Source organism: Hibiscus syriacus, unplaced genomic scaffold, assembly GCF_006381635.1.
Source record: "Hibiscus syriacus cultivar Baekdansim isolate YM2019G1 unplaced genomic scaffold, ASM638163v2 tig00004040_pilon, whole genome shotgun sequence".
NCBI classification, from domain to species: Eukaryota; Viridiplantae; Streptophyta; class Magnoliopsida; order Malvales; family Malvaceae; genus Hibiscus; species Hibiscus syriacus.
In genome coordinates this window covers 11,247-83,335 of record NW_024061994.1, presented here as the reverse complement: position 1 = coordinate 83,335, position 72,089 = coordinate 11,247, and the positions used below count along the sequence as shown (strand labels likewise).

At 35.7% G+C, this 72,089-nt stretch overlaps 4 protein-coding genes, 1 non-coding gene and 1 pseudogene across 5 annotated transcripts; 4 read left to right on the top strand and 2 right to left on the bottom strand.

Moving 5' to 3' along the window:
* Nucleotides 1-8,930: 8,930 nt before the first annotated feature.
* Nucleotides 8,931-9,342, bottom strand: LOC120187278 (auxin-induced protein 15A-like). Its single transcript, XM_039191034.1, has one exon. It carries the CDS (start codon nt 9,303-9,305, stop codon nt 9,003-9,005), a length of 303 nt encoding a protein of 100 aa, XP_039046965.1. The 5' UTR covers nt 9,306-9,342; the 3' UTR covers nt 8,931-9,002.
* A 21,265-nt stretch (nt 9,343-30,607) lies between these two features.
* LOC120187300 (cyclin-U1-1-like) lies at nt 30,608-38,672 on the top strand. The gene is made up of 3 exons (XM_039191044.1): nt 30,608-30,809; nt 38,138-38,432; nt 38,510-38,672. The coding sequence occupies exons 1-3, from the start codon at nt 30,608-30,610 to the stop codon at nt 38,670-38,672; spliced, it is 660 nt and encodes a 219-aa protein (XP_039046975.1).
* TRNAI-AAU lies at nt 32,164-32,237 on the top strand. Its single transcript has one exon. It is a non-coding gene; the product is annotated as a tRNA-Ile (tRNA).
* Nucleotides 38,673-40,122: 1,450 nt separating the features above from the next.
* LOC120187337 (peroxisome biogenesis protein 22-like) lies at nt 40,123-43,698 on the top strand. The gene is made up of 8 exons (XM_039191080.1): nt 40,123-40,444; nt 41,090-41,326; nt 41,411-41,458; nt 42,387-42,443; nt 42,522-42,623; nt 42,948-43,013; nt 43,268-43,369; nt 43,547-43,698. The coding sequence occupies exons 1-8, from the start codon at nt 40,322-40,324 to the stop codon at nt 43,658-43,660; spliced, it is 849 nt and encodes a 282-aa protein (XP_039047011.1). The 5' UTR covers nt 40,123-40,321; the 3' UTR covers nt 43,661-43,698.
* A 3,118-nt stretch (nt 43,699-46,816) lies between these two features.
* LOC120187328 lies at nt 46,817-67,667 on the top strand (annotated as a pseudogene).
* Nucleotides 67,668-70,960: 3,293 nt separating this feature from the next.
* Nucleotides 70,961-71,812, bottom strand: LOC120187268 (glucan endo-1,3-beta-glucosidase 13). The gene is made up of 4 exons (XM_039191023.1): nt 71,686-71,812; nt 71,262-71,600; nt 71,141-71,171; nt 70,961-71,066 (listed from the first exon to the last, which is right to left on the bottom strand). The coding sequence occupies exons 1-4, from the start codon at nt 71,756-71,758 to the stop codon at nt 70,961-70,963; spliced, it is 549 nt and encodes a 182-aa protein (XP_039046954.1). The 5' UTR covers nt 71,759-71,812.
* Nucleotides 71,813-72,089: the final 277 nt, after the last annotated feature.

Sequence of the window (72,089 nt, the reverse complement as noted above, 5' to 3'; positions counted from 1 at the left end):
AACTTCGGACAATCTTTCTTCCAATGGCCTTTCTCATGACAAAAGGCACATTCATCTTTTCCCAGTCTGGACTTCGACTTTGATCTCCCTCTCTACTTTGGCTTTTAACTTTTCGAGCGACCTCTTGCCACCATGGCCTCTGCTGCTTCGTACTTGCTCTCCTTCTTGGTTTTCTTCCTGAGTTCATAACTATACAAAGCAGCAGTTACATCTTTAAGGGTAACATTATCCTTACCATGAAGTAACGTTGTCTCAAGGTGCTCAAATTCATCTGGAAGAGATGACAACAACATCAAAGCCAAATCTTCATCTTTGAAGGTTTCATCCATGCCCAATAAGTCTTCCACTAGCTTATTGAACGCAGTGATGTGTTCATTCATACTGGTGCCTGGTTGATAATCAAATCTGAACAATCTTTTCTTCATGTGGAGACGATTCTGAGAGCTTTTCTTCAGGAATTTTTCCTCCAAAGCTTTCCACATCTTACTTGCAGAAGTCTCGTTCTTGTAGCCATACTTCTGCTCTCTGGAAAGACAAGATCGAATCGTGCTGCACGCCAAACGATTGATTGTTCCCCATTCTTTCTCCTCCATATATTCGGGCTTTTCTTCCTCAATGGCGATGTCTAGACCTTGTTGGAATAAAGCGTCTAACACCTCGCCTTGCCACATGCCAAAATGATCGGATCCATCGAACAACTCCACCGAGAAATTTGCATTTGACATCACCCTCCTCACCTATCCAGATGAAGAGCTTGATGTCTCAACTGATCCGTATTTTGGCATTTTAATTCTAACGAACAATATTCAATATCACGAACTGTATCTTTTCAGCAACGGACACACCAGGATAACCTCAACCGAAGCTCTGATGCCAATTGTTGGGGAAAACGGGTTATTTCCCACACGAACGTAGTTTTAAAATTGACCTAAAATGTCAAGATTAAAACCACCAAAGGTTGCACAACGGATAAACCTGTTAAACTATTGAATATTGAAACACAATGGAAAAGAATCGAATAAAAAACAATAAAGGAGAGAACACACCAAATTTACGAGGTTCGATAAGAATATCGTCTACTCCTCGGGCACCACACCGGATGATAACTTCACTATATCGCCAATATTACAACAAATGGAATTCTTTAGAATTCCCAAAATAGGAGAATGAAGAATACAAGAGGAAGAGAGAACTTGTTTTTGGGATTATTTCTAATGGAAATACTTAGGCCTATTTATAGTTTTGTTTCAAGAACAATATGTTCAAAGTTTGGCCACCTACCAAAGAATTTTCCAATGTGTACAAGTTAGCCACCAAATATGAAATTCACATATTCAAAGTTTGGCCACCAACCAAGATGAAATTTCCAATAAGTTGGCCACCAACCAAGATGAAATTTCCAACTTGTCAACTTAATTTCTAGACAAATCTAACAAATCTCCACCTTGGCTTGAAATTACCAAGCCTACTCAACTTCTTCAACTCCCCAAATTTGTAGTGCCTCTAATTGCGCTCACAAGCTCCACACACCCGAAGGTGTTCATGCTTTCAGGATTATGCATGTACCTGCTCACAACTCCAACTGCTTGTGAAATGTCAGGACGCATACACACCATTGCATACATCAAGCTCCCAACTGCATTAGCATATGAAACTTTTGCCATATACACTCGTTCTTCGTTAGTTTTAGGAGATAATTGAGAACTAAGTTTCAAATGAGAAGCCAATGAGATACTTACATGTTTGGTATTTTCATTCATGCCAAAACATTGTAATACCTTTCTCAGATACTGCTTCTGTGTTAAATAAAGCTTCCCTCTCTGTCTATCTCTGCTTATCTCCATACCAAGAATCTTCTTGGCCTCACCTAGATCTTTCATCTCAAACTCTTGATTCAACTGAGCCTTTAATTTGTCTATCTCCTTTTGACTCTTCGAAGCAATCAACATATCGTCAACGTACAAGAGAAGATAAATTAAAGATCCATCTTTGAGCTTTTGCAAATACACACAATGATCATATTTGCTTCTAGTATACTTTTGCCTCCTCATAAAGTTATCAAATCGCTTGTACCACTGCCTCGGAGATTGCTTCAATCCATATAGCGATTTGTTCAGCTTACAAACCCATTTCTCACAACCACCATCTTTGTATCCTTCTGGCTGTGTCATATAGATCTCCTCTTCTAAATCACCGTGCAAGAAAGCCGTCTTTACATCAAGTTGAGCTAGCTCCAAATTCAACTGTGCTACCAAGGCCAACAATATTCTAATGGAGGAATGCTTCACAACAGGGGAAAATACTTCATTGTAGTCGATTCTCTCCTTTTGAGCGTAGCCTTTAGCTACCAACCGTGCCTTGTAGCGAACATATTTCTTGTTATGAGATCCATCTTTCTTTACAAATACCCACTTGCATCCAATGGCTCTTTTACCTTTCGATAATTGTGCCAGTTTCCAAGTGTCGTTCTTTTGGAGAGATTGCATTTTTTCATCCATGGCACTTTTCCACTTATCACTTTCCAAGCTTTGTATTGCTTCTTGGTAAGTGATAGGGATATCATCATCAACAACTGGAAGAGCATAGGCCACCATATCAACAAATCGAGCAGGTCTACGAATTTCTCTCCTTGGCCTTGTAACTGCAAGTGTTTCTGGTGTCTCCAATGGTTCTTGGGTTTGAACCTCTTCATCTTCTGATTCTTCTATTAGAGTTGAAGAATCAGTTGTATCAACTTATGGAATCATCATCTATTGAAACTCCACCTGTTTTGGAGTATGCTCCACCTACTGTGGAGTACTACTTGTTTGGACAGCTTCACTTGTTACTTTCTTTACTAGGGTAGATTCATCAAAGGTAACATCTCTGCTACAAATTATCTTCTTGGTGTCTAAACACCAAAGGCGGAATCCCTTCACTCCATGGGTGATTCCCATAAAGAGAGACTTCTTTGCTCTCGGATCAAGCTTGGATTCCTCCAATGGTGTTTTTCCTCCTATCGCTGATGAAGGCAGACGATTAATGAGATGGCCAGCATATGTCACAGCCTCAGCCCAAAATGCCTTGCCTAACCCAGCATTAGACAACATACATCGAACTTTCTCCAATAGTGTTCAATTCATACGCTCTGCCACCCCATTCTGTTGTGGTGTATGTCTAACAGTGAAGTGTCGAACAATACCATACTCATGGCAAACGTCAAAGAATGGGCCACTTTTATATTCCCCTCCATTGTCCGTCCTAAGACGTTTGATCTTTCTACCAGTCTGGTTCTCGATCATATTTTTCCATTTCAGGAAAATTTGAAGCACTTCATCTTTAGACTTCATCGGATACACCCAAACTCTTCTGGAAAAGTCATCTACAAAAGTTACAAAATAATGGTTTCCTCCCAAATACGATGTCTTTGAAGGACCCCATACATCTGAGTGAATATAATCTACAATACCTTTTGTATTATGTATAGTGGTGCCAAACTTCACTCTCTTCTGCTTTCCCAGAACACAATGCACGCAAAAGTTCAATTTGCAAGCCTTTACACCTTTCAACAATCCTTTCTTTGCCAGAATTTGCAAGGATTTCTCTCCAGCATGTCCCAACTGCATATGCCACAACTGGGTTGCGTTCAAATCATCACCTCCGGAAGCTGCTACAACTGCTTCAATAATTGTACTACCTTGGTAGTAATACAAATTATTTTTCCTGATGCCCTTCATCATCACAAGTGCGCCATATGTGACTTTTAAAACTCCATCTCTCATAGTGACTACTGAGCCTTTGGATTCTAAGGCTCCCAACGAGATGAGATTTTTCTTCAAACTAGGCACGTATCGGACATCTGTCAGAACTCTGGTTGATCCATCTTGATTCTTCAATCGAATTGAACCTATCCCAACAGTTTTACAGGCATTGTCATTGCCCATATAAACAACTCCTGCATTTAGTTCCACTAAATCGGAGAACCACTCCCGATTAGGGGACATATGATAGGTGCAACCCAAATCTAATATCCACTCATCGAAATGGAATGTTGTTGAAGAAGCAACCAATGATATGTCAGAGTCATGTGCATCATGCTCTGCAACACATGCATCTGGAGCAGCTTTTCCTTTCTTCTTCAACTTCGGACAATCTTTCTTCCAATGGCATTTCTCATGACAAAAGGCACATTCATCTTTTCCCAGTCTGGACTTTGACTTTGATCTCTCTCTCCACTTTGGCTTTTAACTTTTCGAGCGACCTCTTGCCACCATGGCCTCTGCTGCTTCGTACTTGCTCTCCTTCTTGGTTTTCTTCCTGAGTTCATAACTATACAAAGAAGCAGTTACATCTTTAAGGGTAACATTATCCTTACCATGAAGTAACGTTGTCTCAAGGTGCTTAAATTCATCTGGAAGAGATGACAACAACATCAAAGCCAAATCTTCATCTTTGAAGGTTTCATCCATACCCAATAAGTCTTCCACTAGCTTATTGAACGCAGTGATGTGTTCATTCATACTGGTGCCTGGTTGATAATCAAATCTGAACAATCTTTTCTTCATGTGGAGACGATTCTGAGAGCTTTTCTTCAGGAATTTTTCCTCCAAAGCTTTCCACATCTTACTTGCAGACGTCTCGTTCTTGTAGCCATACTTCTGCTCCCTGGAAAGACAAGATCGAATCGTGCTGCACGCCAAACGATTGATTATTCCCCATTCTTTCTCCTCCATATATTCGGGCTTTTCTTCCTCAATGGCGATGTCTAGACCTTGTTGGAATAAAGCGTCTAACACCTCGCCTTGCCACATGCCAAAATGATCGGATCCATCGAACAACTCACCGAGAAATTTGCATTTGACATCACCCTCCTCACCGATCCAGATGAAGAGCTTGATGTCTCAACTGATCCGTATTTTGGCATTTTAATTCTAACGAACAATATTCAATATCACGAACTGTATCTTTTCAGCAACGGACCCACCAGGATAACCTCAACCGAAGCTCTGATGCCAATTGTTGGGGAAAACGGGTTATTTCCCACACGAACGTAGTTTTAAAATTGACCTAAAATGTCAAGATTAAAACCACCAAAGGTTGCACAACGGATAAACCTGTTAAACTATTGAATATTGAAACACAATGGAAAAGAACCGAACAAAAAACAATAAAGGAGAGAACACACCAAATTTACGAGGTTCGACAAGAATATCGTCTACTCCTCGGGCACCACACCGGATGATAACTTCACTATATCGCCAATATTACAACAAATGGAATTCTTTAGAATTCCCAAAGTGGGAGAATGAAGAATACAAGAGGAAGAGAGAACTTGTTTTTGGGATTATTTCTAATGGAAATACTTAGGCCTATTTATAGTTGAGTTTCAAGAACAATATGTTCAAAGTTTGACCACATACCAAAGAATTTTCCAATGTGTACAAGTTAGCCACCAAATATTAAATTCACATATTCAAAGTTTGGCCACCAACCAAGATGAAATTTCCAATAAGTTGGCCACCAACCAATATGAAATTTCCAACTTGTCAACTTAATTTCTAGACAAATCTAACAATGATGAATGATTTTGTGTTGCTGCGATTGAAGAATCCATGCCAATTTGAATTGCTTATATAACATGCATCAGGTTTTCCCATGATTTTCCAGTTTAATTGTGCGTGATTTCAAGCGCAAACAAGTGTTTTTGTTTCGAACGTAAACCATATATGCATAGCCGATTATTGTTGCAGACAACTTCGTCGAAGCTTTTGGTTGCCCTATTAGTAAATCTATTCAACAATAACTGGTAATGTGAAGGCCGGTAGTTATTAACTAAAACAAAGTAAACCTAACACTAATATATACAACTTTTTTTTTTATAATTTTTAATAACAATAACACATTACTATTATATTATTAGATTATTTCGGTAAAATGATAAGAGTCGTCCCATATATTTTCGAGGTCTCGAGTGAAAACTAAAAAATATGCATTTATAAAATGAAAGTATATTTCATTACTTTGAACAATTATTCAATATTACATACATAAATCATAGAAAAATTACTAAATTTTATGAAAAATATATTATTTTTTTATTTTATTAAGAAAACATCTTAAATACAACTAAAAGAGAATAAATATAAAAAAAATTAAATGATGTATGATACATAGCTTGATTTTGAATAATAAATAAATAAAAAGAATATATTATTTTATTGTTAGATAGAGAATAAAGACGACTAAAAATTAAATAATATTTAATAAATTGAAGAGTAAGATCTTAAAAAGAGAAAAATATGATTAAATTTAATTCAAAATTGAATGAATAAATAAGAAAAATGGAAAAAGGGGTAAAAAAACTAAACATTTTATGAACTTATAAAAATTAGGGGCCACAATTATAAATATAAAAAATTGATTAAATTTAATTCAAAATTAGATGAATTAACAAGATAAATGAAAAAAGATGGTCAAAAGCTAAATTTTTTTAAAATTATAAAACAATTGGGTGCCCTGAGCGATTGCTCGTGGTGCTCCCCCTTAGAGCCAACCCTGATAATGATCGATAGTATAGATCCATTAATTAAGATTTGGTATTGCATAGGTTGATTATAAAGATGAACCTCTCAACTCTTAATCTTACTTAAAGATCCAGAATCTCATTAAATGGTGAAGGTTGATTCTTATTGTACTACATAATATATCTCATAAGTTAAAAAATATGCATAATATCAAAAAAATGTCCCTAAAGTTTGATTAAATAATTACATTGACTCATAATTTTTTTAGCATTTTAGCTTCTAAAATTTTATTGTGGGATAAAAATACTTGTCCGTTAATAGAAATCGCTAATCAAATTCGAGCTATGTTTTCTGGTCTTGTGTCATCAATGAGGTCGAATTTTATGGAGGTAATGGCTAATTAGGGATTGTTCTATTTTATAATCAATTAGGGTTTAATAGAATATATTTCAAGTATTGCATGTTGGATTAGTTATAGGAATGGACCGAGGGGGGCGGGTGAGGCACTCGCCCCTTGAAAATTTAAAATCGTTACCTTTTCGTCTTTTTAGAATTTTAGTTCGTCCCTTAAGTTTAAATTCATCTCTCCTAATATAAAATAATGTGTTCATCCATGATTATCTATATGTTCCCTTCAACATATCATACATTCAAAGTTTACATATAGTGTTCTTTAACCCCCAAGAAGGCAAAGTTAAATAATGTTCGTCACCGAGCTTGTTAAAATTGTTGGAGCCAAGAATTATATCATCATCACATCCACATGGGGTGACATACATTTGATCCATACATGCCTTCATCAATGACCAGTCATAGTCAAGGCATTCGGTAAAGTTTAAGATATTTAAGATTTTGGGTAAAGTATATGAGAGGTCGTTGAACTATATTCAAATCATTATTTTAGTCATTGGATTTTCAAAAGTTATAAAATAATCATTAAATTTTATCAAATAGTTACAAAATAATCACTACGACGCTATAATAAGTGTAAAAGTTATATAATTTAATGATCATCTTGAAGCAGTTAGATAAAGTTTATTAACCATTTTGTAACGATTCCATAAAATTTAATGATTGTTTTATAACTTTTGAAAAAGTTTGATAATCAAAACGATCATTTGAACATAATTTAACAACCTATAGTGTACTTCACCCTAATAATTTTTGATAAAATTTTCATATAATTAGGTACTAAACTAGTTTCAAATATTAGGAGGGAACTGACTCGAAAAAAAGATAAATAATTTTAAATTTAAAGAGAACATATACTTAATTTTGCAAAAATAAAGTAGGTCGTTTTTGGTTTTAATACACAAAATTAAGTCTCGTTCCCATAAATTTTAAATTTAAATACTCATTAGGTCCCTCATACGATAAAAGTTAAAAATTTTGATTCTTCTTTATATTAAATCTTAATTCTGTTCTTTGTAAAAACTAAATTTTATATTTTAAAATAATGTACAAAACCACTCCCATATTTAAACCTCTTGTTATTAAATTATTCATTTTTTTATATAGTAGTATATGTTCTAGATATTTTCAACCAATAAACAATAAATGTTCAATCATTTTACTGCAATTAGGAATGGACATGAGATATGAACCTGATGGATTCCGACCCGACCCGACTCGAATGGTGAGATTTTTTAAAAAAATTTGGGTTCTAGTTGGGTTGGACTTTTTTAGAAGTTATGTTTCGGTCGGGTCGGTTTTAGGTTTAGGGTGAAAAAAATACTCGACCTAATCTGACCCAAAAAAAATTGTAATTTTAGTTTGTTTATTTATGGATAATTGCAATAATGTCCTTCTATATATTACCTTCTTTCAATTAAATCCATATTTTTATTTAGTAAAAGTAATATATTTTAATGAATATATTATTTTAAGTCGGGTTCGAATTTTATCTTTAAAAAGTGGGTCGGGTTCGAGTGGAATATATATATTTTTTGGGTTAGGTCAGATGGACCGAAAATCCGACCCGATCCAACCCAACTCATCTCCATCTCTAACTGCAATCATTGGCATTTTAACCCGTAATTTTTGGAAATAACAATGATTTCTTTATAGGCTAAGGTAAGTATCTTCGTGCCAATGATTTTGGTGTTAAAACAAAGAGAAATGCAAAGGACAAAAGTGCTGCAACCACTCGTGATAATATAAGGTATGTAATATTTGAATGCTTTATCTGATTTTTGTTCTAAATGTTACTTTTTCTGATGTTCAAAGCTCTCTACTTTAGGCATATTTTGTGAATCTTCTATGAAAATATAAGAAAAATGATTCACCATTAACCAAACTTTCTCTTTGAAGAACATGTTTTGTTGTCAGCAAACAATAACAATAATTCTTGACCTTTACGGAACAGTGTTTACGGAACAGTGTTTACGGAGGATTGAATTAGCCAGACCTACTAAAAAAAATTGAAAAAGACTGCTCTTTTCTTGGCTTTTACTGCAACAACTTTATGTTTTCTGCAGCCATTTTTAGTGCAGGAAGCTTCTATGAACAGTTCAATGATGTTGTTAAACTGATGAAGTACTCTTCACTACATGGGATTGTAATACCACCCATTGGATGGTTAAATCCAAATTCCTCCTCGGCTCTATTCAAAAGGTCTTGAAACAATGGATGGTTCAAGTAAGATATAGGAATCACAAATCTTTTCCTATTGCCTTCCCCAACATAAACTGCAACATGGCCTTTCGGAACATTCGATGTTACCATCGCGTTCCCGATTCGTCCCAAGAGCGTTCGCTGCAGCTTTTGTTTCGCTTGAGCTAGACCGGTTAGTTGAATACCCATCTTAGAGAAGAAGAAGAAGAAGAAGATCAAAGGTTTGGTTTTTAAGTGATGGGCTGTTTTTTTGGAGAGTGAAAAGACTTGGTTTGAAATTTCCATCTTTACTGGCTAAATATATCTATAGTGAGAGGGGGTGATTGTTTATTGGAGAATGTTTCGGAAAACATATCAGGTGAAGCAATTGGTTATGCTTCACATGGTTCGGCATTGTCTGTTGCTATGCATTGCTGGCCTACGACCTTGAGAAACCAATAAAAAAGGAGACTACAACTTCGGATATATATATACATATGTTTTCCCTGTGTTTTGAATATATTCAAACGCTCTTGTTGATCTTAGTGCATGCTTAATTCTCTGAAGCATTGAACTTAGACTTTTGTTCCACAAGTTGCTTTTCTTGTACCTACTGCCCAACATACTTTTGAGGGTCATTTCTGTGCATTTATACCCCCACCACATGTTTGAAACAATATCTAAAGACTGAAGATACTAATTTTTTACCCATATTATAATAATAATAATTATTATTATTATTATTATCATTATTATTATTATTATTATTATCATTATTATTATTATTATTAAATATATATTAAATACATATATAAATAATATTAAATTACAAAGCCCAATCAACCGGCCCAAAACCCAAACCAAACTGAAACCCAAAACATTTAGGGTTTCAGTTAGGGTTTCCTAACCCTCATCCCATGCTCAGCCGCCTCTAGCCAGCCGCCTCAGACTGACCGTTGGATCTGGTATGATCCAACGGTCCAAGAGCCTCCAGATGGAAACCCTAGGGTATGATACCCTAGGGCCACACGGCCGCCGCTGCTGCTCCAGCCGCCACTGCCACGTCCCAAACGAAGGCTCCAGAAGCTCCAACGCCAGCCGTCCACGCCATGGCTAAGGGGTGAGTCACCACTGGTAGTCCGGTGACTCACCGAAACCCCCTCTTCGGACCGGTCCGAGGATCACACCGGTGGTGGCTATAAAAGCCACCACCCGAACCTGAAAAAAGAGAAAAAAGAAGACAGAAAAAAAGAAGAACAGAGAGACAGAGAACAGATCCTAGGGAGACAAAACCGAAAAAAAAAATACAAAATACTACCAACGATCTCAGTCAACATCTCACAACCAGAACCAGAAAAGAAAGAAAAAGGAAGAAGAGAAACTTACTGAGGAAGCCCCGACCACCGGATCTCACCAAAACCTTCGAACAACCGAAGGTACTTTTGTAGATTTGCTCCGATTAGGAGCCATTTAGAAGAAAAGAACACCGGGACCGTCCTTAGGACGGTCCGATCTATTTAATGGTTGAAAAATAAAATTTTCCGGCCACCAGATACGGTGGCCGGCGGTGACGGTCACGGCGGCAGACGGTTGCCGTCCGGTGACCGGCTTCCCTCCGATGAGGGAAGCTAGAGAGAAGCCAGAGCTCTCTCTCTGCTTGAGAGAGAAAGAAAAATTTGAAATGAAGGCTGGCCCTTCGGGCCAGCCAGTTTTGGACCTTTTATAGTCCTTCCCGAACGACGTCGTTTCGGGAAGGACTATGCGCGTAATTAGATGATAGTTAAACTCCATCCGTAGTCCTCCGAACTTGTAAACTTTACATTTTAGTCACTGAATTAAATTTATAATACTTTTAATTTGATCTCAAAATTTTAATTTTATTTATTTTAGTCCTTTTTATTAAAATAATATATTTAGGATAAATAACAGAATTAATCCCTTAATTTTAATAAATATTATTTTAATCCATAGTTTATATTTTTAATTTATTTTATTATAATATCCAAATTTTAGATAATTTTATTTTAGTCACTAAATAAATAAAATAAATAAATAGCATGTTTAATCCCTAATATTTTGATTAATTATGAATTAGGTTTTTAATTTTATTTTTACTATAATTTAGTCATTTATTTTAAAATATATCGTTCTAGTTGTATTTTTATTGTTTTAATTTTACTTGTTTATTTATTTAAATATTTTTATAGTCATAAATATATATATATAATAAATAAATATTTATTTCAAATAAATTATTTTAATATTTATTTTTCAATATCGAAGAAAAGGACAGTCTTAATACAACTGGATGTCCTATTCTGGTATTTTAAAATTAAATATTATAAAAAAAATTATTATTTAATTTTATGTAAATTAATCAATATCAAAGAAAAGAGCTGTCTTAAGGCACCTAGAAGTTCTTTTCTGATATTTTTAAATAAATAAATATTTTTTTATATAATTTTGAAATAATAGGATTATAAATTAAATATATTTTTAAATTTTTAAATTTTAATAATAGAGACAATTTATAATTAAAAAGTACCAATTTTGGACGTTGTAGGGGTGCTAATCCTTCCCTAAACGTAATCGCCCACGAATCCCTTTTTATTATTAAAAAGAACGAATTTTTGGTTATAAACGCAGATCAGTTCATTTTTTATTAGTGTTTTCTTAAAACTCTTTTAAAAAAAATAACTTTTAGGTATTCGACCTACCTGACCCAAAAGGCCGATGGCGACTCTCAAATTATTTTCAAAACTATTTATTCACATCACTTTTCCCGTCAAGAAAATTTTTCGTGCCCGGACGAAAACCGGTTACGACAGCTTGGCGACTCTGCTGGGGACGGGTCAAACTTTTAAAAATCAATGTCTCTATTAATTAAAAATTAAAAATTCATATATTTAATTTTTAATTTTATCTTTTCAAAATTTTTATATTTACTTATTATTTTCATAATATTTATATGTTTCATTTTATTTTATTTGCAATTATTTTATTTCATTATTTATTTTTCTGTCAGAGATATGAACATTTCTCCTCACACACAACACTTGCATTGCATCACATAAAGCTCTATAATTGAGTTATCCCTTTTAAGTGGGAGTGAAAGCGACGTCTTCGTGAGAATTTATTCTCCGTGTCAGACCTAGCAAGTAACTTTCGGGGTTCATATGCTCTATGTCTTCGTGAGAATTTATTCTCCGTGTCAGGCATAGAGAAATGTATCCCCTCGAATTGAACTCGATCCACTTTAGTCTGTGATGGACTAGGGTTGAGGGTTAGCAACCCAAGGGGGCACTAACAAGGACAATTCGGGTACCTTTATTTTTAGATCTGAAACCCTGCATATAAAAAACCTTAGAAACTCTTCCGATCCGAAGTCATGCCAAAATTTTGTCAGTAGGTGTACACACAGGAGAAATGAATTCTGACTTTCCTGTTAATTTATTTATTTTCTTTATTGATTAAATTACATGTTTATTTAAATTATTTAAATTTAGAAAAAGCATGTTTAAATAAAAATATTTATGTAAATGTTATTATTAAATTCCTTTATTATGTAAACTAATTTATTTTCTTTTTGTGTGTTCTTTATTTTTCTGTTTGCATAGCATCATACAGGATAAAAGACATTGATCCTTGTGTTAATTGTCTCATTGGAAAGCCTTCATCTATGGATAAAAAGTGTTCAAATCAAGTAATTCTAAACTCAGAAGTAAGACAGTGGGCTGAGGACTTACAAAGACAAGAAGGAGACAGTCTGCAGGATGATTATGTATCTGAATTGGCCAGTTATGCTCCAGTTTCGCTAAAAAGAAATGATATGCAAGATTTGCGAAGCATTTGGGAAAGTTGGGATTCAAACAAAAAATTGCAGTTTTATCAGATTTACGGAGACATCCCATATTTGCTCTATGTCGAAGTTGATGATGAATTACTCAGAGCCCTAATTCAATTCTGGAATCCAGGATACAATTGCTTCACTCTCAATAAAGAGGATTTGGTCCCTACTATTGAAGAGTACACAACTTTGCTACATATAGATAGGGCTTTGGAGAATCGAATCTATTCAAAGTCAATTAAAACTCAACCATTTCGAGTTAAATTAGCAAAGATTGCCGGGGTACGAGAAGAATGGGTGGCATCCCGTACAAAACAAAAAGGCGAAAGCGAAGGCATTGCTTGGACCAACATTAAAGAACTTATTCAGAGTCATCCAGATATTAAAGTACGGTTCGATTTATTTGCTCTGGGTATGTATGGTATGGTCATTTTCCCAAAAGTGTTGGGATATGTTGAAGCTGCAGTGGTAGATTTGTTTGAACAGCTGCCGAAAAAGATTAATCTTGCTTCTGCAATCCTAGCAGAGACCTTCAGATCGTTGAATGCTTGTAGAAAGTTAGGAGGTGGACGATTTTCAGGGTGTACCCAGTTGTTATATGTTTGGATCCGTAGTCATTTCTGGAGGACAGAAAAAGTTTCATACCGACGCTTTAATACGGATTACTCACCATTAAAAGAATTTCTGGAGCAAGAATGGCCGAAAGAAATTAAGAAAGATATGTGGATTAATGCCTTTCGAAATCTGCAAAGTAATGACGTTGTTTGGCGAGCCCCATGGCAAATCCAAAGAGAATTCTGTTACAAATGTGGAGATTACAATTGGATAATGCTGCTCGGATTATGGGGAGGAATTGGATATGCACCACTTCTGGTCATAAGACAATATGAAGGTCGTCAATTTGTACCTGTCACTGCTGGATTACAGTCGTCTGAGTTCGCATTCCACAGCAAAAATTATAAAAGAAATATCATGGAAGCCGTTACAGCTTGGAAAACAACTTTTTATATCCGAGCTAAAGCAGCAAAAGAAATGTTAACTCCTGATTATGAAGAATGGAGATCTGTCAGGAAAAACGAAAATATTCCTCTACCAGATCAAATTGAGGATATCTCTATGGAAGATCGCATTAAGGTGGTTCCGTCAGAAATTGAAATCTTGAGAGCTGAGTTTGAAGCAGAAAGAGAAGGCTGGTCGAAAGAATTAGAGCAAATGAGACAAGATAAAGCTATGTTGGGGGTTGACATTGACTTTCATTCATCACAATGTGCACTGTTGAGAAAAGATAAAGAAAAAGGTGATGATGAATTCAGAGCATTACAGAAAAATTACCAGGAGTTATATAAATCCCGAAAAGCATCAGGATCAAGCCAAGCAACAATACAAATGACCAGAGAATTGAACATCGAGAAAAGACGAGTCGAAGATCTGAAAGGAAAGAATAGCCGTCTACTCAAAAGCCTTGAGAAAGGAAAGCAAAAAATGGAAGATTTTGAGGTCGACAGAAGAGAGCGAATTATAAAACACAAGGCTGAACACCGCGAGATTATGAATGAAATGCAAAGAGAAAGGGATCGAGCCAAAGATTTAGAAGAAATGAAGAATGACATCTTTAATAAGTTTGAAGGTGAGAAAAATATCATGTTCAAGGGATTTGAATCTGAAATGAACCAGTTGATTGCTGAACTTGAAGTCAGAGGCCAAAAGATGGAAGAATCCAATGTTGAAAAAGAAAAATGGGAGCTAGAAAGAAAAAACTTCAACACCAGACTTGAGGTAGAGCATGAAGTGGCTAGCAATTGGATGCAAAGATGCAAAAACAAGGATGTTCAAATCCAGAAGCTTAATCAAAGAACGCAAGAAGCACGAACAAAACTTGAAGAAGATCTGGATCAGTCTAGAAATAAAAACTCAGAGTTTAACGCTTACATTTTGCAACTTGAAGAGTCATTATTTCAAGAAAAGGTTCGTCTAGGACCTAATGATCTCAAAGAAAGTAATGAAGAAAGTGCTTCACTGCGAAGACGCATTAGAGATCTTGAAAAAATTCTGCACAATTGTCAAGTCAGAATCCCTGAGTTAGAGCAAACTCTTGAAGGAACGAATGAACAATGGCAAAAGTCAACTGATTTCTATGTTGAAAGAAGTGAAGAAAGAAGTAATATGGTGTTCGAGGCCATGATTCAAATGAGCGAAGTTGCTACATATATTGGGGAACTAGCTGTTGAAGCCAAAATAATTGAGCATCACGTTGATCCAGTTTCTAAGATCGGAAAGAAGGTGTCATGGTTAATGAAAGAAATCATAGAGCTTAATAGGAAAGCTACGCCTTATCTGTAGTTATGAACTATTATAAAGAAACTTTTGTATGCCGATGAAAGTTGTTCTATGACAATTAACTTTTTGGGATCAATACCTTTTTGCATACATACATTTCGCATACATTCATCATTTTCTTTATGAATAATTTTATTAAGATAAAATTCATTAATTAAAATTTGGAAAAAATAATATTAAAAGATTTTTCAATCGCAGTTATTCTGGCCAAAAGAGAAATACAACATCACTACGGTACTAGACAAGCTACTAAGAGAATTATGGAAGATAAAATACAGCGTATTGAGGAACATCATAATAAAGAGCAAGCAGAAATGAGAATGAAGCTGGAGAAAATTGAAGCCAGTATTGCAAATTCACAAGACAGTATGATGCAGAAAATAGAGGATATGTTTAAAAGGCAGGCTATCAGTGGAAAAATGCAGGAAAATCCTGTATCTTTCGACCAAGAACCCATATATCCTCTAGGTTTTCCACCAGAACCAATTTATCACTTTGGTACTACACCTATACAAATCAATGCTCGTACATCTGCATTACAAGAAGCCAAACCACATGAAGATCAACAAGTGAATCCTGCATCTTCAAGCAAAAATCCGCTTATATCCGATGTGAAAATAGGGGATCTTAATACTGAGTATTTGATCCCAGATTTGAATGAGCTGAATGAGAAACAAAAAGTAAATGAAGAACTGACCAGACAGATCAAGAGCTTAGAAGAACGAATAAAATCTGTGGAAATAACTGAATCATTCTATGGGTTTGACGCTAGTGAGTTGAGTTTGGTTCCAGACCTAATCCTCCCCATCAAGTTCAAGGCTCCCGAATTTGATAAATATGACGGTACTACATGCCCTTCATCCCACATTACTATGTTTTGTCGCAGAATGGCAGGATATGTAAAAGACGAGAAATTGTTAATTCACTGCTTTCAGGATAGTTTGACAGGACCGGCTTTAAAATGGTATACTCAATTAACCAAAGCCAACATTAGATCCTGGAAAGATCTGGCTAAAGCATTTTTAGAGCAGTACCGCCATGTAACAGACATGGTTCCTGATAGATGGACTCTCCAAAATTTGGAGAAAAAGAATAATGAAACATTCAGACAGTATGCCCAGAGATGGCGTGACACGGCGGCCCAAGTTCAACCACCTTTGTCAGAAAAAGAGGCCACAGTAATATTTGTTCATACATTGAAGGCTCCTTATTTAAATCATCTAATGGGGAATGCAACCAGAAATTTCGTAGATTTGGTCATTTCTGGAGAACTCATTGAAAATGTCTTGAAAAGTGGCAAAATTGAATCAAATGAAGGGTCTAGTTCCAAAAGACCTACGTACCGGAAAAAGGAGAATGAAGTCAACAATGCCAATTCTTACAGTAAGGATTCATCGAAAAGTGTTACAATAACCCAGCCAAGGGTTAAGAAAGAAGAAACAAACACTAATCGAGCAGATTCCAGAGGATCTCGAAAGGAAAATGAAAGGTTGTCTTTTACACCTTTACCAGTACCATATGTTGAGATCTATGATTCACTGTTAAAAGCAGATGTCATACGGCCCTATCCTTTGGTTCCCATACAACCACCATTCCCTCCTTGGTATGATACAAAGGCACACTGTGTTTACCATGAAGGAATCACGGGTCATTCTATTGAAAACTGTTTGGCATTCAAAAGGGTGGTCCAAAATTTGATCAACACTGGAAAGTTGGAATTCAATACACCATCTGCATCAAATCATCCATTGCCAAATCATGGAGATAAAAACGTGAATGCAATTCAGGAAGAGAACAGAAAGAAAGCAAAAACTGATATTTCTGAAATAAAATCTCTGTTTGTTTGGGTATTCCAACAACTCTCTTTAGCCGGTATAATTCCACAACAATTCAGGCCAAAGCAGAATGAAGGCAAGAATTATTGTGAATATCATCAGGAGAAAGGGCATAAAATCCAACTATGTCCTGAATTTAGGGATTTGGTGAAAAAATTGATGAACAACAGAGAAATAGAATTCTTTGAAGAAGAACCAGGGAAAAAAGAAGATGATGTTTGCTCATCAGAGGATTCTAAACCTAATCAAAGAATAAATGATCCTGTGATCATAAATGTAAAATCATCTACGGCGATTCCTGCACCAATAAAGCCGAAAGTAGTTATCACCACTCCTCTACCATTTCCATACAAAGATACCCGCAGGGTACCTTGGAATTATACTACCAATGTTTCAATGGTAGGAGGATCTGATTCTCTAGAAAAAACAGAAGAGAAAATACAGAGTTTGGATACAACATCGACGTCTGAAGCAGTGAGCGAAGTCGGTTTCTTTACGAGAAGTGGGAGATGTTACTCTCCCGAAACATCCAATGCTTCAGAACAAGTGAAAGCAAAAGGAAAAGCCATGACAATACCTCAGAAGATATTTGAGGATGAATCCTTTCCAGCATTTAATGAGCCTGTGACATAGAAACAAGCTCAAGAATTTTTGAAATTCTTGAAACATAGTGAGTATAGTGTGGTTGAACAACTACACAAACAACAAGCGAGAATTTCTATTCTTGATCTATTGATGAATTCAGAAGCACATAGAAATGCTTTGATGAAAATTCTCAATCAAACATTCATCCCTGAAGATATATCCCTCAATAAACTTGACAGAATTGTGGGACATATAGCCCCTGACAATTACATAACGTTCACGGATGATGAAATACCAGAAGGCGGAATGGGGTCAATAAAAGCTTTGAACATCACGACACATTGTCATTGTCATGTGTTGCCAGGAGTATTGATTGACAATGGATCCGCTCTCAACTTGATGCCTCTAGTCACACTTCAAAGAATGCCTGTGGATCAATCACACATGAAGAGTTATCAAAATGTAGTACGAGCATTTGATGGTACTCAAAAAGAGGTGCTTGGGAAAATGGAAATACCGTTGTTAATTGGACCAGTCGTATACAATATTGACTTTGTGGTGATGGACATCCACCCTACATATAATTGTCTATTAGGGAGGCCATGGATTCATTCAGCTGGAGTCGTTCCTTCTTCATTACATCAGAAATTGAAATTTGTTGTTGATGGACAACTAATATGCGTAGGTGCTGAAGAAGAAATCATTGCATCTGTAACAAGCGATGTTCCATATATCGACACCAATGAAGATGCTCTTGAATGCTCTTTCCGAGCTCTTGAATTTGTAAATGCAACCTTTATTGCAGAAGGAAGCAAAATTCCATATCCCAGATTGTCTGATTGCACAAAGATGACGGTACAACAAACTTTAGGCATCGGAGCTAAAGCTGGGAAAGGTTTAGGAAAGAATCTTCAAGGGATTTCAGTTCCTGTCAGTATACAGATGAAGAAGGATCTTTTTGGGCTTGGATTTAAGCCCAATTTTCAGCAAAAGAACAAAGAGATGAAAAGAAAATGTGAAGACAGAAGGACAAAATTGAAAGGGGGAGAAATCCTTTGGGAACACATGTCATTCCCACAGTTGAAGACCATATTTAGATCAGGGGGAACAATTAATGTAGAACAACAGCTTGTTAAAGCCTTTAAAGAAGAAAAGTTGACGAAAGATCAAGACATAGTTGAAGAAGCTATGAATGGATTATTTATCAACATGATCATGAATGACAACAAGACTGGCAAATACTTGGATAAGATTCGCCCATGTTTTCCTGGAGAAACACTCAACAATTGGACCACTGAAGATCTTCCTATAGTTTTTAATATTAACGCAGAGTAATATTCAGAACTAATCTTTATGTTTAGCTCAAAAATATGAAAACTTTTTGTTATCTTGTAAAAGAAATTATGTTAATTATAAGGAATTTTCTTTAAAATTTTCAGATGGCAATCATTCTTTACATTTTATTACATTTATTTATTTCATAAATTTACTATATTCTGTCGGAAATATGTCCGACTTAAATTTGCAGGTGTCACCGTGTTAATAGCATGTTTATTCCTAAATTTAATCCAGTGATAAATTTAGAGCAACCTATATGTCTGGAAGAAATCAATGGGTGTGAGGATGAACCGGAATGTGATGTTCCTACTGAACTATTAAGATTGGTAGAAAAAGAAGACAAACAAATTCTACCCCACAAAGAAGAGGTTGAGACTGTGAATTTGGGAACAGATGAAGAAATAAAAGAGGTGAAAATTGGTACTACTCTAACAATCCAGATAAAACAAGAATTGATAAATCTCCTTCAAGAGTTCAAAGATATCTTTTCCTGGTCTTATCAAGATATGCCTGGTTTGAGCACAGATATAGTGATACACAAGCTTCCAATCAATCCAGAATATAAACCGGTCCAACAAAAGCTCAGACGAATGAGGCCAGAAATGTTGTTGCAAATCAAAGAAGAAGTGATGAAACAGATCAATGCAGGTTTCCTACAGGCATCTAAATATCCAGAATGGGTAGCCAACATTGTGCCCGTACCAAAGAAGAATGGGAAGGTTCGAATGTGTGTGGATTACAGAGATCTCAACAGAGCTAGTCCGAAAGATAGTTTTCCATTACCCCACATAGACACATTGGTGGATAATACTGCAGGGCATGCATGGTTTTCATTTATGGATGGATTTTCAGGATATAATCAGATAAAAATGAATCCTGAAGACATGGAAAAAACAACATTTATAACCATGTGGGGCACATTATGTTATAAAGTGATGCCATTTGGATTGAAAAATGAAGGGGCAACGTATCAAAGAGCCATGGTAACTTTGTTTCATGACATGATGCACAGAGAGATTGAAGTATACGTGGATGACATGATTGCCAAATCCCGAACTGAAGAAGAACATATTCAAAATCTGAGAAAGCTTTTCCAGAGATTGAGGAAATATCAATTAAAGCTCAACCTCGCAAAATGCACTTTTGGGGTAACTTCCGGGAAACTTTTGGGATTTGTGGTCAGCAAAAAAGGAATCGAGATTGATCCAGATAGAGTAAAAGCAATTCAATATCTTCCACCACCCAATACAAAAAAAGAAGTTCGAGGCTTTTTGGGAAGGTTAAATTATATATCTCGGTTCATTTCTCAATTAACTGACAAATGTGATCCAGTGTTCAAATTACTTCGAAAGAACAATCCTGAAGTCTGGAATGAAGAATGTCAAGAAACTTTGGATATTATTAAGAAATATTTATCCAATGCCCCAATTTTAGTATCACCAATGCCTGATAAACCATTAATTCTCTACTTGACCGTCTTCGAAAATTCGATGGATGTGTACTAGGACAACATGATGAATCTGGAAGAAAAGAAAAAGCTATTTATTATCTGAGCAAGAAATTTACTGATTGTGAAATTCGATATCCACCAATACAAAAATTATGTTGTGCCTTGGTATGGACTACTCGAAGACTCAGACAATATATGTTATACCATACTACTTGGTTGATATCAAAACTTGATCCTTTGAAATTCTTAATGGAATCACCAGCTTTGACAGGCAGAATGGCTAGATGGCAGATGTTATTATCTGAGTTTGATATTGTATATGTCAACCAAAAAGCAATAAAAGGAAGTGTCATAGCTGATTTTCTGGCCAGTCGTGTATCAGATGATTATCAGCCTTTGAACTTCAATTTTCCTGATGAAGATTTGTTGTGCATATCCATGAATGAAGAAGTCAGAACAAATGATGCATTTGCAACTTGGAAGCTTTACTTTGACGGAGCATCTAATGCTTTGGGACGAGGAATCGGGGCAGTGTTAATTTCTCCAGAAAATATTTATTATCCCTTTACAAGTAGACTGGATTTCTTTTGCACCAATAATATGGCAGAATACGAAGCTTGTGCCATGGGATTGAAAGCAGCTATAGAAAGAAAAATCAAATGTCTCAAGATATATGGAGATTTATCTTTAGTGGTGTATCAATTGCGAGGAGAATGGGAAACAAAAGATCCCAAATTATTGGAATATCGAAATTTTATCCTCGAATTAGTGAAAGAATTTGAGAGAGTTAGCTTCAATTATCTACCTCGAGAAGAAAATCAAATGGCAGATGTTTTGGCTACATTAGCTGCTATGTTTCAGGCAACAAAGAAAGTTGATATGATGCCAATCAAAATGCAAGTATATGAAATTCCTGCACATTGTTATAGTGTGGAAGAAGAAGTAGATGGTAAACCATGGTATCATGATATTCTGCAATATATCAAAAATCAAAGTTATCCACCAAATGCATCTGAAATTGATAAAAGAACCTTGAGAAGAATGGCTGCTGGATATTTTCTTGATGGAGAGATTATGTATAGAAGAAGCAATGATCAAATGCTATTGAGATGTTTAAATACCAGCGAAGCTCGAAGCATCATTGAAGAAGTACACAATGGAATATGTGGAACGCATGCAAATGGTCTTTCCATGGCCAGAAAAATAATGAGATATGGATACTATTGGGCTACCATGTACACAGATTGCATTGATTATGCAAGGAAATGTCATAAATGCCAGATATATGCAGACAAGATTCATGTACCCCCATCTCCTTTACATGTAATGACAGCACCCTGGCCATTTTCTATGTGGGGAATAGATGTCATTGGAGCAATCACACCAAAAGCATCGAATGGACATTGCTTCATCCTTGTGGCAATTGATTATTTTACCAAATGGGTTGAAGCTGCTTCATATACCAATATTAAAAGGTCCACAATCTGCAAATTCATAAAGAAAGAGATAGTTTGCCGGTATGGTCTACCAGAAAGGATTATTACAGATAATGCTCTGAACCTGAACAACAAAATGATGACCGAACTTTGTGCACAGTTTAAGATCAAACATTCAAATTCAGTGGCATATCATCCAAAGATGAATGGGGCAGTTGAAGCAGCAAATAAGAACATCAAGAGAATCATTACAAAGACTACTGAAACTTACAAAGATTGGCACGAGAAGTTACCTTTTGCTCTATATGCATACCGAACTACTGTTCGAACATCCACTGGGGCAACACCGTTTTCTTTAGTCTATGGGATGGAAGCAGTCTTACCAATTGAAGTTGAGATTCCATCGATTCGAATATTGAGAGAAATAAAATTGGATGAATCTGAATGGATCCAAGCTAGATTTGATCAATTGAACCTTATTGAGGAGAAAAGATTGAAAGCTATTTGCCATGGACAGATGTATCAAAAACGGATGATGAAGTCTCATGACAAAAAAGTACATCCAAGAGAATTCCAAGAGGGTGATCTAGTACTAAAAAAGATCTTGCCTATACATAAAGATTTCCGTGGGAAATGGATGCCTAATTGGGAGGGGCCATACGTTGTAAAAAAGGCCTTTTCCGGAAGAGCATTGATATTAGCAGAAATGGATGGAAAAATTCTGAGAAATCCAATAAACTCGGATTCTGTCAAGAAATATTATGCTTGAAAAAAAAAGAAAAAAAGAGAGAAAAAAAAAGGAGGGTCAAGGTGAAAATCCGCAAAAGAGCATCTTGTAACCAAAGGAAGGATTTGGGTTGAAAACCTGAAAAGGCGGCTCAAATACAGGTTGATATTAGGCATCTGGCAATTGAACCCTCTTAAGATTTTGACAGCTTGGAAGAAATTTCACATCTACAAGCATTTCGACAACGTTTGAGATCTTCCAGACAAAAGTTTACATCATTTCTCTAAATTATGTCAATGTGATTAATTTAGAAATACTTATGCTTATAATTTGTTGAGACATTTGAATTTTTATCATTCTTATGCTTGCCATAACTTTGAATACAATTCTATCTATTTCAAGTTCAATTTATTTGAGATTCAATTTATTTTTGAAAATTCAATTTATTCTTTTCTATGAATTAACATAATTTTGAAATAATTTAAAGATTTCTGAATATCACTTTATGTTAATACTTTTAAATACATGGAATACAAAGTAAGCAAATCATCACCATCTTAAAGCCATGAACATCAAGATTGTTACACGGGATGCTACCGACAACAAGGTCAAATCCGCCAAATCTACTCATCAATTGCTCCAACCGATCACCATTCAGTTCTTGCACCTCTGTTTTCAAAGATATACTAAGACAATAGAAGGCGATCTTTGCAGCACTTATTCCAGCAAAAAAAAAAGAAACAAGACATTGATATCACTGGGAAACATGTCTCTATACAGATCCTTGTGTATGGTTTTTAAGGAAACCTAGAAGTATTTCCACCTCATCAGGTTCAAGTGGAGCAACTTTATTCCTTCCAACCCATACTAGATTCCATTTTCAGCACTCATTAAGAACATACTTCTGGACACTCGAAGGTGGCTCATTGTCATAAGCTTCAAGAACCTTACAGATCCTTTCTGTCAATTTGGCACTTCCTGTACATGTTTATAAACAGTTCAACTTTGTTTTTGGATTCCAAGAAGGCCATCATTTCTTTGTCAATGGAAAAGCATCAGCACATGGAAGAAGCAGAATAAAGAGAAAATCTGTTCTCAATTGGCAGATTATGAATATAGCCTATTTTCAGTGTGACAGCATGAAAATGCTTCGAATCTACAAATTCTGGCTTTACATCGAATAAGTACTGTGATATCCCAGTCCAAACATTAAATGGAACAAATGAATGTGCTCATAGCATCTTCTGGAAGTGTTCTTTGAATTATCTGATCTGGTTTGGCAGAACCAATCATTGAATTTGGAAGATGAATGTGCTCATAGCATCTTCTGGAAGTGTTCTTTGAATTATCTGATCTGGTTTGGCAAAACTAATCATTGAATTTGGAAGATGAATGTGCTCATAGCATCTTCTGGAAGTGTTCTTTGAGTTATCTGATCTGGTTTGGCAAAACCAATCATTGAATTTGGAAGATGAATGTGCTCATAGCATCTTCTGGAAGTGTTCTTTGAGTTATCTGATCTGGTTTGGCAAAACCAATCATTGAATTTGGAAGATGAATGTGCTCATAGCATCTTCTGGAAGTGTTCTTTGAGTTATCTGATCTGGTTTGGCAAAACCAATCATTGAATTTGGAAGATGAATTTGCTCATAGTAGAAATAAGGAGACTCAATAGCATCTTCTGGAAGTGTTCTTTGAGTTATATGATCTGGTTTGGTAGGAACTACAGAACCAATCATTGGAATTAAAAGATGAACTGCATGATCGTCTTCATTAAGAAGCTTCTTTTCAAGCTTCTTTTGCTTATTCCTTTCCAAAAAAATCATAGCCCAAGTTTCGCCTTTTCTTGTAATTGGGATCATTGCATAATGGCTTTCCATTTTGTACCAGAAGAAATGTGTCAGTAACATTAATCATGTGAGCAGCACATATAAAATTTGCCAATTTTGCAATTGATAAATCTGGACCACGTTTCTCCATGGCTATTGAAACTTCAGCCTTTGAGAATCCCATTTTTGTCAAGTATAACAGTTTATTCTCCTCATCAGAATCAGAATTCAAGATTTCTCGGTATTAGAAGAACTATCGATATCTGGGAAATCATCTGAAAAGGTCACTTCATAATCAGATGAGTTGTTATCAGAATCAACATGTTGCCTGAATGCAAGCTTTTCAAGAGCCTATACTATTGAGTTTTATTCTCAAGAGATTTTGTGACATTATATCTACATTTGTCAAAGATGATAGATTCTCTCATTTGAAGAAGAAAAATCTATTGGGTTTTTACAATTGAAGAGATACTCAATTCACCAATCTGAAATCAAATAACTCAACATTCATGCATCATATTTTAGATGTTTACAAAAATAGGTGCATTTTCATTCATTTTCATCTATGTTGAATTTTTAACAGGAATTTCAAAGATTTTAGCAAAGATTCAAATCTATCATTTGATGGATTATCTTTTCCAGAGAAAGTTCATAATGAGAAGAACTCATCTGAAGAAGGAAGAAGAAGTTCATAATGAGAAGAATTTGTTCAACCTTTTACCTGAATTCATCAAATTGATGGATTATCTTTTCCAGAGAAAGTTCATAATGAGAAGAACTCATCTGAAGAAGGAAGAAGAAGTTCATAATGAGAAGAATTTGTTCAACCTTTTACCTGAATTCATCAAATTGATGGATTATCTTTTCCAGAGAAAGTTCATAATGAGAAGAACTCATCTGAAGAAGGAAGAAGAAGTTCATAATGAGAAGAATTTGTTCAACCTTTTACCTGAATTCATCATTTGATGGATTATCTTTTCCAGAGAAAGTTCATAATGATAAGAACTCATCTGAAGAAGGAAGAAGAAGTTCATAATGAGAAGAATTTGTTCAACCTTTTACCTGAATTCATCAAATTGATGGATTATCTTTTCCAGAGAAAGTTCATAATGAGAAGAACTCATCTGAAGAAGGAAGAAGAAGTTCATAATGAGAAGAACTTGTTCAACCTTTTGTTTGAATTCATCATTTGATGTATCAACATTGCCAGGTAGAGTTCATAATGAAAAGAACTCGTCATCTGAAGAAGGAAGAAGAAGTTCATAATAAGAAGAACTTGTTCAATAATTCTATCACAGAAGGAGATAGATTAGCATCAGCCTTTCTAGAGAAAGTTCATAATGAGAAGAACTCATCAAAAGCTTATTCAACCTTTTGAATGACTCTATCACAGAAAGAAAGAGGTCAGCATCATCCCAGCAGAAAGTTCATAATGAGAAGAACTCATCTGAAGAAAGAGAAGAATTTATTCAATATCTCCATTATGATCAAGTGAAGCCAAATGGATAAAAAAATTTATTATCTTTTCATCTTTGCCCTATTCTTGTTATCACAAGAATGAGCAAAGAGGGGCAGCTGAAGATACTAATTTTTTACCCATATTATAATTATTATTATTATTATTATTATTATCATTATTATTATTATTATTATTATTATCATTATTATTATTATTATTAAATATATATTAAATACATATATAAATAATATTAAATTACAAAGCCCAATCAACCGGCCCAAAACCCAAACCAAACTGAAACCCAAAACATTTAGGGTTTCAGTTAGGGTTTCCTAACCCTAATCCCATGCTCAGCCACCTCTAGCCAGCCGCCTCAGACTGACCGTTGGATCTGGTATGATCCAACGGTCCAAGAGCCTCCAGATGGAAACCCTAGGGTATGATACCCTAGGGCCACACGGCCGCCGCTGCTGCTCCAGCCGCCTCCGCCGCTGCCACGTCCCAAACGAAGGCTCCAGAAGCTCCAACGCCAGCCGTCCACGCCATGGCTAAGGGGTGAGTCACCACTGGTAGTCCGGTGACTCACCGAAACCCCCTCTTCGGACCGGTCCGAGGATCACACCGGTGGTGGCTATAAAAGCCACCACCCGAACCTGAAAAAGAGAAAAAAGAAGACAGAAAAAAAGAAGAACAGAGAGACAGAGAACAGATCCTAGGGAGACAAAACCGAAAAAAAAAATACAAAATACTACCAACGATCTCAGTCAACATCTCACAACCAGAACCAGAAAAGAAAGAAAAAGGAAGAAGAGAAACTTACTGAGGAAGCCCCGACCACCGGATCTCACCAAAACCTTCGAACAACCGAAGGTACTTTTGTAGATTTGCTCCAATTAGGAGCCATTTAGAAGAAAAGAACACCGGGACCGTCCTTAGGACGGTCCGATCTATTTAATGGTTGAAAAATAAAATTTTCCGGCCACCAGATACGGTGGCCGGCGGTGACGGTCACGGCGGCAGACGGTTGCCGTCCGGTGACCGGCTTCCCTCCGATGAGGGAAGCTAGAGAGAAGCCAGAGCTCTCTCTCTGCTTGAGAGAGAAAGAAAAATTTGAAATGAAGGCTGGCCCGAAGGGCCAGCCAGTTTTGGACCTTTTATAGTCCTTCCCGAACGACGTCGTTTCGGGAAAGACTATGCGCGTAATTAGATGATAGTTAAACTCCGTCCGTAGTCCTCCGAACTTGTAAACTTTACATTTTAGTCACTGAATTAAATTTATAATACTTTTAACTTGATCTCGAAATTTTAATTTTATTTATTTTAGTCCTTTTTATTAAAATAATATATTTAGGATAAATAACAGAATTAATCCCTTAATTTTAATAAATATTATTTTAATCCATAGTTTATATTTTTAATTTATTTTATTATAATATCCAAATTTTAGATAAATTTATTTTAGTCACTAAATAAATAAAATAAATAAATAGCATGTTTAATCCTTAATATTTTGATTAATTATGAATTAGGTTTTTAATTTTATTTTTACTATAATTTAGTCATTTATTTTAAATATATCGTTCTAGTTGTATTTTTATTGTTTTAATTTTACTTGTTTATTTATTTAAATATTTTTATAGTCATAAATATATATATAATAAATAAATATTTATTTCAAATAAATTATTTTAATATTTATTTTTCAATATCGAAGAAAATGACAGTCTTAATACAACTGGATGTCCTATTCTGGTATTTTAAAATTAAATATTATAAAAAAAAATTATTATTTAATTTTATGTAAATTAATCAATATCAAAGAAAAGAGCTGTCTTAAGGCACCTAGAAGTTCTTTTCTGATATTTTTAAATAAATAAATATTTTTTTATATAATTTTGAAATAATAAGATTATAAATTAAATATATTTTTGAATTTTTAAATTTTAATAATAGAGACAATTTATAATTAAAAAGTACCAATTTTGGACGTTGTAGGGGTGCTAATCCTTCCCTAAACGTAATCGACCACGAATCCCTTTTTATTATTAAAAATAACGAATTTTTGGTTATAAACGCAGATCAGTTCATTTTTTATTAGTGTTTTCTTAAAACTCTTTTAAAAAAATAACTTTTAGGTATTCGACCTACCTGACCCAAAAGGCCGATGGCGACTCTCAAATTATTTTCAAAACTATTTATTCACATCACTTTTCCCGTCAAGAAAATTTTTCGTGCCCGGACGAAAACCGGTTACGACAAAGACCATTTAAGATCATCTAACTTTTGTGACACCAATAATTTTCTCCTTAACCATTCATAATGGATTAAATTTTAACATTTTGGCAAAATATTTTATGATTTTACCAAGTTCGATTTGCAAAACATGAGGGGATGATTTCATGCACATATTAGATCTTTGAATGCTCCATGAATGGTCATGTCAAAGTTATGCATAAAGGTCAAGAGTAAGGATCAATGTTCTTGTACTTTTAATTTGGATGAATGGTCTATGTCAAATGTATGCTTCAATGTTTATCATCTGGGTATACCAGGGGATTCCCAACAATGGGTTGTTTTCAGAAGTTCCTAAATTGTGCTTTATCTTTATAATTGGTTTTGGTTTCTTTTGTAAAACTCTTTTGAGGCATGTAGTTAAAGGGCCAAGGTCGACGGTGAGCTCGTTTTTGTAACTGGGAAGGGCAACGCGGCAGTAAAGTCCTCACCGGATCTCAGCAGGAACTGTTCTTGGTTCATGTATGAGATAATACTAGAATTAGATTACCTTATCTGTTTCTGTCAAACATAACTAGAGATTATCATGCTTAAGAAAAATCCTCAAGGTACAAGAAAACATTAAGAGGCCAGTAGTTATGCTTTGTTTCTAACATAATGTCCTACAATTTGTGCATACACAGTTGAATTTCATTCATTCAGTGAATCTGCACTTTTTTCTAAAATTATTTCAGTAATTCTCTTTTTGAAACCACATGCAGTCATCAAAACTGCCAACATGACGGCCACATCCGTCTATGAATCTAAATAATAGACTGTATAGGAACCGGCCACTGAAATAAGCAGCCACATATAAAAGAGTCTCTATACCAAAGCCATAGATTGTAATGTTTGGCAGTTCTCATCAATTTGGGACTAGAAAAAACATCATAAGCTTGGTTGGCTCTATGTTTTCCTTCAACCTATCACCCCTTCAAAGTAAAAGTCCCCAGAGGCTATAATGTTCATCACCAACTCTTCACTTGTACAAGTCAAGAAACAACTTCACATGAGCTCATAATAATTCGTTTACGGGTCTAATCGGTAAGGCCATTGAATACTACATTATATATATGTGTGTGTGGGGGCGTGAATGTTTGTTTGATTAGTAGTACTGATGAAAAATAAGCAATTTGATCTGAATGTTGATGCCTAGAAGTTAGTCTTTCACCCAACTGATGTGTCGGACGTGCATTGGAATCATAAAGTCCATGATAATCCATAAGAATTTTCTGGGCCACCATAATTGTTTTCTTATTGATTGGTAGGCCATGATAAATCCATGATTGAAATTTTTGTTTGTTTGTGAATCTATCAAAGTATTACTGATATAAAGGAAAATCCATGTGAGTCACGACCTATGTCCTTGAACAGATCCCCCCATTAAAGCGAGTCATTTCTTGGCCACTTAATCCACTTCCATTTACTGGTCAAAGTACACAGACACCAGTTTTTCCATGAATATTACTTTCCAGCTGAAAATAAATCAAGTCATGGCCTTTTGTCCTTGAAGACCACAAACGTGCCGAGTGGCTATTTTTCTAATGTCTACGTCGGAGAAGAGTTTAGTACTAGAAATTCTTGAGGAGTTCAAAAATGAGTTTTAAGGTCAAATAGAATGAAATAATTTTTGTCTAATCCATGGATGGATCTCTTGAAGTCTAGATTTGGTGATTCTTCCATAAAATCAAAAATTACAAGAGTGGCTAGTATAGTACGTTGTGTTTTATGGTTAGACCTTAACCGTTTAATCCCTTAAATATGGAGGCTTAACCAACCAAGTTCCGAAACTTCAGTTCAACTCTTGTCGAAGACATCAAATAATGTCGGATTGATAACCTGGTTTCATTGTGTTTCATCTTGCAAACACAGGCATAGAACAGGCCTTAAATCCTAATTATGAGGAAACGTGTAGGGCAGTAATTAACCTAAAGACTCGTATTAGCTAGTGGAGATGTTAATTTTTATATATATCTTGTTGGTCTCCACTCTATAGCATTTCATCCATATGATGTGTCAAGTCTTCATCATCATCATCATCATCATCTAGCCATGATAAATAATATTTTAAATGGGCCATGATTGTTGTTTGTTCCACAATGGTTAATTATGATAAGCTGCAATTTGCAAAAGGCATTAGACGTTAGGGATACAGGGCCATGTGATTCCTCACTACATATGTCTCTGAAAGCGTTCTTTCTTCACCACTCGAGACTATTGACCCACAAAGCATTTTACTCTATAAATACCAAATTCTAACGGATAGCCACCTCGTGCCAATTGCAGCATTTCCTCGTCCACACTACTTGTTAAAGAACAATCTCAAATTATGGTGTTTTGGTTGCCGAGAATTGTAAATGCTAAGACGAGTCCGAAACAGAGCCTTTCGTCCTCAGAGATGACAGTGGTGCCTAAAGGCCACTTTGTTGTTTATGTTGGAGAAGTCAAAAAGAAGAGATTCGTTGTACCGATTTCGTTCCTCAAGCATCCTTCCTTCCAAAATTTATTGAGTCAAGCAGAAGAAGAGTTCGGATTCAATCATCCTTTGGGTGCGTTGGTGATTCCCTGCAGCGAAGAAGCTTTCCTTGATCTCACTTGCTGTCTGCAAAGATCATGATAGTTGATATTAAAATGGCTAACTTAGCAGAGAATAACAATGTAGCATAAAAGCAAGTGTAAATGGTGAACTTGATTACTTTTTGTAAGGACTTTGTAAATGAGAAAATTCCTTTTATCAGACATTCTTGCCATTGTTATTTTGCTTTGATCTATGGTACCCCTGAAGAATATACCATATCCTACAATAGAATATGCACTTTATTTGAGGACTCCTCTCTCAACAACAAAGCCTAAAAGCCTTCAAAGGACTTTCATTGAGAGAAGAAATAGGTAAGGGGTAAGGGTCCCCTTGCCTAATCCCTCTCCCTCCTTGGAAGTACCCTATTAAACCTATGTTGGTGGTTCACCCTGATGATTATATACTGACCTTTAATATTGATGTCTAGGATGATAATGGTTATTCGTAGGTTGACTGACCGTATTCGTAGGATGATTTATATACATACCCTCAGTATCGACTCGAATGGAATCAATAACAAATATTATTTTGCTTCAAAATGTTTCACCTATATGATCTGCTAGATAAAGTTGTTATCAAAACTAACAAGCGATGATTCAATGATAGTGTTTGATTTCAAGTGGATCATCATTGTTGGTTTCATTGAATGGTAAGGCATTGTAGATTGCGACAGAAAGACTATATGGTGGGGTTAATTTGTCAATAACTATATCATTTTGAATGCGATGCCATGTGATTCCACATAGCAATTATGTCTTTAAAGATCTTCCTTGGGGGCTTTCTCTTCACCACACAATCAACATGATTACTAATAAGGCATTTGGTCTTTCACAAATACAAATTCTAATGGATAGCCACCTTCTGCCAATTACTTGCAGCATTTCCTCATCCACACTACTAGTCACACAACAATCTCGAATTATAGTTTTCGGTTGCCGAGAATTGTGAATGCTAAGACGAGCCCGAAACGGAGCCTTTCGTTCTCCTCAGAGAGGACAGTGATGCCTAAAGGCCACTTCGCTGTTTACTTCGGAGAAGCCGAAAAGAAGAGATCCGTCATGCCGATTTCATCAGAAAATGGGGTAGGGAGAATTGAGTGAGGGGAGAAGTCAGTTGTCTCATCTGCTTAATGATTTCATCATATGCTAAGTTTATGATGCATATATTTAGCAATTGATTTAGAAAAACCTCTAATGTATTCTCAATATGACCATTTGATTCAGTTACTGAAAAGGTGTTCTCCATCAGTATGTAGTCTCTTCCAACACCCCACATTGTCAAATTGGTATGCCGTTTGACCTAGTGAGCAACTCAGTCTCTCATCTGAGTAATAAGTATTAGAATCTATAAAGTAATTTATAGCCCCGAAAAATAAAGGCCTATTAGCTCATTTGGTTAGAGCGTCGTGCTAATAACGCGAAGGTGGCAGGTTAAAGACCTGCATGGGCCATGCATTTTCCTGCTACCCTTTAAAGAAAATGATGCCGTTTTGAACTTTGTTTAATGGTACTTTTTATATTGGAATAAGCCCTTCAATTTTGTCACTTTCCTTAGAAAAGCTCATAACACTTTTTGTACGTTCAAGTAAACCTATGAAATATAGTTGATACCCAAATAAGCCCCTTAAACTTTACCATTTCATTTAAATCCTTTGTACACTTTTTTTAGTCCAAATAAGCCCTTATAGCCTTTATTAGTCCAAAATAATCCCTTATACGCTTTATTAGTCCAAAATAAGACCTTATAGATTTTAATTGATAAACAAATACGCTCTTGTACACTTTAATTAATAACCAAATAAGCCCTTATACACTTTAATTGATATCCAAATGAGCCCTTACACACTTTAATTGATAACCAAATGAGCCCTTAATATATTTTGTAAAAAGTAAGCTATTTGGATTTGAAAAATATGAAATAATGTTCAAAGGCTTATTTGGATGTGAAAAGTATATAATGAATTATATAAAGTTGGATATATTGTCGACTCCACCACGAATTGTTGCTATCCAATTAAACCCAATCCCCTCCCATCCACACGTGTGTCCGTGTCCATCTAACGGCTCAAACTCACTCTGTCGCACCAAGCCAACCACATCTCCGCCGTCCAAACTATAACCAAAGTCCCTAACCCCTTTACCTTGGAATATCAAAAAGTAGAAAGGATCCGGCAACCGGAACCAATCGTATCCGAGACAACAACGACACCGAGAGTCCTCACCATAATCTCCTCAGTCTTACAAAAGCTAGTGGCCCGAAACGACCGGCTCGTCGAGGTCCTTGTTAAAAGTCCAAAGGTTGGCAACCAACTTTGAAAATGGTTTTCAAAGTTTGATAAATGTTTCTTTGAAAATGGTTTTCAAAGTTTGGTAAAGTTTGGTAGATGTTTGTTGAAAATAGGAATGGGTAAATTCACTTTAGTCATTGCACTGTAGGGTATTTTCAAAGATTAGTCCCTAAGTTTCAACTATAAATACCTAGCTCATTTAGCTTCAATATCATCCCAAAATCCCAAAAAAATCATTTCTTTCTCCCAATACTAGAGAGCTTTCTTGTGAGTAGTGAGTGTTTTGTAAATACCTGTAAATTTTCTCTCTTAGTAAAAGATCTGCAGCAATCCGGAGACGTAAGCAAATTGGTTGAACTCCGTTATCAATTTCGGGTATTATTTTTCCGCTTTTATTTCGCATTCTCACTAATCTGGTTATAGGGAAATTACTTGTTTACTCGTTTATTTCCCAACAACTGGCATCAGAGCTTTTGGTTGTGAATTTTGTCAATTTTTTTGCGAGGTTACTATTCATTACTATTCACGTGAATAGTGAATTTTGTGAATAGTAAAAATTTTGTCGGCGATACGAGTTTGTCGACGGAGGTGTTCTTATACACGGTGGTTCGCAAGAATTGTCAGAAACGATCCAAACGAAACCAGTTTCGAGTGGGAGCGATGGCTGTAGACGAAGGGAATGTGAAAATTGAAAAGTTCGATGGTGCGGACTTTGGCTTTTGGAAGATGCAGATCGAAGATTTTTTGTACCAGAAAAATCTATATCAACCTCTCTCAGGAAAGCAACCAGAGAGCATGAAGAATGAAGACTGGGCTCTTCTCGACAGACAAGCCCTCGGAGTTATCCGACTGACGTTATCCCGCAATGTTGCTTTCAACATAGCAAAGGAAAAGACCACGACGGGTCTTATGGCGGCTCTCTCCAGTATGTATGAGAAGCCATCAGCCTCAAACAAAGTGCATTTGATGAGGCGATTATTCAATTTGCGGATGACGGAAGGGGCATCGATGGCACAACACCTAAATGAACTCAACACAATCACAACTCAGTTGAGTTCAGTGGAAATTGAATTCGATGATGAAGTTCGAGCTTTAATTCTCTTATCATCTCTACCAGACAGTTGGAATGCTACTGTTACAGCAGTTAGCAGCTCATCGGGAAATAATAAATTGAAATTCGACGATGTTCGGGATCTGGTACTGAGCGAAGGAATTTGACGGAGAGAATCGGGTGAAACATCAACCTCCTCAGTCTTACACATGGAGTCCAGAGGGAGAACTTCAGAAAGAAATTCAAATCATGGCAGATCTAAATCCAGAACAGGAAAATCAAGAACGGGAAAGAAAGATTTTACCTGTTATAATTGTGGCAAGAAGGGTCACTTTAAAAGAGACTGTCGAGCACTGAAGAAAGATACCGGTGCATAGGAATCTGCCAACATGACAGAGGAGACATGTGATGCCATGATTCTAAGAGTCAACACTCCGATTGAATCATGGATCTTGGATTCAGGGGCATCTTTCCACTCGGACCCCATGCCAAGAAGTCATGGAGAACTATGTCAGTGGTGATTTTGGGAAGGTTCATCTAGCCGATGATGAAACCTTGAAGATCATCGGAAAAAGAGATATCCGATTAAAGTTGCAAAACCAGACCACCTGGAAGCTGACAGGAGTGAGACATATTCCTGGCCTCAAAAGGAATTTGATTTATGTAGGACAGCTTGATGGAGAAGGATATAGTACAACCTTTTCAGGCTGTGAATGGAAGATTATCAAAGGAGTACTCGTCATTGCTCGTGGTAAGAAAACTGGTACTCTCTATATAACCTCAAATTTAGAGAATATCATTGCAGTAGCAGATGCTGATGGAAAATCAAACCTATGGCACCAAAGGCTTGGTCATATGAGCGAGAAAGGGATGAAGACACTTTTTTCAAATGGGAAGTTGTCGGATCTAAAAAATGTAGATGTCGGACTATGCGAGGATTGCATATATTTGGCAAACAAAAGAAAGTCAGCTTTGCAAAGATTGGTAAGACACCCAAGGCTGAAAAGTTAGAGTTGGTCCATACTGATGTATGGGGATCATCTCCAGTTCCATCTCTTGCATGCTCATTATATTATGTCACCTTCATCGATGATTCTACAAGAAAGGTATAGGTTTATTTTCTGAAGAAGAAATCAGAAGTCTTTGATACCTTCAGAAAATGGAAGGTCATGGTGGAAAATGAGACTGGTTTGAAAGTCAAGCGGTTGAGGTCTGACAATGGAGGAGAGTACAAAAATAGAAGATTCAGAGATTTCTGCGCAAACAATGGGATCAAGATGGAGATACCAGTTCCCATGACACCGCAGCATAATGGCGTAGCAGAGCGCATGAACAGAACTCTGAATGAACGTGCCATAAGCATGAGGATACATGTCGGATTGCCCAAATTTCTATGGGCTGAAGCTATCAACACTACAGCTTACTTGATCAATCGTGGGCCCTCAATTCCTTTGGATGTCAGAATACTAGAGGAAGTTTGAAGCAAGAAAGAAATAAACCTTTCACACTTAAGAGTGTTTGGTTGTATTTCTTATGTACACATAGACTCTGCTGAAAGAAGTAAACTTGATGCTAAGTCCAACAAATGTGCATTTGTTGGTTATGGCGGTGATGAGTTCGGTTACTGGTTTTGGGACTACGAAAATCGGAAGATCATCAGAAGCAGAGATGTCATTTTCAATGAGAATGTGATGTACAAAGACAAGTCAACCATAGAATCAAGTAGCTCCAATGTTGAAGTTGAAACAAAGGAATTTGCTGAGTTCGAGGAGATTTCTGGAAATGATGTTCAGATCAGTCCTGAAGCAGTTCAAGAAGAACCAGTCACACCAGAACTGAGACGCTCCTCCAGAATTCCTAAACCAACCCAACGATATTCTCCTTCTTTGCACTACTTATTGCTGACTGACAATGGTGAACCAGAGTGCTATGATGAAGAATTGTAAGTGGAGGATTCAGTCAAGTGGGAGTCTTCCATGAAAGATGAGATGGATTCGCTTATGTCAAATCAGACGTGAGAATTAGCTGAATTACCACCAGGCAAGAAAGTACTCCACAACAAGTGGATTTACAGGATCAAGGAAGAGCACGATGGGAGCAAACGCTACAAAGCGAGATTGGTTGTCAAAGGTTTTCAACAAAAAAAGGTATTGACTATAATGAAATTTTCTCTCCGATCGTGAAGCTGTCTACAATTAGACTGGTATTGAAAATTGTAACTGCAGAGAATTTACATCTTGAGCAGTTAGATGTAAAGATAGCTTTCCTTCATGGTGATTTGGAGGAAGAAATCTATATGAGGCAGCCAGAAGGCTTCATAGAGGCAGGCAAGAAAAACCTGGTATGCAGGTTGAAGAAGAGCTTGTATGGTTTAAAACAAGCTCCTAGACAGTGGTACAAGAAGTTCGATAGCTTCATGGGTAGCAGTGGTTTTACCAGATGCCAAGCATATCATTGTTGTTATATCAAGAGGTTCGACAATAGCTTCATTATTTTATTGTTGTACGTTGATGACATGCTCGTTGCAGGCTTAGCTATGCAAGAGATTATAAACTTGAAGAAAAAATTGTCGAAGCAGTTTGCAATGAAAGATCTGGGCGCTGCAAAGCAGATTCTTGGGATGAGGATCAAGAGAGACACAAAGTCGGGGACTTTGATGTTATCACAGGCTGAGTACATCAACAAAGTACTCTCCAGGTTCAACATGCAAGATGCTAAACCAGTAAGTACACCTTTAGGTGTTCATTTCAGACTCTCCAAAGATCAGTCACCAAAGACGGAGGAAGAACGTGCACACATGATGAAGGTGTCGTATGCCTCAGCAATTGGAAGTCTGATGTATGTCATGGTTTGTACCAGACCAGATATTTCTCATGCAGTGAGAGCTTTTTAGCAGGTACATGAATAATCCGGGCAAGGTATATTGGGAAGCAGTCAAATAGATCCTCAGATATCTGCGAGGTACCACAAACAAAGCACTTTGTTTCAAAGGAGGAGATACGATGCTGACAGGTTATGTAGATGCTGACTTAGCCGGAAATGTTGACATCAGAAGGAGCACTACAGGGTATGTCTATACTCTAGGAGGAACTGCAGTGAGTTGGGTTTGTCAACTACAGAAGATAGTTGCTCTCTTCACAACTGAAGCAGAATATGTCGCTGTTACGGAAGCCAGCAAGGAGATGGTCTGGCTCCAAAGTTTCTTGGAAGAGTTAGGCAAGAAACAAGAAAACATTGTCTTGTATTGCGACAGTCAAAGTGTTATCCATTTAGCAAAGAATCCGTCTTTTCATTCCAGGACGAAGCACATACAATTGCGATATCATTTTATTCTGTCTCTTTTGGAAGATGAGATTTTGAAAAGATTAGTGGAGCTCAAAATCCGGTAGACATGTTGACAAAGAGGGTGACCGCGGACAAACTGAAGTTGTGTTCAGCTTCAGTTGGCATGCAAGAATAACAAGACTAGAAATGCTGCTGCATCGATCGAGATGTGAAGACAGATTAAAATCAGTCTTCAAGTGTGAGATTATTAAAAAGTCCAAAGGTTGGCAACCAACTTTGAAAATGGTTTTCAAAATTTGGTAAATGTTTCTTTGAAAATGGTTTTCAAAGTTTGGTAAATGTTTCTTTGAGAAATGTTTTTCAAAGTTTGGTAGATGTTTGTTGAAAATAGGAATGGGTAAATTCACTTTAGTCATTGCACTATAGGGTATTTTCAAAGATTAGTCCCTAAGTTTCAACTATAAATACCCTAGCTCATTTAGCTTCAATATCATCCCAAAATCCCAAAAAAATCATTTCTTTCTCCCAATACTAGAGAGCTTTCTTGTGAGTAGTGAGTGTTTTGTAAACATCTGTAAACTTTCTCTCTTAGTAAAAGATCTGTAGCAGTCCGGAGACGTAAACAAATTGGCTGAACTCCGTTATCAATTTTGAGTATTATTTTTTTTCTTTTATTTCACATTCTCACTTAGGGAAATTACTTGTTTACTCGTTTATTTCCTAACAGTCCTAACCGAGCAGCCGAATGGGCTGAACTCGAACGCCACTGGACATAATACTTCGGCTCCCCTAGGGAAATGCTTGCATGCGTTTCATGGCGTTAGGGCTCCCAATATAAGCATACTGAAGTACTTGGAGAGGATTTATAAGTACACAAATTGCAGTCCTTCGTGCTTCGTGTTGGGATACGTTTATATAGACATGTTGGCACATAAACATCCGAATTCGCCCCTCGTATCATTGAATGTGCATAGATTGCTTGTTACTTGTGTCATGGTTGCTGCTAAGGTTCTTGATGATGCGTAAGTATTCTTCTTCTTCTTCTTTAAAATCTTGGTGTTTTTTAAGGAATATTTTATGGTTATTGGCAATGTTTGAGGCACTACAACAATGGGTTCTATACTCGGGTGGGAGGAGTGACCAGTGCTGAACTGAACCGGCTAGAAATGAAATTGCTTTTCCTTTTGGATTTCGGAGTGGCGGTTAGCTCTCGAGTTTTCAAGACCTATTACTTCCACTTGGACACAAGAGATGTTCATTAATGGTGCTGGTTGGGAAATCGGAATGGGATAAGCCCCATAGCCGTCGATGATATCATCGACGATATATGTTGATTTTTTCTCTATTTCTAGCCATGGGTTGACCCGGAATTCTTCCATCACTCAAGTCCCCTTACTCGTATAATTATATTTGTATGAGTTGAGTACATTTAGTCAGCTCGGTAATAAAATAGAACTGGGATGGACCGAGGGACGAGTGGGACAGTCGCCCTGAAATTTTAAAATTATTGTATATTTTAGATTTTTTTATGTATTTTCTATTGAAAATTTGTTTTCGCTGCCCTGGAATTTTATAAGTTCTAATTCACCATCTAACATAAAATTTTGTGTCAGTCCTTGAAATAGAATATTATTTTTATTAAAATATTTGAGTTCGAATAGCTACATTTACAAGATGTGTTTGTTATTAATCAATAAATTAAAAAAATCTATACTATCGTATTTTTTTAATAGAGTATACTATTTTGTAATTACTCTAGAGTATTATATTTTGTAATTACTCTAGAGTATTAAAAGGAAAAATTTGTATGTATTATGCATAATCATACTTTGATCTAAATATTTTTTAATTAAATAAAAATTGGAGTTAATTGCGTTACATATTCTCATATTATGATTATGATTCTTATTTTAAATTGAACTCTAAAATTTTGAATATTTTAATTAAATCTCCAAGTTATAACTTTCATTCTAAAGTAATCCTCAAGCTTTTGAATATTTCAATTTCATCCTAAATTATGATCCTCATTCTAAATTGGTCTCCAAACTTTTAAACATTCAATTTCGTCACAAACTATTGATTTATGCTAATCACATCCCACTAAATTTTAAGAATAATGTGGGTGGATTTTTTTTAAAAGAAATAGGGGTGTTTAAAAATTACTTTGGAATCTAGGGCATTTGCTACATTGCACATGGAACTTGTATGGAATCTTCACCCCCTTGTGATAAGTTTCAATTTTTTAATATATTTTATGGAACTCTTCAGACGAGTTCTACGTGTACTGTACCAAATGACCTAGATCCCAAAATAATTCTCAAACACCCATAGTTTTCAAAACTTTTCCCGCCCACCCCATATAACCAACAAAGCCAATCACATTCATGTTAATAAAATTGTTAGGTAATGCAATATTATTATATTTTTGAGAAAAAAAGGTTAAGTTATGGTTGAAATTGTATTTGAATGAATCTGGGGTTGATATTGGAGATTCAAAAGTTTGATGATCAATTTAGAATGAGTCATAGTTTGGGATAAAACTAAAATGTTTAGAAGTTTTAGGACTAATTTGGAATGAGAGTCTGTGTTTAGAGATGAAATTAGAGAATTCAGAAATATGAAGACTAATTTAGAATGATGGATATAGTTTGGGGATGTATGATGTAATTAACTTTAATGGTTAAGAAGGAAAGAAAATGAACAACAACAAAATATCCATAGTTGACGCAAAAAAGAAGAAATCTTTATTTACAGAGCGAAATTGGTGAATTTCTCATTTTATATATTTGAGTGATTTAATTAAATGGTGTTGAGGTGCTGAGAATCTGAAAAAAATAAGCTTCCTCTCGCTCGCAACGAGAACAGCTTTTGCTCGATCGAGCGGCGTTGTCTTTTCACTAATCCAGTTGCCATGGCGGAGCCATCTTCGTCTTTGTCGTCATCCAAGGACGAGCTGATTCAGCTCATCAAGCGTCTCGGAACTTATCTGGCCCTCAAGATGTCAAATCTCTTCTCGATCTCGTTACACAAACTGGTTCTCTCTCTCTTGAATTCTTTTCTCTCGTCTTTTTTGCGAATCCGATGCGACCTTTTTGTTGCTTGAAAACGACATTTTATTCTTACTTTTTCATAATTAGTTCTATGATTTTGGTATTTATTGGTGATTTTAGCGGAATATTGATTTTTATTTGAAAATCTGTCTACTGAAGAAAATTATAATAATGGAGAAATTAATCTTATTGCAGCTTTGAATTCTCGTATTTTAGATAAATTATTTACTTCTTCTACTGGTTTACTATATGATAATTGTTACGGACAATAAATGGTGTTGATTCGTCTCCAATGCGAGCTTCTTTCTTGACGTTATTGATTTTTGAGCTTTACTGCTATGAGAAGAATGAAAATTGCTATATTGAGGTGAAAGGCACCTCAAATCAGTTGTTGACATTACAGAAGTTACTTCAGAATGATGGTTTTAAGAAGGCATGCACTACTGTCTGCTATTGAATCAAGAAATGATTTTTTTTTTCTTTTTTTAGCTATGGGCATCCGGGGTTGTAGAGCTGCCCTTAGTTTTATCCTTCATTTTCTGTTCAATGTGTATGAAGCTATTATGTTCTTTTTAGCAATGTTTCCGAAGGTGATGTGTATGTTCTTACCATGTCCATATTGGCATCAGGATCCACGATCTGTTGGGGCTATTGCAGGGCTTGCTGTTGCAATTATCTTTACCTATAGGTTTATGAGATCACCTGCAGCACCCCCAGGAAGGCAACCAAAACGTCAAACTCCATCAACTAGTAGCTCTTCTATCAGTACCCAGTCAAATGCAACATTGACGCCGTCTGGAGTTTGTTCACCTTCAGAGGATTTAAGAGCACAAAATGTTGTTGATGAGTTCTTCCAGCCAGTAAAGGTACGACCTCTTTCTACGGCGTTTTGATATGTTTTTTACTCTCTCTCCAATTATAATTTGCGTCTCTCTTTTTCCTCTTTGCAGCCAACATTAGGGCAAATAATTAGGCAGAAACTGAGTGAAGGTAGGAAGGTAACCTACAGATACTCCTTAGTCCTTAATGGTTAATACAATGAGAAAATATTTTGTTTGTGTCCTTTTTTTTCTGGAAGTTGGATTCTTTGATATGTTCTGAGACTATGGACAGAGTTAGAAATGAGGATTTCTTTTTTTGCTCATTCAAACATATTGGTTGCTTTGTTTAGGATTTTTTGATGTGATAACCATTCTCCTTTAGCACTGATTAACAACTGGAAAGAACTTTAAATTTTTTGAAAAATTTTCAGTTTCTATGCTTGTAGTTTGGTAAATTGGCCAGGTTAACTGAGCAGCTTTTATAGTCATCTCATACAATCCCTGGATCCTCTTTGAGTGGGTTTTTGATTCTAGTATTGGATTTCATTGTCGCTATCAATTGTTTAAATGGGTCTATTTGTCAGAATAACTTGCTAAAGTAAATGTGAAAATAATACCAAGATTCAGCATATTCCATATATCCACTGTTTTCAATTAACTTGTGTTGGTCAATTTTTTAACTGAAGCTATCACGGAATATTGCTATTGTAAATCTAGAAATCTGCCTACACCTTGAATGTGCACCTGAGTCTTATGTGACATGCTTGGTTATTACCGACAGCCATTACCTGGTATTGTCATAACTAGCTGCTGTACTACTATGTGGCAGAATTTGTTGAATTGATTCTGTGCTGTTAGTTTAGCCTTTGCATACTAATACTAAGCACTGGTAACTTCTACTGAACTTTGCCAGGAGCTATATAACCTTCTAGTTTTATCATACTGCAAAAGTACGTTAGTCTCTCCGTACTAATTACCTCTAGACTTTCATGCATAAGTTTTGGGCACGTTGGTATTAATCCATATGCTGTTTTATCAAGTCATTGGTCAGGGCCTTTTTAAGGTCTTCGTCTAACTTTAATGGTGTGACAACTTATTGTTGTAGGTAACATGCCGTTTGGTTGGAGTTATCCTTGAGGAAAGCAGTCCAGAGGAGCTGCAGGTGTTAATCTTTTCTGTGAGCTTTATGTTTCTAACTTTATCTGCATATGGTTAATTTGATTTGTCTAATTTTGGATAGAAACAAGCAACAGTGAGGTCCTCTGTGTTGGATGTGCTATTGGAGATAACCAAATTTTGCGATCTTTATCTCATGGAAAGAGTTATTGATGATGAAAGTGAAGTGAGTTCAAACCTTTTTCTATTGTATTAATTTATGCTAATTTGTCAAAGCTTAAACTTCCTTAAATGTCTTCTATGATATATTAGGTGTTTGAAGGTTTTGATAGGCATATTCTTCTAATTACAAGCGAAATTTTCCTCCTTGTTTTACTTTTCTTTGTGTGTGCCCACACTCTCGAGTGTGGCATTGCAGGTGCAGTATTCCTCCTTATTTGTTTCAGGCTGTAGTATTTTCTCATAGTGGTGCTTATATTAGGCTACTTGCAGATTTTCATATCATGTGTTTTTCCTGGTGACTAACATTGTGAAAAATGTTCGTCTATAGAAAAATGTGCTTCTGGCCTTGGAAAATGCTGGAATTTTCACCTCTGGTGGTATGGTAAAGGACAAGGTCTGTAATTGTGATTTGTGATCATTTGATTGTATAGTAATTTTCTTAGATTTAGATATATCAAATCGATATGTTCCTTTTTTTTGTTGGGGGGGGGTTATGTCTGGACTGTGAAATCTGGTGTCTGCTATAAAAAATTAGAACGTAAACTAATCGATCATTCTTTCTTTGCTAATTTCAGAAATTTAGTGTTATATCCTCTTGTTTTTGGTAACATGTTTAATATTTTTACATTGCCTGAAATGAATCTGCAGGTTCTCTTTTGCAGCACAGAAAATGGACGGACATCTTTTGTTCGGCAACTAGAACCGGATTGGCATATTGACACAAATCCCGAAATACTTTCTCAGTTAGCTGTATATTTTTTTCCTGCCATAATCTCCGACATAGTTAATCAATCAGCACTCGGAATATTCTGATATTAGATTTCTGAATATATTATTGTCACGATGCTTATGTTCTGATATTAGATTCCGGAGTCATTCTCGTCACAATGCCAATGATTTTGAGAGTTCTTTTCTTCTTCTTCGCAGAGGTTCATCAAATATCAACTCCACATTTCTCCTGTCGGATCTGAAAGGACTGCAGCAAATGTCTTCAGCTCTCCATCCTTGGAGCACTTCTTCAGATGCGCTCGACTCTCTTGAACCGGTAAAAAGATGCAAATATGTTTTACCCTTTGATCTTTACGTGCGACCCTTTTCCGTTACAGCCCGTCCCGATGTTTCTTTCTCTAGGCACCCTTGTGCCGATATGTCGAGTCTTTTAGGATAACATTGTGACATAGGGTTCAACATTCAAACTTTTTTCTTTTGAACCGGATAAACTCGATGCATCAATTAATGTTTGTAATCTTGATAGTTGAAGGATATGCAATGCAATCTTAAAGAATAAATTTGTTGCTTCACCTTCACCTTTCCCTTGACATGTTTTACCGTCTTTGATTTTCTCATGAAATAATAAAGAGTACTGAAGTAAAGCCAAATAGAGGAGTATGAAGACAAACTCCCAACTCGAAAGAATCCGGAATTTAGTTTAATTGGTATGTGTATGTGTGATGACGGACTAATTCAGATCGGATACTGTAAATAGTTATTACAAAAGCGACTTTCCCAATTCGGATCTAGTATCTCATTTTAATATACCAACTCGTTATTAGTTATAAATTAATTTTACAGACTGAATTGATAAAATATGTATATTGGATTTATTGAATTTTCTGTATATGACTAGACTGATAGGGTGTACAAGTTTTTGAGATTAAAATTGTTGTTATATCATATCACGTTAGAGATTTGTTTCAATTTTAACATCAGAATGACGTGTTTGTAATAATATTTAGTTGAATAATTAAATTATATTATTTTAAGAAAATGACTTATTTATAAACAACTTAATAGTTGAATGACTTTTAATGTAGTTTATCCATGATGTTTTGAGGAGAATGATGTTATATTAAAAAAGGCTTGATACACTTTTTAGTGCTTAAAACTATACCTTAAATTATAAGTTGGTGCCTAAAGATTTTTTTTGCAAATAATAGGTGCTTAACGTTTTCTTCGTTACACTTCTAGGTGTCTACGTTACTTTTTTCAACTTTTAGATGTCTGCTGTTATATTTTATTTTATTTTATTTTTTAATAATAGAAATATTATTTTTTAAAAAGGAAAAAAAATCAACCCCCACTGCATCATCCATCTCCCTCTCATCCCCTACTGTTGACGATGAAGGGTCACCACCGATCGAGTTTTATTCGGAGGAGGATGAGGAACTCAACGGTGATGGTCGTGCAACGTACGAACAACTGTAGCCATTTAAGTCGCTTGAAAAAATAACGAAAAACATAAAAATTTGACGATATTCACGGTGTTTTTCACGACGATCGACACAATTTCACAATGGGCAGAAGACTAGGTTTTGATCGCGACGGCTAAGGGTGTTCAAATCCGGGTACCTGGGTCTTCGGGTATTTGATTTTTCGGCCATTGTACAAATCCAGATATTGTGGGTACCCAGTGACCAGGCACACCGTAATTCAAGTAATCAAGTACCCAATTTTTTTTTTATCATTTTCTAATTATTAAATTTAAAAAATAAAACTGATATTATTAAAAGATATTATATTAATTATCAAACATACAAAATTATTGGGTGGGTGGTTTTTTTTATTAGTTTAATTTAATAGATAAAATTATTAATAATTAAATATGTAATATTATAATATATAAAAAAATTAACCGGGTATTCAGGTAACCAGGTACCCAAAATTTTTTTATAGAAAAAATTGGATTTTTTAGTTCGGGTCGACGGGTCGGGTCAATCGTGTTAGGTATTTTTGAACAACCCTAGTGATGGCAAGAGTTTATGATGGTGTCAATGACAACCATATAAAATTACTCCCTCCGTCCCATAATTTGTGTCTGATATTAACTATGCACATATTTTTAGGATATATATTTGATCAAGAAAAACAACAAAATCATCCTAAAAGATGATTGATAGATTTGACAAATTCGTTTTGATAGGTGTAAAAGAATATGATATATAAGGGTAAAAAAATATAAGTGTTGTTTTTTGTTATTTTTTTAATATAACATTTTAAATAAGACAATTTTAAAAATAAAAAGAGACACATTTAGTGAGACAAATGGAGTACTACGATAGATGAAATTTTTTTCTCGGGTTTTGATGTTTGATGTTGAGTGGTTAGATACGGATAGGTCAACATATAAAATTGGGTAAATTACATATTTAGTATCTAAACTATCAGTTTTGATCCATTTTAGTACTTAAATTTTTAATTTTTTCAAAATCATACATAAGTTTAGTTTTTTATTTTATTTTAGTATCATGTTCAAAATTTAACGTTTAGTTTTTAAAGACGAGGTACTAAAACGAAACAAAACTAAATTTTAGCTATATTTTGAAAAAATTGAAAGTTTAAATATTAAAATGTACAAAAGTTGATAACTATGTATTAAATGCGTAGTTTATCCTATAAAATTTTAGAGAATATAAAATTAAATCATCAATATAAAATATATAAAAAATAATTAAATTATATAAAAATTGATTTTTTTTATAAAATGATCCCTAAGAAGTAAGAAGTTAACTATAATCTACGTGTAAACTAAGCAGAGAAACATCATTATTCTTTTTCTAAATTCTGTTTGTCGTATGACATTCAGGAAAATGAACCGCAAAGTGATGAGGAAAATCTAAAGATATTTTCGGGAGAAAAATGTTTGGAGAAAAACAAAAGTAAAAAAAATCTTATTGTTAAAAGTAAACTACAGTAACCATCATTGAACTTTTAGGAAATTTTTATTTTAGTCGTCAAACTTTTAAAACTTAAATTTATAATAATTAAACTTTTAATTTTTTTATCCTGATCACTTTAGTTAAGAAAAGTTGATACGGTGCATTAAAAAACCCTAAAAAAAATATAGTTTGTCTTCTTTCAAATTGATAATTACTAGCTCACTGCTTCTCTTTTCGTTTCGTTTCGTCTATGTTTTTGTTTGTTAGTTTTTCCGATTGAAAAAAATATCATCTTTGTAATTTATCTTGATTGTATTTTGAAAGAAGATTTTATTGTCACATAAATCAACTATAATAATCTTAATGAAAGTGAATTGGAAACTTAAGGGTTATAAAGATAATTTTAAAATTTTGATAACCAAAGTAAATGTCTTAAAAGTTTAATGACCATCAGCGTAGTTTACCCAAACAATTAAAGGTAATTACAATTTCAAGATATTATATTCGTTGGCGCTGGCGCTGGCGCTGGCGCTGGCGCGTGTTAATAAAATCTGGTTCCAGTGTAGCGTTAGAATATGAATGAGGGTCCCTATCCTCTGTGACTGTATTCTAGGTCTTGCTTGTCTTGTGGCGGCGCCAAGACTTAGCCTATCCAGGGTTTTCACCTGTCTCTCTGCCATCACCCCTAATCCTGCGCCTTATTCTTTTTCATCACTCCGCAAATCGGCGACGATGCCGGGCGTTGACCCGCCGCAGATGGAGTGGCCCGCGAAGAAGGTGCGAGACACCTTCTTCAAGTTCTTCGAAGGCAAAAATCACGTCTATTGGAAATCCAGTCCCGTCGTTCCTCACAATGATCCCACTCTGTTGTTCGTTAATGCCGGTACGCTTTATTTTCTTCTATTTTCAGTGTAGATGCTTACAACTTCAAACAGACCAATCAGGCCCTTCTTCTTCTTCTTCTTATCATTTGTTTTATTAATTTCCTCTTTGTTTTTGTTATATATTTGTTATCTGGATAAATTTTTTGTTGATTTGCGTATGACAAAGTATTATCTCGCAACTTCCAACTCTCAGCTCTGTGATACCTAGTTTCTTTTTCATGGTACTGTATAAATTCACTAAATTTAGTTAAAAGTAGTTTGATTCACTTTTTTTAATGGTGTTTGGATAGGCATGAATCAGTACAAGCCGATTTTTTTGGGGACCGTGGATCCCAACACTGCTATGAGTAAGCTCCGCAGGGCATGCAACACTCAAAAATGTATTCGAGCTGGCGGGAAGCATAACGATCTTGATGATGTAGGAAAAGACACTTATCACCATACCTTTTTCGAAATGTTAGGAAATTGGTCTTTTGGGGATTATTTCAAGGAGGAGGCAATTGAGTGGGCTTGGGAACTCCTCACTAAGGTATTTTATGCATTTATTTGTTATTCTCATTGCAAAGCATAAATAATTTATCAACCATTGTCAATCATATCTTGGATAATATTCTGTTTATATAGCTAATTTATTAGGGACTTGATCAGTCCGAGTTGCTTTTTGAATTTTCTTTTCACAATTTCCAAACTTTTTTTGGAACTGCAGGTTTATGGCCTGCCTACAGATCGTATTTATGCCACTTATTTCGGTGGTGATGAGAAAGTTGGTCTTCCGCCTGATAATGAAGCTAGAGATTTGTGGCTCAAGTTTCTGCCCCCTGGACGTGTACTGCCATTTGGTTGCAAAGTAAGTTTTCCCTTGTGTCTCTTTTCCCCTTTGTGTTTGTCTATTATCATGCATGTCCTCGAGACGTCTTAAATTTTCTGCTATATTGAGGGTATATTGGGAATCTTCCTTTAAGTGGTTTCATTTATTCTTCTTTGCTGACAAACCAAGCTATTCTTGGTGCACCTTGTGTACTTCAAAACTTATCCTGAATTTGATTTGGATTTTGCATACCCCTATATACATATATGTGTGTGCGTTTGTGTTGTGTCCTTGTGTTGAAGCTTATGGTTGAGATTTAGAGTAATCTGTTTATGACTTGTTTGAAGAAGGAAATAAATTATTTGGTTGAAATGAAGAGTTTGGTTTAGTTTTAATGTTTCCATTGCATTAAAAATGTATGAAAGCCTTTATGATTAACTATATGATAGGTTCTGTGATCTTTCTAATTGGGTTTATCCTGTTCATAGGACAATTTCTGGGAGATGGGTGATACAGGTCCTTGTGGGCCTTGCACTGAAATTCATTATGACCGAGTAGGCAATCGTGACGCTGCTTCATTGGTGAATAATGATGATCCAACATGTATTGAGATATGGAACCTTGTTTTCATTCAGGTACACTTTTGTATTATCTTATGTTATTTACTACATTTTTGTTCATTAGTCTATCTGATATTCATCCGTTCAATCACTGTTTAAATTTCAAAGTTATCCAAGAAGTGAGCCTAGAGAGAGTAGTAGATCTGCCTAACTTCATTTATGCTAGCATCTCATGCAAACCTTTTACAGCAATAAGGTTTTCCGCTGATATATGCATTAATCTTATACAGTTTAATAGGGAAAGCGATGGTTCTCTAAAATCTCTTCCAGCAAAGCATGTTGACACTGGATTGGGATTTGAGAGATTGACTTCGGTACTCCAGAACAAGATGAGCAATTACGATACAGATGTATTCTTGCCGATTTTTGATGTTATCCAACAGGTTAGATAATGATACCCCTGTATTTTTTAGTTTTCTCTTCTATTCCCTGTTTCTTTTTTATTAATGCCAATAATAAATATATCTGTGAGTTTCTGAATGTGTATTCATAGATGTGGCCTTTAAAGGTTGATACTGGTTCATGTACTGTTCATTAGGGATGGTTTGACCTTGATACAATTGTTCTATTTCTCCCTATGTTTATTTTTTTCTTGAAATCACAATTCTTGTAAATGTTGCATAGGATAGAAAAATTAACTGTATAAATTGCTCTGTACAATGACGTATATGCCCCTATTTTTAATTAATGCCAGAGAATGTCCTGTAGTTACTAGTCTGAGCATATATTTTATTTTAACACTTGATGGTTTCTTAATTTTTTTAGCAAATTATTCTGTTAGATAATGGATATTCAAATTCTGAAGTATTTCAGAATTTTTCTCCAGTTTACTGACTTGGCTCCTATTGATTGGGCTTGTTTAAAGGTTTTGGTGACTGAAGCTAGAATGAGGAGGACTGAATGTATAATCAATCATTTTCTCTCCTTTAACAGGTCACAGGTGCACGCTCATATTCTGGAAAAGTTGGGCCTGATGATGCTGACAAAGTTGACGTGGCATATAGGGTTGTTGCTGATCATATTAGAACTTTATCTTTTGCAATTGCTGATGGTGCTTGTCCAGGTAGATATTGAGCGTCAGTGGTATTCTTTCTTATATTTGATCATCCATTGAACAAAAAACATTTTCTCTTATGATTGCCGGGGAGGCTTTTTGGATGAAATTCTTTGATTTTATGTTGGTGAATTTATGTGCGTCTGTAAAGAAGAGTGATCAGTGATAGGTTAGTTATTGCTTCTTTGGATCTGCTGTTAGCCTATATAACAGTGTGGACGAGATTGTGGGTTCCTTTTTGCTATCTGTTTTAAGAACTGCTAAAGCATTAGTATTATTTGGTGATTGTTGAACTTAAAAGATTTCAGGGTCATTTGACAATGATAAATCCCATCTCCAAGTTTATATTGTATGGTAGAGTTTTGTTGTCTTCATTTTCATGATTCCTATTTTCAGGGTTAGTTGAAATTCAGTTCTTCGAAGTTTTTTTCTTTAAAAGTTTGTTTAAATTCTGCACACCTTATGCTAAAAATTTCCTTATTTACATGGTCAAACTGAAGTTTCTCTTTGGATACACTATATAGTATTCAAAATCTGATCCATATGTTTGTATTTGGTGATTAGGCAATGAGGGACGCGAATATGTCTTAAGACGTATTCTTCGCCGTGCTGTTCGCTATGGAAGTGAGGTCTTAAAAGCACCTGATGGATTTTTCAGCAGGTAGGAACAGCCAATATTTTTCTCTTTGATTGTTGAATTAATAAATTATTTTTTCTTAGTAAGTTAAAAATTATTAACTTACTGAGAATTTTATGTTTTATATCGTTGTAAATGTATCATTTTGTTTTCTTACTAAGATGCATGAATTTCATATAAACACTAGATATAGTGATAGAATCACCTATAGATGAAAAAGTTACACGAAGTGTCATGAATATGCTTGTCAATGGTTATCAAGATTCATATGACTATTGTGCTTAACTGGAGGTTTCCAACCACGAGGCTTCAAAAGATGTGCTATGACCACAAACAGTGACAGACCTTTAATTATGAGAGAGAGAGTCTTAGGAGGTCCGCACTCCGGCGAGGAGTGGACGGTGTTTGTTGATTATCTTAGCAAAAGAGTCACTTGGAGATCATTAAAGGAAATTTTTAGTCACCATGGGAGTGTTTTGAGAGTTTATATCCCGAATAGTTCTAACAAACCAAATTATAGAGATCATTCATTTGCGTTCGTTCAGTTTGCGAAGGAAAAAGGAATGCTGGAGGCGATAAAGAAGGTCAATGGTACTTGGATTGACAGGAAGAGAGTTTCGGTATGTGTAGCTAAATATCGGAGGCAGAGGTCCTTGCAAGTTGGTGGAAGTAAGTCCAGAAAAGATGAAGATAAGTCGACTAAGGGTGCGAAACAGAGGAGTAGAGCGGGATCTGAGTCTTTTAGTCGGTTTAGGGATGAGAGGTCATATATGGTTGCTTTAACCTCGTCTGATGGGATGAGGAAAGTCCCGGTTGATGAAAAGGGTAGGGAGGGTCACCCTTGTAAAGATAATGGAATTAGAAATCTTTGGGAGATGCAAATTCCCTCTGATGAAAGGGATTGGGTGAAGAGAGCATTGACAGGGATTATCAAACCCCACTTTGATCTGGAGCTAGTGCTGAAGGGATTGGCAAGTGATGGGTTCAAGGTTAAGGGAGCTAGTTGGGGTTATGCGTGGAACTCTTGCATATTAACCTTTGATTCGGAGGAAGATTTTAAAGAGGCGTGGTCGAGCAGATTAGTGGAATTGTCCTTCTGGTTTGATTGGATTGATATCCTTTTGAATGATGACGGGGTACCGATGGCTTTCTGTTCAGTTGAGTTAATTGGTATCCCGTTATTATGCTGGAATGTCCTCTTTATGGAGAAACTTGTCTCAAAGTGGGGGAAGCTAGTCTGTATCCACGATTCGACGGTGAAAAGAGAGGACATGGCGGTGGCCAGGGCCTTACTGAGGGTGGCCAATCCCTATGATGTTCAGGAGTCTGTTACGTTGGGCTCGTATGGGAGATCTTTTAAAGTTAAAATTAACGTGGGGTCGGTCTTTATTAAACAGGAAAGTTTTTTGGTTGGAAATTCAATGGTTGCCGGAGAGGATAGGTCCAGAGATGAGGAATTTTCAGAGGATGAAGAAGAACAGTGCGCTGTTGGGGGTGGTAGACCAGACCTGCCAGTTGAGGATACTAGGGACAGAGTAGACAGATGGTTAGTAGGGGATGGAAGTTCAGCTTTAGTAGGCGATGAAGCCGGTCAGAATTTACTGTGGAAGGAGGGAGAAGGTCAATCTAGTGGAGTAAAGGTGTCAGACTTTCCAGCAGAGGATTTGAATTTGAGAGGGAATTATCAGGGTATTGGGAATAGGAATAATTTTTCTAATGAAAATGATAAGGCCCAATCAGAGGACTTGAGTGAGCCCATTAGACTTTCTACGGCTGGGCCAGTTGTTATTTTAAAGCAGCTGGGCTGTGGTAATCTAATAGAATCTGGGGTGGTGGAACTTGGAGACTTACAGCAAAAGGAGATGGATTACTCAAATAGGCAGGGTCGGGATAGAGCTACGCCGCTTTGCGTACCATTTTTGCTTAAGGATGGTACGAAAGTCAGTTTACAGAATATTGTTTCTAATGAGGTCTTGATGGAGGAAAGAGTAATTCGGGATAAAGGAGGGGGTAATGCGGACGGAACAGAGGTGGAAAGGGGTGAGAATCCAGTTATACTAGCTGGTTTCCAGGGGCGGATTATAAAGAAAAAGAAGTTAAGGATTGCTCCAACGAGGTCTGATAGTTCTGGTTTGGAGGGTGAAGTGTCATTTAGTTTTCATGATCGAGTTTATGAAAGACTTGATAGAGGTCTGGATAGGGAAAGTTTGGATCGAACCAGTGTTAATTCAGCGCCCCCAAACAAATCTATTGAAGCAAGATTGGAGGCTGCTGCTTCTAGAGATGTTTGTGATATGTTGGGGATCTCTTTCAAAGGGGGTAATCAAATTCTGGAAAAGGAGATCTTGAAGATGGAGCTTAGTGAGAATAGTAGAAGCTATTGACTGATTTTTTCAAGATAGTAAAGGTTGTTGCTTTTATTAATTATGTCACAAATCAAATTGATTTCATGGAATGTGAGAGGGCTTGGAAAAAAGGAAAAATCAAGAGCTGTTGCTAGATTAGTTTCAAAAAATCAAACCGATGATTCTGTTTCTCCAGGAAACTAAGTTGAATAAATGTCGAAAGGGATTGTTGAGGAAAATAGGGGGAAATTTCCTAAAAGGGTCTAGCTTTCAGCCATCTACTGGTTCTGCAGGGGGTCTAATCTGTCTGTGGAACGAAAATCTGTTTGAAGTGAGCAGGGAGTTTAAGCATAATAGGTTCCTTGCTTTATCAGGAAAGGTTAAGACTGTTAACTTTGATTGTGTGGTTATTAATGTGTATGGGTCGTCGGTTGAGACTGATAAAGAGGAGTTTTTAAGTGAGCTAATGTGTTTTACACAACAGCTTGATTTGCCTGTATGCTTAGGGGGGGATTTCAATGCTTATCTAGATCCCGAGGAGAAAATTGGAGTCCAACAGAATTGGCATTCTATGGAGTTATTTTCCAACTTTGTATTTAATCTTAACCTTAAGGATCTTCCTTTAGTTGGAGGGAGATTTACTTGGTGCAACAATAGAGAAGCTTCAACGTGGATTAGATTAGATCGGTTTCTATTAAGTGGTGCTTTTTTTCAGGTATTTCCAAAAGTTATCCAGAAATTGTTGCCGAAATCCTTATCTGATCATAACCCTATAATTCTGGAAGATGACCACAACAATTGGGGCCCTAAACCTTTCCGGTTTTTTAACTATTTACTAGAGGATGAAGGGTTTGATGGGTTGGTTCATAATGTTGTGTATGATTTGAAGAGGGAGAATGCAAGAAGGGGTATGTTGAGTATTCTTCAAGGAACGAAGAATGCCATTAAGAAGTGGCCATACAACAATAATATGGGGATGTCAGAAAAGATTTCAGAGCTCGAAAATAGGATAAACGACTTGGAATTAAAGTCTCAGGGTAGGGGAACTTCAACACAAGAATGGGGTCAACTAGTAGCTTGGAGGAATGAATTGTGGGGTCTGCATAGGAAGGAGGAGAGTATTTGGTTCCAAAAATCACGAAATAAATGGATCAAGGATGGGGATAGAAATACCAGATATTATCACATTTGCGCTCTGAATAGGAGCAGAATGAATGCTATTTCGTCTTTGAAAGTGGCTGGGATTGATATTTCTGATCCCAACATGATTAAATCGGCTATTTTTGATTACTTTAAAGTAAATTACAATGAGATATCATCTCTGGAGGTGGAGGAATGTAATCTGAATTTTGCCAAATTGACCGTGGAACAAAAGGCTGGATTAGAGGTTAGTATCACTGAACAGGAAGTGTGGGATGCTGTTTTTAAGGCGGACAGTTCTAAGGCACCTGGTCCGGATGGATTTACTATGGGTTTCTTTAAAAAATACTGGACTATACTGAAAGACCTTGTCATGCAGTTTGTTCAAGATTTTCAAAGAGGGAAATTATGGGAAAAGGGAGTGAATCATTCCTTTATTACGTTAATTCCAAAGAAGGTTAACCCACAGGGAATTGAAGATTTCAGACCTATTAGTCTCGTTGGCAGTCTCTACAAGATTATTTCTAAAATACTATCGAAAAGACTAGTCTCTGTTATTCAAGGTTTGGTTAGCCCTTCACAATTCTCATTTATTCCGGGTAGGCAGTTGCTAGATTGTGCACTTTTGGCAAATGAAGGAATCGAATATTGGAGAAAACAAGGGAGGAAAGGAATTGTCTTTAAAGTTGACTTCCGTAGGGCCTATGATTCGGTTGAGTGGCCTATCTTATTCAGGATATTGAAGGACATGGGTTTTGGGGATAAATGGATCTCATGGATTAAATGTTGTGTTTCAACGGCATCTATTTCGGTGTTAGTTAATGGTTCCCCTACCGAGGAATTCAATATTAGTAAAGGGTTGAGACAAGGGTGCAGCCTTTCCCCTCTCCTATTCAATTTAGTGGGGGAATTATTAAATCTTATGTTGATTAAGGCAGTTGATAAAGGTCTGTTTCAAGGGTTTAGCATTGGTAGGATTGGCAATTCCTTCCAGTTGACTCACCTGCAGTTTGCTGATGATTTAATACTCTTCTGCAGCGATTCAACAATGCAATTTCTAAACTTGAGAAGAGTGTTGAGGGTCTTCGGTGTGATGTCTGGGGTGCATTTAAATCTGTCAAAGTGTACTGTATTTGGGGTTAATATGGATGCTGACAGGGTTCAGGATTGTGCTAGGAAAGCAAGATGTGGAGTGGGGTATTTTCCAATGTCTTATCTTGGTTTACCGATTGGATCTAGGAAAAATTCAGTGGGTATGTGGGAACCGGTTGTCCAGAATTTTAATAAAAAGTTAGCTGGGTGGAAAGTAAATTCACTCTCGTTGGCGGGCAGACTTGTTTTGGTTAAATCTGTGCTTTCATCTTTGCCAATTTTTTATCTATCGATTTTCAAGATTCCACACAAAGTGTCTCAGAAGTTGAACTCGCTGATGGCCAACTTCCTTTGGGGATATGATCTTGAGAAAAAACGAATCCACTGGGTGAATTGGAAGTCGGTTTGTCAACCAATCGAAGAGGGTGGTCTGGGTATACTGGATTTAAGGTTGATTAATAGGGTCCTTCTAGGGAAATGGGTTTGGAAATTTGCCAATGAAAAATATAGTCAGTGGAAGAATCTGATTTGCAGCAAATCCAACGTTAGCATTTTGTCTCTCTCAATTTCAGAAGCGTCTACACCTTTTGATTCCTGGATATGGAGAGGTATCCTCAGTAACTATAATAAGAATGATCAGATTGGAGGATGTTTGAGAAATAATTCAAAGGTCATTGTAGGGAATGGGCAGTCGATTGCTTTTTGGAATGATATTTGGATTACTAATCTGCCTTTAAAAAGACAATTCCCAAGAATTTATGCTTTGTCGACAAACAAATGGGGGATGATCTCTGAGTTTGGTGAGTATGAAGATGATGTTTGGGTGTGGAATATACAACTTAGAAGAATGTTGTGTGATTGGGAATTGGACCAGTGGATTGCTTTTATGTCTTTGATTGACAAGTCGTCGCTGTCACGATGTGTGGATGATTTTTTGGGCTGGTCAGGAAAGGGGGATGGCATTTTCTCGGTCAAATCTTGTCGATTATCGTTACAAGATAGGTCGGAAGGGAGCTTTGTATGGAAGAAGTGGGTTTGGGATGGATTGGCGCCTCCAAGAGTACAAACTTTATTATGGCAGATCTGTCATCAGAAAGTGGCAGTGAGAGTGGAATTGAAGAGAAGAGGACTTCAGATTTCGGATGTTCTTTGTCCTCTGTGTCATGCTCAGGATGAAACTGTTGCACACCTGTTCCTAACGTGCCCTACTGCCTCGGAATTGTGGAGTAAATTTCTAAGGCTATGGAATATCTCTACGGTGATGCCTCAAGACCCTTCTTCAATTTTGTGTTCGTGGTCGAACCTTAGGAATAATTCCCTTATTTGGAGGTTTATTCCGGCTGTCATATTTTGGTCTATTTGGAAGGCCAGAAATGAGGTTGTATTTGAAAACGGCATATGTGACTCTACTGTTCTGTTCTTCATTACTAGATTTAGATTGGCTAAATGGTTCTTGGCTAAATACCCGGGGGTTCGGATTCTGACAGACCTTCTAGTAGGGGATCCTACGCGGGCGGATTTATTACCCTCTAATTCGAGTTCTAAGAAGATTATTTGCTGGACTCCTCCTCCATCTGATATGTTCAAACTCAATGTTGACGGGGCAGTGACTGGAGATGGGAGGCAGGGTGGTATTGGTGGTGTTTTGAGAGACTCCTGCAGCTGCACTTTAGCTAATTTTTCTTCCGCAGTGGGCCCTGGTCCCCCTATACTATCTGAACTGAAAGCGATTAAGAAAGGATTGCTCTTCTTCTTTTCATCCGATTGGGCCAACAAGGGAAGACTTATTTTGGAAAGTGATAACAAATATGCAGTAGATTGGATTTTAAAACGGAGTCCTTCCCCTACTATTTTCAGTGAGTTGGTGGAGGAAATAGGAGTTCTTGTTACTACAAAGGGTGTTGTTCTGAGATGGGTTTCTAGGAGTTGCAATATGGAGGCAGATAGGTTAGCTAAACAGGGAATCGGATGAGTGTTGAAGGCTTAGTGTTGTTCGTTACGATAGTGTTGGTGTGGGGTTAGGCTGATGGGTGATTTTTTCCCATCGCTTTTTGTATTATGGTCATGGTGTACTTTCGAGGGTTAGAGTGTTATGTTTATCCTGTGTTTCTCAGGATCAAGATGTTTTGTGTATCTTATGTAATTCTGGTTTTTCAATAAAATGAGGTGCTCTTTTCCTCCCTCAATCAGTTTACATCAAATGTAAACTATGAGGGAGGTTCCTAAGGAGTCCTCCTATTCCTATCAAAAAAAATATGACTATTGTGCTTCACCAACTCTTTCTCCAAATGAGGCATTTCAAACTAGGTGTGTATTTTGAGCAAGTGCTTATTTGTTAGGAATTTTTTAATTTATATATTTGTTAGGGACAACTTTTTATTTCCTTTTTCCTTTTTCAGCAAGGTTTATCTAAATAAAATGGTGAGTCAGAACGAAGAGATTTAGTTAATTAATTGAGATTATTAATTTTATCCAAGATTCATGAGGTTTTGCAGAATTATCTTAAACCGAGGTCATTAACTTTTAATTGGTTTCTATTTTTTTTTAATTATTGAGTTGGATCCAGGCTTGTAAAGATTGTGGTGGAAGTCATGGGCGATATTTTCCCAGAGTTAAAGCAGCATGAGGCACGCATTGGAGATGTAATTGCTGCAGAAGAGGCAAGCTTTGGGAAGACTTTGGTGAAGGTGAGCATGTAACATAACATGAATTTCATGCAGCTTAATTTTCTTGTTTTGACACATTGCTACGATAGCAAATGGCTTTCAAACAATGAAAAACGTTATGAATCGGTTGTAACGGTAATAAGTTGGCATTTTGAGTTTCAAACTTTTGATATGTTCTTCTTTGTTCCCTTCTAGTGGCTGTGTTGCTTAATTGTTTTTAGATATGATCTTCCTGTAATGATTAGTGTATTGCCCGCGTGTTCAATGATAATCGTAATAATTGTTGTTATGTTCAGGGAATTGAGAAATTTAAGAAGGCAGCTCAAGATGTTCAGGGGAGGGTATTAAGTGGGCAGGTACTTATATCTTTAATTCGTCATTTTCTATTTTCATAAGCAACACAAACTATCAATGCTTCATACTGTATATTTTTCTGAATTATGCTATTTTTGCTTATGTTTTGCACTTAAAGTGGTTATGAGTAACTTTAAGCTACCTATCTAAGCTGGTTTCAATGGGAACGAATTTATGGTGATAAACAAATTATCAACTCGCTTGCCAAAGCACATATGATACAGAGATATGCCTACGTTTGTATAATCCATCTGAATTTGAACTACTTTTTTAAAGTTATTCAAGCCTAGTGATCCTGAAGAATAATTTGGCTACGCAGGTAAGAGTCTGCACCTCCTTTACATATCAGTGGCTATCTTTCCTTATTTTTGTCTTTTTTTTTCAGGATGCATTTATCTTGTGGGACACATATGGTTTTCCATTAGATTTAACTCAGGTAGACAGGTGGAGTTGGGTCTCTTTTTCTATATATAAATCTATTTGCCTCTCCATCCTAATTTTCTATTCCTGCAGTTGATGGCAGAGGAAAGAGGTTTGATAGTAGATGTTGAGGGATTCAACAATGCCATGAATGAGGCCAGGGAGAAGTCAAGGAGTGCCAGAAATAAGGTAATAGGAGTTTGGTTTGTGTATCCAATAAACTTTGTTAATAATCTGCTATTTTCTTTTGAATGAATAAAGGATGCTAGGCATTCTTAGACACAGTATTTATGACCTGAAAGGTAAACAACTGATGCATCAAAATCCAAATGTATCTTAAGATAGAATGTTCATCAAGTTTTTCTCCATATTTCATGCTAATAGAAGCTTCTTCTTTTTTCCCCAGCAATCTGGTGGTGCTGTTGTCATGGATGCTGATGCTACCTCTTCCCTTCACAAGAAGGGGGTGTCTACAACAGACGATTCCTTCAAATTCATTTGGTTCAAGGTCTTCATGCATCTTTAGATGGCACTTCAGTTAGTTATTTTGTCTAGTGAAAATATTGGAAGTTTAACGATTTTTTGCTACTGAAATAATTCTATTTCTGCTGCATAAATGATGGGAACAGATTTTTCTCTCTATTTGATAACATCAATAAGATAATAGTGAAAAATCTAGTGAAGATTGGAAAGGATGTTTATAATTTTGTATGCTAGAATATCTTTGTTCTTTGTTATTTTAACTTTCATTTCAGTCTTAAAACCATTCCTTTCTCCTGTTTGGTGACTGCTAATGTTAGAGCTAAATGGTTATATATTGCTTATTTGTATCAGAAAATTTGTGTTCCTCGCATTACACTTTTTATCTAGAATCTAGATTTGAAAAATAACAAGTTGTCTGTTAGATTATCTCATTTTTCATCTTATTTATCTGCATTAATGGAATTCTTAGGAATTTTCTTTGTTGTAGAAATTCATTCTACTGATATGTAGTGATGTACCACTTTTGAAGTAATTAGGTTGCCATCTTTTTGTTGAGAGGAGTCATGTACCTTTGATGTGCATGGCCTGAATTAAGGTTCTATGTTGGAGGTGTTGTAATTTGATAGGACTTTGCTGTTTTTTTTATAAGATTTGAAGGCCTCATTAAAAAACACCTTCTTGATTAATGGAGCTTATGTATAAGCTCCTTAATCAGCGGAAGGAGGAAAAGAGTGCCTTATAACTTCATTAAAGAAAATAAGAAATACATCCTAGAGAAAGATAAGCCAAATAACCCTTACAAAAAGCCAAAACCCCCTTTTGAACAATAACCTGAAACCCACTCGAACAGTGCAAAAAACATAAAATTCAACCTATACCAGCCTTTGCTAAAGCATCAACATCCGTATTAGCTGTCCTTGCAACCCATCTAACAATCCCCCCACAAATTCTAAGATTATCAACTATATCTCTAACAATAAAAGCATACACAACTGGATATGAATCAACATTGTTAATCCAGTCAACTGCTACCCTGTTATCACTCTCAACAATCAGTCGATCTTTATCCATCCCTTGGAAAGAGGCAAAGAAAGAAAAACCCCTTTGAATAGCTTTGAGTTCCATCAATGTCGGAGGGCCCGGACCAGCTGGCTCCTGAAAAGATCCTAAGATTGCACCTGAATGATCCCTTAAAATACCTCCAAGACCACTTTTCTTCCAATCACTGCTAGTAGTAGAATCCACATTCAATTTTATGAAGCCTATAGGAGGAGGAAACCAAGGGATTATAGAAGACTTCAGGAAATTATAGGACGAATGAGAATCCCCTATTGAAGGATCAGAAATTAAAGAGTCCTTAGGAATAGAAATATCCTTATGCTTAGCTAGGAACCAAGTAGAAAGCCTAACTCTTGCTAAAAAGAATAATTCTATCTGTTCAAGCTTCCCCCCTTCAAAAACAATAAAATTTCTGATTTTCCAAATGGTCCAAATAACAGCCACATGAATGAATGACCATATAGCAAAATTTGATTTCAACTCGTCCCAAGCTAAGAGAAAAGTTTTAGCATCTGCATGAAAAACAGAGCTGAACCTCCAAAATTGTAAAAAATTGTTCCATAATGACTACACTACCGAACAAGTAAAGAATAAATGCGAAGAAGACTCCTCAACCTTTTTACAAAGAGGACATAAATCTTCCTCAATTCCTTGAACTCCTCTTTTTACCAATTCAGTTTTAACAGCCAGTTTTTGCAGCACAATTTGCCACACTAATGTTTCAACTCTTGGGGGTACCAATCCTCTCCAAACAATATTCTTCCAGAATCGAACCTCTTCTGAACCTGTTGCACACCTCTTAACACAAGAACTGACTGTAAACACATCATCCCCACTGTCTTTCCAAATCAAGCCATCACTGAAATCTTTAGACAGAGAAACAGAAGAAATGATGCTCATCAAATTACACCATTGTTCCAGCTCCCAATCATTTAAATTTCTTCTTTAACATCCCAAATCCAGCCCGATGGATGAAAATCCCCAAACTCACATAGCTTGCCAGATTTATTAGAAGCAATCAAAAACAGTCTTGGAAACAGAACCTGTAACGGATAATCCGTTGCCCAAATAACCTGCCAAAATTGAATGTGCTTACCATCACCAACATGAAAACTACACAAACTACCAAACTTAGAACCAAAGAAGTCTTGCTTGAAATAGTTATTAACCACTGTTCTCCACTGCCAAGAAGTATGAGTTGGAAGCTTACTATCATACGATAACCTTGAAGAATCAATGTTATATTTAGAACAAATAAATTTCCTCCAAACAGAATTTCTCTCGTTTGCAAACCTCCAGGACCATTTCCCTGGCAGTGTTCTATTCATGCAATTCAGATTACGTACTCCCAACCCTCCCTCATTCTTAGATTTACACACTTCAGCCCAATTAACCCATTGTATTTTCTTTTTACCATTGCCACCTCCCCATAGAAAATTAGACATAATAGAATTGAGATACTTAAGGATTGTAGATGGAATCTTAAACATTGACAAGAAGTACGTAGGCAGTGAGCACAAGACAGATTTGATCAAAACCAATCTCCTAGCTAATGATAGAGTAGTTGCCTTCCAACCTGCTAGTTTTGTGTGAAAATTCTGCACCACCGGTTCCCAAATAACTGAGGAATTCTTGGTAGCACCTAGTGGAAGGCCTAGATAGTTAGAGGGGAAATTTCCAACTGCATAGCCAATGGAATCTGCCCAAATTTGAACCTCCCCTTGAGATTATGTTTATTTCGAACAGTCTGCTCTTCTTGAGGTTTAGTTGCAGCCCTGACATAACCTCAAATACTCTAAGCACTCTTTTCACATTTATAATCTGCGTCTTCGAAGCTCCACAAAAAATGATTAGATCATCCGCAAACTGTAAGTGTGTAAGATTAAGAGACCCTTCCTCCTTACCAACTGTCATACCAGAAAATAATCCTTCAGAAACAACCCTTAAGATTAATAAATTCAACAATTCCCCTACTAGATTAAATAATAAGGGTGAGAATGAACAGCCTTGTCGAAGCCCCTTGGCCATTGGAAACTCCTCCGATGGAACCCCATTGACTAACACCGAAATCGAAGCTGTAGTAACACATCTCCTGATTCAACTGATCCAAGTAGAGCCGAAACCCATCTTTTCCATCACCTTGAACAGAATAGGCCAATCAACAGTATCATAAGCCTTATTAAAATCAACTTTAAATACACAACCCTTTAACCCTTTCTTTCTCCAATAATCAATACCCTCGTTTGCAATGAGAGAACAATCCAAAATTTGTCGACTGGGTATGAAAGCAAATTGAGTCGGGCTTATGATATCTCCTATACAACTTCTAAGCCTCCTTGAAAGACACTTGGATAAAATCTTGTAAACTCCTCCTACTAAGCTTATGGGTCTAAAAACATCAAGGCTCCCAATGTTAATTCCCTTAGGAATAAGGGTGATAAAAGTATGGTTAATACCATGCTCCTATTCTTTTCCCAAAGAGAATTTGTGAAAAAAATCCATAATGTTACCCTTTAGAACAGACCTAAACCTTTTGAAAAATCCCAAGTTCAATCCGTCCGGTCCCGGAGCTTTGTTACTATTGCAAGACTTTAAAGTCTCCCACACTTCGTCCTCGGAAAAAGCCTTCTCTAAAAGACCACTTTGTTCCAAGGAAATTCTAGGAAAAGTCAACCCAATATCTTCAACATCTACAGTAGACCGATCATTGAATATTTTAAAAAAGTGATCTTTAACAGTGGTCTTGATAACAGATGGATCATGTGTAAAATTCCCATCCACTTTTAAAGCATTCAACGCATTTTGCTTTCTCCTCACTGAGGCACAAGTGTGAAAGTATCTTGTGTTTCGATCTCCACCATTAACCCACCTCTGTCTAGAATTTTGATGCCAAATTTGCTCCTCAAATCTATGACGTCTCCATAATTCTTATCTACAAACACTTAACTCATCAACTATCCCCTGAATCGAACTGTCATGCAACTGCCGTGCATCCTCCTCAAGCTTTTGAATTTTCTTTTCTAAATCTGAAATTGCAGCTCCCGGAAACTGATTTTTCTTCCCTGCCCACTTTTTGATGGCTAATTTAGAGTTCTTCAAAATACTTAGGATTCCAGCTTTTCTCCTAAGCTCCTTGCAATCTGTAATTGTTTGACTGACCATTTCCTCGAATCCATCTTCCTCCATCAAATAATTGAAAAGTCTAAAAGGCTTTTTTCCCCAATTAATTCATCCATTTTGTAAATAAAATTGCATTGTGATCTGAAATAGATTTAGGAATAAGTGACTGAATAATCTCAGGAAAACTAGCCAAGAATTGACCATCCACCAAGAACCTGTCCAATCTAACGAAAGTGGGATCATCTTGGTTATTACACCAAGTGAACTTTCCCCCCTCCATAGGTAGATTAATTAAACCTGCAGACTGAATAAATTGAGAGAAAATCTTCATTGAGAATCTGTTCTGAGCTCTACCCATCTTCTCATCTTCACACAAGTAAACATTAAAATCCCCTCCAACACAAACAGGCAAATTCTGTCCAGAAATGGACACACTAAGTTCTTCAAAGAAGCTTTCTTTTTCCTCCTCCACTGAAGGCCCATAAACATTTATAAGAACACTTGATGCAGTGATCTTCCATCTCAAACACATTATCATCCCAGCAACATAATAACCCCCCTGAAGAACCAATAGGTGGAGATTCAATAATCCCTTGAAAACCATTTAACCCGTTCCTTCTTGGAAAGGACCTTTGTATCTTCTCATCTTTTCTCTCTCCCATTTTCTCTCTCTATGAGCTAGGCCTTTTACAAAATGTGTTTTTACCGAGTTTCTTATAGGACTTTGCTGTTCAAACTTCAAACTCTTAACTCCTTAGTTTTTTTGGTTGTGTGCCTGAAGTTACGAGATGACTTTCTTTTATTTCTAGTAGAAACTTTAGAAGTCAGCTACTTGTTCCATCCTTTTGATGATGGAGTATTGCATGATGATGTTTCCCTCTTTTTCCAGGACCATGAAAGTGTAATAAAGGCCATATACACTGGTTCTGAGTTTGTTGAAAATGCAAGTGCTGGTGATGATGTTGGTATAGTTTTGGAATCTACAAGTTTCTATGCTGAGCAAGGTGGTCAGGTACTTAACTTCAGTATGTGAAAAGTTATCTTAACAATGTTTTCATTTTACATTTTGGGTCGGTATGAACTAGTCATACAATGCATAGTGCCACCAAATTTTTTCAATATATCAGTTACATTTGTGAACAAGATATTTAAGCTTTTGGGACTATTGGTTTGGAAAGGACAGTATGTTTTCGTATTGATTTAGAATGAAAAAGGTTGAATCGTGCTGGTTAAAAGCAAAATGGCAGAAATATCTAGCTAGCTAGACTGAGGGACAGTAAATTATGATTCGGAGAAATTTGGTGGTTGCTTTGATCAGGGATTGGTCAAGATTTTCTAGATGGCTATAGTAGGTTTTACGGGGAATTAACTTTATGCCTGTTCATCTAATTTTTTAAATTTGAGAAGTTTCCTGAAATAAGAAAGAAGGCAATTATTATTCGGGCATCACTTCAAGCTTTCCTTAGGATGTATGTATATTACATATACATATGTTTCCATACTTTCCAAGTTCTAACACATTTACTTGTGGACATAGATTTTTGATACAGGATCTCTTGATGGTTCCTTTGGTTCCTTCCAAGTATGTAATGTTCAAATTTTTGGAGGTTTTGTGCTTCATGTTGGTTCTCTTTCTGGAGTTACTGGAAAATTCTCTGTTGGTGATAAAGTAACTTGTAAGGTAAAACCATAAACTTCAAATAACCTACTATTTTTTTTCTATAAAATGATTTGATCCTTTTTATTTTCAACTTCTTCATTATTGTAATTATTTCCGTAGGTTGACTATGACAGACGGATGTTGATTGCTCCTAACCATACTTGCACTCATATGTTGAACTTCGCTCTTAGGGTGCGACTTATATCCTGATATCCATATTTCTTTAGCAAATTTTTATTTCTTATTAATTTTGCATGTTTCACATTCTTATAATTTGAATGTAGGAAGTGCTTGGTAATCATGTTGACCAGAAGGGGTCTGTTGTTCTTCCTGAAAAACTGAGATTTGATTTTTCCCATGGTAAGTTTAATTCGAGGTGTCTTTGATAATCGGTTGAATCTATAAACCATTGAAAATAAAAAATCGGTTGAACCACCTAATGAAGCATTTTCAATGTCAAAACATTAGAAAACTCAAGTATATTTAGCTACTCATTTTGTCAGCCTGTCAATTCAATTTAAGGAAAAAATATTTTTCTAATTATGCTAATCTCACATCTTTTCCTTTTTAAGTTTATCTATTCAAAATACTTGTAAACACATACCAAACCATTTTTACATCATAAATTCAGTCTTTCAAATTTTCTAAATTGTTACAATAGATTCAGATAACCATTTTAGCATTTAGTTTTCAGTACCACAACCAATTTTTATATCATGGATATTCAATTCTCAATCTAAACTAGAAGTTGAACTCTAATTGATATGCTATTTAGTTTGTAGTATAGTTTAAATTATGCTGTTTAGTTTGCAGTATGCTAAAATTTATCCAATTCTATCAGATCCAAACAGAGATGGTGCTATCAATGCTGATCATTTGAGAAAAATTGAGTTTTATTGTGAATGACCAAATAAAATCCGAGTTAGATGTATATTCAAAGGAGGCAACTCTTGCTGAAGCCAAGCGTATCAATGGTTTGCGAGCTGTCTTTGGAGAAGTAAGCTTAAGCATTTTCTTCATTATGGCTTTCTAATTTGGCTTTGCTCGTTCATTTGAAAAGTCATGTTTCAATTGTATCTCCAATGCAGGTGTATCCTGATCCAGTTAGAGTAGTGACCATTGGTAAAAAAGTGGAGGACATCCTTGCTGACCCAGAAAACAAAGAATGGGCATCCATTTCATCAGAACTCTGTGGAGGTTAATTTCTTCATTTAAATGAATTCTATAGAAGCCTTGCTATGAATTTTGTGTTGAAGCAGTCTTCAAGGAATTTTATAGGTACGCACATAACAAATACACGGGAGGCAAAGGCATTTGCTCTTTTATCGGAGGAGGGAATTGCCAAAGGGGTTCGAAGGATAACTGCTGTCACTACTGAGACTGCTTTGAAGGCGATGGAATTGGGTGGCCAGCTTTTGAAGGAAGTAGATGATGCATCCAAGATGGAAGTGAGCTTGTTGGAGAAGGTTTATATTCTTACTTGGGCTATATAAGACTTCAATTCTTGAAACTTCTTGTTATAATTGGCTTTATAGTTTATTGTTTTCGTTTTAAGTAGCTACTTTACTCTTAAATTTTTCTGCTTCAAGGTGAGTCCGGTGGTTTTTGTCTTCACGAATCTTAAATGTTGTGTTCCCACATCATGTTTCTTGGATATTAGTTCCCAGTTTTTTTTGTTAAAATACTATTCTCTCCTTATCACGCAGTGAAATTTGTATTGGTTTTTCAGGTAACAGATTAGTGGATATACATCTCCTACTTCAGAATTCTTACACTTATGTGCAATTGTTATGGTCATCTTTTATATAAAACCTACCTAAACTGTAATAGTGGATAAAATGCTTGGTTTCTCATTTTTTTTTGTTCCGTTTCGAATGGTGATAGATATCATACAATTTAAGAGGCCTCTATCAATTTAAACAAAAAACATTGTAGGAGTATACTACTATATTTGCCTTCATCTTACCTTTTCACCCCCTCCTGCCTTATTGAAAATTTTCTTTGCATCTCTACAGAAAGTGGCGTCTCTGAAAACTAGCGTGGATTCTGCATCAATTCCTGCTGCCCAGAAGGCTGATATTAGGGCCAAAATTGCACAACTTCAGGTATCATAGCTATCTACGATCAGTATAAGATTTTGCAGCTTTATTATCACCTATGTTACCCTAGCTCAACATTTTCCCAAATGCCCTTATCTTAGACCCATATTAGATGCTTTAAAGGAGAGAAGAGGACATGGAAGCTCTTTTTTTGTCTTAGTTATTGATCTTAGATCCCCCTTTTAAATTGGTTTGTTTTATCAGAATCAACTCAGAAAGGCACAAAAGAAGATTGCCGAGCAAAATATGCAGAAAGCTGTCGCCACAGCAACTGAATTGGCTGAAGTTGCTGCCATAGAGGGAAAGACTTTCTGCGTCACTCGTATTGATGTCGGTTTAGACCCAGCTGCTCTTCGTGAAGCAGTTTCGAAAGTCATTCAACAGAAGGTTTCTAGCTAGTTCCGATCCTTTTTTTTATCAAAACTCACTCCATCCTTTTTTTAAATCAAAACTCGCTCCATCATTTGTGCTAAATGTCTTCATTTAATAAACAGGGGATGGCGGTTATGGTTTTCAGTATCGATGAAACTACAAACAAGGCTGTCGTTTATGCTGGTGTTCCTGATAAATCTGAACAGAGCAAGCTGTTGGAAGTATCAGAGTGGTTGACAAATGCACTAGGGCCTCTTAAGGGGAGGTGTGGCAAAGGGAAGGGTGGCCTTGCTACCGGACAGGTTGGTAACTCGGTTACCTGCAATTTTGTCATGAATTCGAGTTTTGCTCGCACCCCACTGTTTTTAAATGTGGCTTATGTTTCTTCAATTTCAGGGAACCGATGTATCGCACGTTAACGAGGCCATGGACTTGGCAACATCATTTGCTTCAATGAAATTAAGCTGAAACAATTAGTGTATGCGACTTCCATCTATGCCATGGAAGAAGCATTGGTGCCTTTGTTTCGAGAAAGGTAATGGTACTGATTGTTGAAAAACTTCCCCGGTCACCAAAACCAAAACCCGAACATTTGGGTTCGTAATATTATTTTACATATATTATATTTTATATAAATAAATATGATACTTATGAACATTATTTAAAATTATAAGTTTGATATACTAATTATATTAATTATATGTTAAATTTATTTTTTTCTTTTAACTTATATAGTGTAATAATTAAAAAAATTATAATTTTTCATTCAAATATTTATAATAATAAGTTTTACTTATTAAAAAATATAAATAAAAAAGATGATATAGTAAAATATGTACTCAAATAATCTTACATTCTCTAATCAAATGATGTAATTTTACATTCTTGTTAAGTAAACTAAGAAGGATAATACAATATTTTCATGTTAATGTTGCATTTCAGTAATATTATTTTCAATGATAATTTTATATTTCGGAAAAATATATCATTAACTTTACCCTTGAAAATAAATAATTGAGAATCACCATCATCATTTCATTTCATGTTAAAATTTATATATTCGATATAATTTTAGATAAATAATATTTTGATTCATGTAAAAATAAATATTTAAATTAAAAATAAGAATTTATTAAATATTTAATCAAGTAATGATCGAACTAAATAAAGATAACACGTGTTCTTAAAATTTTTGGTCTAGTAACAATCTAGGATACAAAGACTTTCAACTATTTAATAATGAATACTTATACATCTATATGTGCAGTATTTAGGAGACCTCAAAAATAACAATAATCCCTTAATCACTAAAATCATTTAATTCATATTAAATTTTAAATTTAAATACCTAACAAATTTCTATTCTTAAATAATATAATATTTTCACCTCTATCAATACTTAATTCTAGCTCAGGTCTCTCCAAACCAAAGCCAATTGCTTTGAACACTGCCCCATGCAAATTGCTGTAAACTGACACAACATTTCAGACAGTCTAGGACGACACATACGATATAGTGAGTTTGTGGTCCCCCTTCTGTCACTCCGGATCTCTTCTTTCAAGACTCACCTCTCACGTACGAACCAAAATATTATGTTATATGAGAGTTGAACTTAACAAATTTTAAGAGAATAAAAATAAATTTTTAACAAAAAATATATATAAATGATTTTAAGATATAAAATAATTTTAAAATATAAAATAATTTAATTTTTTTATAGAGGAGGATTACTCCCACCTATCTCCTACTCGATCAATCACTATCCATCTTGTATTTGTTATTTGATGTTTAGTGACAGATCCTTAAATATTTTTTTAGATGAACACATAAATATTAATAAAATAAAATTTTTAAATTAGATTGTATAAATAAAATTTTAAAGTGAACATAATTCATAAAATAAATAACTAATAAAAGAAAATTCAAGTTTTAGAATGAACACGAAAAATTTCAAGATATACACCACTAGTAAAATAAATAATTCATCAAAGAAATTTCGGATTTCATGGTGGGCAAGTGCCCACTCTCATCAAGCTGTGGCTCCTAAGGGTGAGCATTCGATCAAGTCGAGTCAAAAGTTTTCGAGTTATTCGAGTTGACAAGTCGTATTTTACAACTCGAACTCAACTTGAAATTTTCTCGAGTCGAGTCGAGTTTAAGAAATTCGACTCATGTTATTCGAGTTTCTATATTACTTTTATTATAATTATTTATAGTATTATGACAAGGATTTATTTCAATTTTTTGACTTTCTCTAACCATATATATATATATATATATTCTTTTCACATTATAATGTTATTTAATATAAAAATACAATCTAAAATTATAAAATATATTCATAATGTTATATTTTAAAAAATATTTTGAGGGTAAAATATTGACGAGAGTATAAAATAATCAAGTAATTGATGGGAAGAAAGAATTTGCAAACAATTGCAGTCAAAAGACCAAATTGAATCAAATGCAAAGTTAAGAGACTAAATAAAAAAGGAGAGAGTACATTTTTAGTAATAAAAAAAGTAGAGATTGAAGTTACGTAGGTATTATATCATGATATATGAGTAAGTGGTTCAAATTTAGTTAAAAATGGATTTAAAATAAAATATGAAATGAAGAAATAAGTAAACCATGAAAAAATGAGAGACTAAATTGAAAAATAGAAAATTTATTATCAAAAAGAGGAATTAAATTACATATGTGTTCTACAATGTTTTAGGAGCATGTGGTTCAAATTTAGTAAAAAAATACTTAAAATGAAAGAAAATCGAAAGAACAATGAAATAAGGGACTAAATTGTAAAACGATCAAAATACTTAATCGATTTTTTTTGTTTTTCGAGTAGCTCGAAATTTCAAAATTTCAACTCGACTCGAAACTCGAAAACAGAATTGATAATTCAAGTTGACTCGAATAACTCGAAATTGAAAAAAAAATTGATTTTACGAGTCGAATCGAATCTTTCTCACCCTTTCTAGCTTCACCACTGTTGGTATTTGCTCTTCTAAATATGAAGCACCTAATGTCTAATAATACCATCATCTATTCTTTTAATCATTCCCTCGATTTTAAATTGGCTAAATTTACTCATATATATATATATATATATATATATATATTAACATTATATATAAAAATAAAACCTTTTCAATATTAATAAAATAACATCTTTTTAATATTATATAGACAAAGACTGCCGTTTGAAATATATATTTTTAATAATAATCTGTATTTATAAAATTTCGTAATTAATTAAATAATTTGAACTCAGACTAAATTTTCTTTTTAAAGAAGAATAACATTTATTTTTATCATTTCGAAATATTTTCTTTTTATTTCACATTGTGTTAATCATGTCCGATAAAGAATTCAATAAAGAATAAAATTAAAAAAAATAATAATAATCAAAGAGAAAATTTTATAAATTTTATAATAAAAACACAAAACAATAATTAGTCTTAACAACATGAGTTGGATAACTATGATACTGTTTTCTCTCCAATCACTAAATAAATTTGTTAATAGATTATATTTAAATGTTAAATAAAGTTTATATTAATTAATTATCGCCTTTTTAAGTGCTTTAAACCTTTTATTATATATTCATTGAGCGGTTGAAAATAAGATTTATACATATTTATACGTCGTCCGGTCCACGTGTTATATGTATAATAACAATATTTAAAGTGATGTATTCGGAGAGATTAGCCTAGTTAATTTGGATAATAATAACAATAATAAAAAGCAAAAGGATTCATGCATGAATAAAGTGGTAATACAAACATTAGATTCTAAAACCAATTAGAAAGATAGGAATCAGATAACACTTATTACCAAAATATTAAGTAAGCTCGAACCCAAAATCACAAACATTAGCTTCCCTTGTAAAAAACCAGTACTAAACACCCGACAAATTTAACCCACAAGAAGCTCCATTTGTACTCGAATCGAGGAAGTGCTGCTGACGGCCGAACAGATCTGCAAAAACATAAACGAACATGAACGAACAACTAAAAATGTCGTAACATGTGCGAGATGACAATGAACATTACCCTGGTGCAGCATAGAGGCACTTCCCGTAACCTACAAGTGTAAATCCGAGGATAAAATATTATTATTCGAACGTTCTATTTATTTACACCCTTTTCGATAATCGAATGAAGGGAGGCTTACTAGGGTTGTGTTTCGTTAAAGTGGCGGTTCCTCCGAAATTGCAAGAGATGTCGGAGTTTCCGTTCTGTTGGTAGTAGCTGTTGAAGGCGTAGGAGGCATGAGAAACAAGCGTGTCGGGCTCGTAGCATTCGCCCGCCTCCTGGATCGCACCGCAATCGGTCATTCCCAGCCCACACGCCCAGTCCAACGCATTCTGCAAGTCGATCTGGGAGACCCCGGCCCGTGCCACGCACCATGTTATACCGTCGAGGAAAGTCGTGTTCCCTTCCGGCGGTGAAAGGGTCGTCACCGGAATCGCCGCATCCGCCTTCTCTTCCACCGATGTTCCCGTCGTCGGAACTACAATATCAGGTTATAATATAATATTACCGATTCCAGAACAAGAAACAACAGGAGATCACGGCAAGCATTGGAAGAAACTTACCCAGAAAACAACAACAGCCCGTTGCTGCCATTAATAAGAGGGAACACTTGAGAACCAGAGCTGCCATTGTCATGGTGCAGGGTGTTTTCTTCTTCAGCTAACCTCTTTCACTTTACGACGTACCTCTAATGGCTCTGAGAAAGTTTTAAATGTCTATTGGGAAGCTTTTAATAACATGAAGTAGAGTGATGCGTGAGATCAGATGGGAGAGAGTGCTATAAATGAAGGCAGATGACATGAGATGCGAGGAATCAAGAGTTTCTTCAAAGGAAATCATCCTCTTTCTTCTCTTTATTCAGGTAGAAAACAGGGTGATGTGTGTATCAAAGAAATGCAACGATAACTTCGATGGTAAATGAATTATTATTATTTCTTAAAATTTTGAGTTCAAACAAAAAAAAATA

Bases quoted from the DNA above. Each gene is read 5' to 3' on its own strand.
- LOC120187278 (XM_039191034.1), bottom strand. From the start codon at position 9,305: ATGGGTATTCAACTAACCGGTCTAGCTCAAGCGAAACAAAAGCTGCAG.
- LOC120187300 (XM_039191044.1), top strand. From the start codon at position 30,608: ATGACAGTGGTGCCTAAAGGCCACTTTGTTGTTTATGTTGGAGAAGTC. The intron at 30,810-38,137 runs GTCTGCAAAGAT...ATTTCCTAACAG, and splicing joins TTTCCTTGATCTCACTTGCT to TCCTAACCGAGCAGCCGAAT. The intron at 38,433-38,509 runs GTAAGTATTCTT...GCAATGTTTGAG, and splicing joins GCTAAGGTTCTTGATGATGC to GCACTACAACAATGGGTTCT.
- LOC120187337 (XM_039191080.1), top strand. From the start codon at position 40,322: ATGGCGGAGCCATCTTCGTCTTTGTCGTCATCCAAGGACGAGCTGATT. The intron at 41,459-42,386 runs GTAACCTACAGA...TTATTGTTGTAG, and splicing joins AACTGAGTGAAGGTAGGAAG to GTAACATGCCGTTTGGTTGG. The intron at 42,444-42,521 runs GTGTTAATCTTT...AATTTTGGATAG, and splicing joins GCAGTCCAGAGGAGCTGCAG to AAACAAGCAACAGTGAGGTC.
- LOC120187268 (XM_039191023.1), bottom strand. From the start codon at position 71,758: ATGACAATGGCAGCTCTGGTTCTCAAGTGTTCCCTCTTATTAATGGCA. The intron at 71,601-71,685 runs GTAAGTTTCTTC...CTGATATTGTAG, and splicing joins GGGCTGTTGTTGTTTTCTGG to TTCCGACGACGGGAACATCG. The intron at 71,067-71,140 runs GTAATGTTCATT...ATGTTTTTGCAG, and splicing joins TGCCTCTATGCTGCACCAGG to ATCTGTTCGGCCGTCAGCAG.